A 72,089-nucleotide genomic window follows, 5' to 3' on the forward strand; every position below is an offset into this window, starting at 1 on the left:
TGATGGTCAATTGCTCAGTGATCCCTCACATTATCGGAAACTGATTGGCAAGCTTCTCTACTTAACCATCACTCGCTGTGACATCACTTTTAGTGTGCACACGCTGAGCCAATTTATTTCGGCTCCGCGTGATACGCATTTGCGAGCTGCTCATCACTTGCTTCGATATATCAAGTCTCAACCCGGGTTGGGGTTACTTTACCCTGCCTCATCCACGCTCCAGCTCAAGGCTTTCTCGGATGCTGACTGGGCAACGTGCCATGCTACTCGACGGTCAGTGACTGGCTTCTGTGTCTTCTTGGGCGATTCTCTCGTCTCCTGGAAATCCAAAAAGCAGTCTACTGTCGCTCGTTCTTCTGCCGAGTCAGAGTATCGTGCTATTGCCGCCGCCACAAGTGAAGTTCTTTGGCTTCAGCAACTGCTGTGTGACTTCCAGATCACGCCATCTGCGAAGGCGGTCCTTTTTTGTGATAACACTGCGGCGATTCATATTGCCACTAATCCTGCGTTTCACGAACGCACGAAGCACATTGAAGTGGATTGCCATTTCGTCCGGCATCATCTCCAACTTGGCACTTTGAAGCTTCTCCCTGTTCGAACGACTCAGCAACTCGCTGACTTGCTGACGAAGCCTCTTGGCGCGCCTGCTCTACGTTTTCTTATGGGCAAGATGTCCTTCTTTGACATGTATCGTCCACCTTGAGGGAGCGTATTAGAGATGAAACGCAGTCGTTTCAATCTCTGCTTTTGTTTATTTTATCTTTGTGTATAGACACGTGTATAGCACGGATAGGCTAAGTTAGTTATGTTAGTTGCTCCGTGTATATAAACACACATACTGTACATTTTCTGGTCAATCAGAATTTGCATACTCGATCTCACATTGAGTCGAGACGGTTCTCTCCCAAACACTCTCTCAGTCTGATCTCAATAATAACCTTGGAAGGTCCATCATCCTTGGAAATTGCAATACACTATTTCCCATGTATTTTTGTATAGTTCCTAGATTAACTCTTCCTCGTTTCCATGTAATGTAATCATGTTTACTTATCTTCATTATATGTATAAATAGAAGTTTCACCTCTCATAACAAGTATGAAATATGAAAGATTTATTCTCCATATTCTCTCTAGCTTGAATTCATATTTCTACAGTTACTCGCTAGACTCGTAATTATAGAATCACGCGTTTCACATAACTTCTGACCACCAAAGTCTGCACGACTGAACGTCGATGGGAAAACAACGTGAAGTCAATGTCGCATGACGCGAGATGACAGATCCTCTTCGACACAACGACAACTGATCACCACCGAAGGTAAGTTTTTTTTTCGGGGGTCAAAATTATTAAAGTTTTTAACTTTTGACTGCGATTATGTTGATTGCGAACGAGTATTTAAGTTTTTATTGAAGATTGTGTATCTAAGGTTTTGAGTCGTCTAGTTTTTAACACATTTTCCCCCTCGAACATTGAAACGCAGAAATACCAGGAAGACAAAAATTTGACACGATTACGTCGGAAATATGACGCTTGGGTACCACAGCATTACGACAAGAAGGCAAGGGAAATACGATAGACAGGACAGAAATCCGATACGAATATGATGCAATTAGGACTCTTGGGATGATAGAAGCATGACTTAATTCCGACAGTAGAACAACGGCAATAGGACTTTGTCCAACTCGATATTCCCATCCCATAATGGGTTTGAGATGTTCTAACCTATGATGTTCTTTACATTACTTCCCTTTTTTTTTCTTTTTTTTTTTTTGCACGGTGTTAAGTTAAGAGATGGACAATCAACGAGGTTGTTACTTTTAACTTCTTGCATGATTTTCATGAGCATTTTTTTTCATTTTTTTTATTGTGCTCGGAAAAGATACAATGACATTTTTTTTGGCACAACCATCACACAAAATGTCAAATTTCCAACTTCTTGACAGAAATGAGCGACTACGAGTAACTCATATGCAAGGAATCTCCCACTTTTGACACATAATATTATGAGCAACTTTTAAGAGAAATACTTTAACAATTTGAAAGTTGTCCAACCATAGTCCTCACATTAAATTTCATAACGTTCACGAAATATGTGTTGATATAATAAAATCAGTTGTTACTTCAATTAAAATTACATACTCTATAATTAAAGAAATATAATATATTGTATATTGAAAAAACATTGAAAATTTATTTAATTAATATGCGAAAATTTATTGAAAACAAAAATGAATGAGAAACTATCTTATTTATAGGAAAATATATATAATATATATATATATTTACCATAACATTTAAATTCTCTGAAAATGAAGATATGTAAAAAAAAATAATGGAGAATATACCACAAAATTAGAAATATGGTAAAATACAATTTTTTTTTAAAATATGGTCTAAATTAGTTTTTTTTTTAATTTGATTACTTGATTTATATTTTAATTCCTTATGAAATAAAAGAGTTGGCATCGGTGCTAGAGAAGGGCACCGATGCTCAAATTTCATTTCGTTGCCAATGATATAGTGGGAAAAGAGAGATGCTCAAACTTCACTCCCCTAACAAACATGGTAGAAAGAGGGAATACTTATGCAGGTATATATGATTTACACATTATATAATTAAGGGTTATTTAAGAGAGATTTTCCAACATCAAGTAACCTCTAGAGCTAATGATGTATCCCCAAAGAGAGAAACTTTTGACAAAACAACAGCATAGTATGGATGCTCATCTTTGGAGTTTTTTTTTCACTTCTACAAATAAGTACAAAAGAATAATAAGGAACAATGGTTCCTGTTTCCTCACATAAGAAATCATAGCACTGACTATCATGAGCTAAAGTTAAGCTTCAGGAATCGGAAAACTGAAGATTGATAAGATATGAGTTACGCAATCTATCTCAAAGCTTTAAAGACGAATAAGAATCAATGTTATATTGTACCTATCGGGATGAAAGGTTACTTTTATCACCTATCAACCGTATGTAAAAACTGATCAATGAACCGAAACTGGAGCTGATGCTTCGATTCCTTTCCCTCCAAGCTTGTTAAACATCAATCATATGTACCCCAACAACCACTCTAGATGCTGTTCAAATTTTTAGTGGATAGTAAATCAGTAAACGGTCATATAAGTGGAAATAGCTGTTTACTATTTCTACCTCTATGCATTCAGGTAGATCTTCATCCTTAGTTCTCATATGCGTCTGCAAAAAGATCATCGCTACGTTCAAAATCAGGACTATTTTAGGAGCAGAAAGGGAAATCTCAGTAAAATTTAAGATAACAGAGGTTATAAGTATGACTAGATTAAAAGAGAGAAATCGTGACGATGAAACTTCAGAACTATCCTTATGGCAATGATATTCTAATTAAGGCTGACCTATAATTAGTTCATGTACTAATAAGCTTACCTGCATGACATTATCAACCGAAAGATCTTGGTCTTCCAAAGAAGCAAGGATAACCACAGCAGCTGCGATGGTTGACGGGTAGTACATCTGCATTTGGTTCGATAGTAGCAAAACTGCCAAGTACTTTGCTCTCTTAGCCACATTTTCCTCGGCTTTAGCAGCTTTTAGGTAGAACCTGTTGTAAATTTCCAATTAGCCTCTGATATAGACTTCCCAGAAGAGGATCTCGTATGATTGGCATTTCGAAAAGGAAAGTAACGGGATGGGGTAAAAAAAAAGGAGTAGTGGTGTACCACAAGAAATTGAAGACTGTTGGAAGGAAACATTGGAAGTTGAGAACCTCCTGAATCAACCATTCCATGGCAACCACTTCGCATCTGTTGTATTTAGTGTTTTCGACAGAGATTGTTTTTGTCCGTACACTATCCAATCAACGAGACATACGGTTACTAAATAAAAATGTTCGAAGCAAAGTGTACTACATATTACACAATTCATTACTTTTATTTTCCCCCAGAAAATAGATCAACCAGCTAATTCATACAAAGAAGAAAGGTCAACATGTTAATTTTAATCAATAAAATCAGGAGTAAATCCTAATCAATATGTTTGCTTTCTTTCCTTTTGGATCACCTATACCAACTAAAATCATTGAAAATATATACACAATAAGCTATTGGTGAAATATACCTGTTATAAGGCTGATTTTCTTCAATCCTGGTTGCCAAGGAAAGACAAGCTATACCCACTATTTGAAGTGCCCTTTTGGTTTTGAAAAATCCTTTGCTTAAAAATCGATCAAGGAGGCTAACTCCCAAGAATACTGTCTCATGTTGAAGATCCTTGTCTTTGCAGTTCTGGTATTTCAACGGCAATGCAAGTCACTTAACATGCTAACAGGAGCTAATTTCATTTTGAAAGCAGTACGTTCACTACGGCAATTCTACAGTCACTTGAGTTATAAACAAAAACAGAATAGTACGCAGAAATCAAATCTTAAGCATATCATCATGCAAAGACCTTGAATATGGAGAAACCAAACGTCAATAATTGTGGTACTTTAAAACTTGCTCTGCATCTTTAATCACAAGCGACACAAAACAAAAGATTTAGAAGCAAAATTGGCAATTAGTTTTAATCTTTTGTGAGTTGTAATAAAAGAAGTCTGATAGTTTTTTTTTTTTTTTTTGGTTCTGTATATCTAGTCTCCACGAGTATAAGCATAAAATATTTGTTCTCCTAGTCTCCACGAGGATAAATATTGACTACGTGGCATTATATCATTGGACCGTACTTCTAGAGGTGAACGTCAATGTAACGAGTTTCCCGTCTAGCAGAATTTACTCCCTACTGAATACCAAGCTAAACGTGCTCACAGACAATAAAAAGATAAGAATCACAAAAATCGTCAAAACAAAATACCATCAATCAAGCTATATATCTAAAGGCAAATAATCGTTACGAATAAAATTGAAATCTGGATTCCAAACAATAGAATATAAATTATTAAAAAAAAATCGGAACATCGTCGGATTCGATTTTACCTGAACCATCCAATGGACCATATCCGATCGCTGCTGGAAGATGAGACCGCCGTGCTCCGTCGGGGCAGAGTAATCGTCGATATAGTCACGCGGAACTACGACTCTCTTTTCTCTGTTCCTTAACATCTGATAACTCTCTTCGTCGATCTCATCTTCGAATTTCAAATACTATGGAAAAAAAAAAAAAAAAAAAAAAAAGAATGTATGCTCAATAAAAACGAAATTAAAGCAGAATATCACATCGGTAATTCGGTACGAACATTGAGCTGCAATCGAAACAAAGAAATTTAGACGAAAACTTACTTCGGGCTGATCTATGTCCGCTTCCTTTACTTGTGAAACAACTTCAACGTCCTGAGGAGAAGTTGATCTCGAGAAGTCGCCTCTGTACTGGAGGAGCAAAGAGAAAGTCGGCGAAAAAGCTGAATCATCTTCAGATCGCTCGGAGAATTCACTTCCGGAATCCAGGAACAGAGAAGGCGAGTAATCAGAGAAATCAAGGTCCGAATTATTTAGGTAAATATCCGATTGGAGCTCTGAGTAGACCGTGTCTGGAGAATCACACGAGAAATTCTCAGTGCACGCGAGATATTCGGAATCTATTCCAAAGCTGATCTCCGGTCTCTGCTCTGTCGTAGATTTGGAGTTCGAAATAGTAGCCAAATCCTCGTTCAAGTAGTTTCGCGAGAAGTCGCAAAACTCAAATTGCTCGTTTCCAGTAGTACTCTTCGACTTCTCTTGTGATATCTCTTCGAAGTGCGATTCAGCAACAGAATCGCACGAAACGACCTCGCTTAATTCCTTGATATCAAACAAAACGTTGCTATTTCCAGCACCGGAAACGCAAGAAAGCTCAGATATCGTGTCTCCTTTAGAAACCTCCGTTTCTTTTTCGATTTCTTTCGCATTTCCACTTCTCTTTTCTGCCTTGCTCTTAAACTTCAACCGTTTCTTCTCTCTGACACCTGCACTACCGGTGACGCTGAAACTGCTAGATTCCACGCACGACGACTCGGAAACTTCCGGATCGTCTTTTCCTCCATAATTTGGCATCGCTAAATCCGCCAGAATTTGGCTCTCTCCTGACGTCCTCTTCCTCAGATTCGCCTTGCTTGGCCTCTTCTCAGATCGGACCAAAACTCGGCTTGATTCACTCGAAGCTTCATCTACGAAGTACGTGGAAGAGCTCGAATCCACAGAAAGAGCAGAGTTATTCCGTCGAAGCTTCGCGATCGGAGATATCAGAGTTCGTCTCCGGCGAGGAAGTTCCGAGCGACGCTTCTTCTTCACGGCGGACGGCTTTGATCTGAGCTTTTCCATAGCAGTGCTCGATCTCGTCTTCATTTCCACAAACCAGAGCTTTCGAGTGATTGATTTTCTAATTACTGTTTGGAGTGGCTGGGAGATTCAGAGTAGTTGGTTTGGTTTGTTTGGGTTGAGTTTTTCAGAGAGATTTGTACCGAGAAATGAAATAGCGAGTGAGAGTGTGTGCGTTCGTAAATACGGTTATGGAAGTTTAGTGGGTCCCACCACGCCTTAGATTTTGTTGCCTGCCTTGACAAGTCCTTCGTAAGTGATTGGAATTCGACAGGTTTTGTATATCTTCTATGGGCTTTCTTCGGCCCGTTTCCAACGGATTTTCATGGGAAGAAGGAAATTACGGAGCTGACACAGAATTTTTTCTCTTACAAAAATAACGATATTTTTAAGTTAACATTTATAAAGTAGGGGCTATTTTAAGTCCCTTCAAAAATAGTATTTTTTAAAAATTCTAAATAAAATTATAAACAATAATAAAAATTAAATAGAACACAAAAAATAAAATTTATTTTTAAAAGACTATAAAAAAACATCAATAAAATCAAGAAAAAAAAGACTATTTACAACTTAAAAATAATGCTATTTTCATATTAAAAACTTTAAGCAAATTCTTATTGAGATAATGAAAAAAAAAAAAAAAACGGATTCGCAAACAGAAATAAATGGACACAAATTTCTAAATATTTCAAATTATTTGTTATTAAGTGAAGTTAAAATTTTAGCCAATCTATTAACTTATTTAAAACAATAGCAAACATTAAATTGGATTCTAAAAAATACCCTTATCCCCAATCTATGCTTCCTCATCTCACTCTCCAATGCCTTCTCAACAAATTTCATAAACCAAACCCATCTCGATCCACCTCCCCAACCTCGATGTCAACCACAACCCTGATTGCCTCGTGTTTTCGTCATGTCAGTCTCCGCCGAAACCAACCTCTTTCTCACTGATGCCAACGATCGGAGAGTCCTCTTCTCCGGATTGCAGGTGTTTCTTTGCTTGGATGCACTCGAACCAAAAGCTGTGTTTGGCGCAATTTTGAAGAGGACGAAGCGTGAGAAAGAATCGACGTCCTTCCATTGATGTGCCTCGCCGAAAGTGGCGGCTTGGATTGAGGCAATGTCGGAGAGCGATCGCAATGTACGACGTCGGAAGTTCTGCAAAAGGCGGTCCAATGTAACGATTTTCGAAACCCTAAAAAATTCGATTTAGAGATTCCTCTGATGTTCTCTTGATCAGCCACTTCAACGACCATGGGCCCGACGGCCTTGTGTTCTCGTCCTCGCTAGCCACTGCCGGAATCAGCCTCTTCCTTGCGGACGCCAACGACGATGATCAGAGAGTCCTCTTCTCCGAATTGTGTTTCTGCGCTTGGACTCGCTCGAATCAGTGTTTGGCGTTATTTCGGCGAGGACAAAGAGTGAGGAAGATCATCGTCGTTCTGTTGATATGTGCCTTGCTGGAAGTGGCGGCTCGAATCGAGGTGATGATAGTTAATCATATTGACTGCTAATATGATCAGCTATCATGGTTAATCTTATTAATTGTCAGATTACTTGGTTGATTAACTATAAATTCCACTATTATAACACTTTTAAAATAAGAAATGATGAGCCATATGAGGTATGATTCATTCTGCTTTCGTTTGATTTCATCGTTAATATGATTATCTAAAATAGAACTCTATGAAGATTTCTCACTTCTCAATTTATGTATCCATCACACATTCACACCCAAAATAAGCATCTTCTCTAAAGAATGGGAAAATATCATTAAACCATCAACATGGACACTATAAACAACCCATTTCTTAAATCTTTCATGTATTCATCCAACATTTATCTAATACCTCCTTTCAACATTTATTTAACACCAAATTTCGACAGATTCCACACAAAATTTTGCATCCCGCACAATTGAACTTTGAATATATTTCACAAATATCTTTATTTTCCGTAAATTTTACAAATACCGTGAAAAATTCCATAAATATTTTATCAATTCCGCAAAAAAATTTGACAATATTACAGATATCTTATATTTTATTTATATTAATTAATTTATTCATATAATAAATCACGATAAAACTTTGACACTTAGCACAATATACCATATTTTATTTATATTAATCAATATGTTTATATAATAAATCACGGTAAACTTTTGATATTTAACACAATATACCACATAAAGTAAACGATAAATAAGTAAAATTAAAGTCATGGTACGATAGATATCGGTAAATTAGTCCTTGATATAACACACACACTATATACATATTATACTAAAAACACATATGATCAATAGGGTTTTTGGCCCTTATAATTCCCAGGAGGGTAGTAATTGCAAGTGACGAAAACGCCCCCGCCGCCGTCGCAGACGACTCTGGCGCAGCCGAGCCGCGTGGTGGCCCGCCACACGACCTGCGTGAAGTGGCCGCACTGCCGCCCCGCGGCGCACTCGTTGGCCCCGTAATCGTAAAACGCCTCCTCGTCGGTCCAGTCCTTCACCGCGTCCAGCGGGCCCCACTCGGCCCCGCCGCCCCAGAAGATGTTCTCGCCGAAGCCGGCGCCCGTCTCCGCCAGCGAGTGCCGGAGGTGGCAGTCCGCTCGCCGGACGCCGGCCCACCACCGCGCGTAGTGCTCCAGCGCCGGGTCCCACGCCAGAGGGAGCTCCCACTTGCCGGCGCGTGCCAGGTTGTGGCCGTACAGAAACTCCACGGCCTCGCCCAGGCAGCCCCAGCACAGCTGCTTCGCGGCTCTGTACACCGCCGTGGCGTTCGGGTCGTCGCTTCTTCCGGCGGAGACGACGGGGATGATGAGCAGATAGAGTGAGATGAGCAACTGATGGGGTTTGGTCATTATCTTTCTATTTCTAAAATCGAGAGGTGTTTTTTTTTTTTTTTTTTTTTTAAAGAAGAGTGCGAGTTTTATTTATAGGAGAGAACTCGGAAGGAGTTTCGATTCACATGCCTCGCGCGTTTCAGTTCTGACACTCATGTTTTAAAAAACTGATAAATTTTTAGGGTAAAACTGTTAATTTATGCACAAATTCATCACGAAAATAAAGTAGCTAGATTTAGACGATCTTAACCCAACAAATTTTTTCAGTCGTTGATTTGAGAAATCATAAGTTTGTGAACTTGAGCAAAATATTTATGGGGCTTAACTGTGTTACTTTTTTTTTTTTTTAGGGATATGTGTTACTTTGTCATCACAGAGTAAACATACTTTTTTGGGAATTTTTAACTCTCGGTATGAAAAATAAATCAAAATTATAATTGCATTTTAGTCGGACGTTTGTTTGATAATTAAAAATTAGCTAATCTTATTCAAAATAAATTATGTGTTCTACGATGATAGTTACATAGATAATTGAAATTAACATATTTGTAACATAGTTAAAATATGTCTAAAATGAATAAAAATATTTTTTATATCAGCTTTCGATAATATTTTTTGTTAATATAAACTTGGACTATTTTACTAAAACTTAAAACGATGATTATTTTTCTAATTAGTTCATTTTAAAAATCTATTTTGTATAATTTATTTTTTACGATAACATAATATCTCTATGTATAAACCACAATGATTAAGAATTAAAATTAATAAACCCTAAAATAACTCTTTCTATAGCAGTAATAGATCTGAATCATGTTAGGCATATATACTCTAGTTCTTAGGGCGGCGCAAAAAAACAGGTAAAATCGTAAATTATCGGATCGGACCGTTAATTTTTATATTGGTGGTCCGATTTTAAACGGTTTAAAATTTTACCAGTCCGGTCCGATTTGAATTTTTAAACGGTCTATTTGGGCTAAAAATTTTAAACCGCGGTTTAGACCGGATCGGCTAGTATTTTAAAAAATTAATAAAAAAAATATGTCTAAAGCGGTGCGGTCTAAAAAGTTCAAAACGGTCTAAAAGTGAACTGGACCGTTTACTATTTAAGAAAGATATAAATAAATAAAAAATAGGTTAAAATGAAGCGGTCCAAAACGGGGTAAATAGTCTGAAACGGTTTAAACTGTGGACTATTTTAACCGGTTTACTTCGGTCCGATTTTTTTTTATTCGGTGGGGTTTAATTTTTTTAAACTATTTAGACCGGTCCGATTTGATTTTTTTACCAATTTTAAACCAGATAGGACCATAAATACCCTTACTAGTTTTTTACACATAATTTCAACTACAACTCATTTAAAACGTCGATCCAAATTTTACAGATTCTGGAGGGGAACGTGTTGAGGACGCGCTAAAGTTGGTGACTGAGATACGTAAGTTCTGCAGTGCTTCTAGATGCTCTCGTGAACTTACTTTGTTATCTATCGGCTGCCCGTGAGCTCTTTTCTGGCTGTTCTCTAGCTCAGTGGACCCACTGAATCAAAAATACCGTATGTTATGTTGAAGTTGAACACGTGTCTAAAATTTGCAGGTCTTCAATAAAGAGATGAAAACCACTCCAAAAGTAAAAAACGTGGTGCCAATATGCAAAACTCAGTCATGTAACTTGCATTTGAGTTCTATATTTCACAAGCAAATGGAATTGAAACCATATGCGTCATTGGAATATAAAAACAAGTGATATTCTATTTACGCACAAAAAGTTACAATATGAGTTAATACAATTACATAAAATATGGAGCTGATTGATTACTAAGACCTAGAATAGTGAGATGTGAGCTCATCAAAACTAATTCCTAGTGGTATATTATTGAACGAATTGGCGAGCTAAAATAATGTAGATACCCTTACACTCCATCTGATGTATTTTTTTTTTTTTAAATGAAACTGATGGCAATAGTGAATCTTCGTATTTGAAGATGCATTATTCAATTTTTATAATTATTTTTTAATATTCAAAATTTCTGTAAATTATCAAATTAGCCCAACATTCAATTTATAACTATAATTTGATACTTTATATATATATATATATATATATATATATATATATATATATATATATATTATTTAGTTATAGATTAGTGCACTCTAAAAAATATTAATCCAAAAACAGCTCATACTTGAAAAAAATATTAAAATTACTACAATATAAATCACAATATTTTACATAGACAATTACAAAAAATATCAAGACATTTAAAAATCACATAATAAAAAAAATTAAGTCACAATACTAGATAGAGAACAAAAATAAAAATGGCGCTTCCACTTCGAGGAGAAATGGATCCACGAGGAAGATTTTATGGACACAGTCAAGGAGGACTGGATCCAGCAACGTAGCGGCAATTCCGAGGAAGTTTCTCGAGATCTTCGGAGAATTGAAAGAAAACTCACTACATGGGGTCGTGACCGGTTTTGGAAACTTCCACAACAAATATCGGATTTAAGGAAGGAAATAGAGAGAATGAAGAGGGATTTTTCCCATGTATCGAGTGTCTCGCGTATTGCGTCTCTCAATGCGAGACTTGAGAAGCTTCTCTCGGCGGAGGAGATTCATTGGAAGCAGCGGGCCAAGGTGAAGGCTGACCCACGGTGATAGAAATACGAAACTCTTTCACGCCTCCGCCAATCAACGAAGGAAGACTAATTTCATATCGGCCATTGTTACCGACTCGGGAGCAAAAATCACCAAGATACACGACATCCTCGGCGTCTTTGTGGGCCACTACAACAACCTCTTCTCCTCGACCTCTCTGACCGCCACGGAGCTTGAGGCAGGCATTCTTGCCACGGTCCCGAACCTCCCGGCTCGACTTCGCCTGCGACTCGAGGAGGACTTCAGTAGAAAGGAGGTGGAGACAGCCCTTTTTGGCATGCACCCGACGAAAGCCCCTGGTCCCGACGGGTGGTCGGCGTGTTTCTTCCAGAGGTTCTGGGACGTGGTGGGGGATAGAGTCGATGCCAGCTGCCTGGAGGTTCTAAACGGCGGTGGCAGTGTTGCGAGCTGGAATAGCACTCTCATATCTCTCATACCAAAAGTGGACAAGGCCTCGACACTCTCCGAATTCCGGCCAATCTCTCTCTGCAATACCCTATATAAAATAGGCCCTTGGAAGTGTCATTGACGATAACCAGAGCGCATTCATAGCCGGCAGGAATATTGGTGATAACGTTATGGTGGGCTTCGAATGTAATCATTGGCTACGGTGTCGTACACGGGGTCGGACGGGCTACGCAGCTTTGAAGTTGGATATGAGTAAAGCGTATGACAGGATTGAATGGTCTTATGTGCGAAGAATCATGGAAGTTATGGGGTTCGGTCCGGTGTGTATTGCTCGTATCATGGATTGCATCTCCACAACCAACTTTTCCGTTCTCGCTAATGGCTTCGTTTCCAAGTCCTTCATCGCGTCTCGAGGACTTCGCCAAGGTGACCCTTTGTCTCCATACTTGTTTCTTTTATGTGCCTAAGGCTTCTCTTCCTTGATCCACCAGCAAGTTCAGCTAGAGCACATCCATGGGATACAAATCTCGAAGCGGAGCCCGGTGGTGTCTCATCTTTTCTTCACAGATGACAGTCTCGTGTTCTTCAAGGCGGACGCTGCCGAATGTCATGCTCTTCGTTGTTGTATTGATGATTACTCACGAGCTTCGGGTCAGCTAGTCAATTTCGAGAAGTCGGCGATCTCTTTTTCTCCTAATACACAACCGAGCAAAATAAGAGAAATCAAGGACATCCTGGGAGCTAGACTTACAGATGGGTTCGACGTGTACCTTGGTCTACCTACTTTCTCGATGCGTTCAAAAATTGTTAAGTTCGGTTATCTCCGGTCTCGGGCAGTTAAGAGGATCAGCGGGTGGAGCCAGAAAATGTTATCGATGGGTGGGAAAGAGACTCTCATTAAGTCAGTTATTCAGTCTATTCCTACCTACGCGATGAGTTCGTTCAAAATCCCGGCGGGGGTGTGTGAGGAAATAGAGAAGGCTTGTGCAGATTATTGGTGGGGCGAAGATGGTGGGAGGAAAAGATTTCACTGGCAGAGTTGGGACCGTCTTTGCAAGCCCAAAAGTGAAGTGGGTCTCGGCTTTAGAAGTCTACAAGATTTTAACCAAGTCCTCTTGGCTAAGCAGGTTTGGAGATTAGCGAGAGCACCTCATACCGTAGCAGCGAGAGTCATGGCCGGTAAGTACCATCATCACTCGTCGATTATGAAGGGAAAGTGAAATCTGGTTGTTCATATGTATGGCGGAGCTTGCTTTGGGGCATCGAGTTAATTAAAGAGGGATGGCGGTGGTGAGTGGGTAACAGACAGAATATCAAGGTGTACGGTGACAGGTGGATTCCTTCTCCTTCGAGCTTCAGGTGCAATCCCCTGCCCGACTTCACCCGTCGACGACCGTTGACGAATTAATCATGGACTCCGGAGGTTGGAATTCCAGGCTGATCCGGCAGGTCTTCCTACCTTTTGAAGCCGAGAAGATTCTAGCCATGGCTCGGCCGAGTGGTAAGAAGCAAAACTCTATAGCATGGCACTTTGGAAAGAGGGGCATCTACACGGTTCGGAGTGGTTATTATGTTGCAAGGGAAGCTAGGAAGGCTGGGGAGACCTCCGGCACCTCTTATAGAAGACGAGACAAATTGTGGAAGATTATTTGGGACATGGACACTCCTCCCAAAATAAGGACGTTCCTATGGAGAGCTTGCAAGGACTATATTCCTACACGAGGTAATTTAGCAAATCGATCTATCCCGATGGCCCCGGTATGCCTTCAATGTGGCTGTTCGTACGAGTCTTCCGCTCATGCCCTCATTTTTTGCCCGTTGGTGGAGGAGGCATGGACCAACTCGCCTTTTGAGGCTACTAAAGAAGCAAGTCAGAGCTGGAAGCTTAAAGACATCCTCATGGGAGCTGCGACGACCATGTCTAAGCAGGAATTCTCTTCTCTTGGAATCTTCTTGTGGGATATTTGGAATCAGAGAAATAAGCACCTCCACGAGTCCCGCAACGATTTCCGCCACGCTTTTTCTCGAGCTGAAATTTTGTAGATGGAGACGAGGCGATGTAGTATCCAAAAAAGGCATGTCCCTCAGGCAGAGAGTCGGGTATCGTGGGAACCTCCGGCGAAGCACAGGTGGAAGATAAATGTTGACGCGGCGTACCCCACCAGCGGGGCTGAGATGGGGCTGGGCGGATGTATTCGAGACGCCCAGGGCCGTTTTGTTGCAGGCTTCAGTAGGTCCAGACCCAAAGCGATATCGTCCCTGGAGGCGGAGATGGAAGCGCTACGATAAGGGCTCTCCTTCGCGACGAGCTGGGGATATATTCCATGTGAAATGGAATCTGACTCCAAGGAGGCCATCACCATGCTCAAGACAAGGACGCCAGCTGCAGATGAATCCGGATTCCTCGTCGATGACCTCAGCGACTTGGCGAAGCAAACCAACTCCAGCTTTAGTTTTATTAAGAGAGAGGGCAATTATGTGGCTCACACTCTCGCACAATTTAGTTTGAAGGATTGTAACCCTGCTACTTGGATTCATTATCCTCCTGATTGTATTTCAAACACTATTTCGGCGGAATCCGCTGCCCTCTTCCAGAGGTCTTAATAAAGCTGGTGTTTTCCTCAAAAAAAAAAAAATATCAAGACATAAAATTAAAAACTTAAAGGTACAATTAATAAAAGAAAATCACTTAGAGTTACATGAAAATCTAATAGTTCGAAAAATCACTTCCAAATCCTCCAATATTATCAAATATTGTCTCAAACACATTCGTAGAATTATAAGTACGATGTTGTTGTAGTTGTTCCTCATATCTTTTATGTGTAATATGTGCTTGTTCTTGAATTATACAAGCACGTTGATGTAGATCAACATTAGTATTTGGATCTTGTAACATGTTTTTGAGCTCTGTATCTTTCTTTTTGAGCTCCATATCTTTTTCTTTGATTTCCAATCCACGACGTAAAATTTCCATTTGGTGTTGCTGAGCATCTAATTGTGTTTGCTTTTGATGGTTGTTATGTTTCAATGACTCTTTTAGTTTTTCATCACGTTATCTTTGTATTTTTTTAGCAGCACCTCCTGGTGCAATTTTCTCTTAAGTTTTACCTTTTCACCCCAGATGGTCGAGTTGACGAACCACCCCATGTGTCGTGACCAAGGAAATGAATATAACATGAGTTAGCTCCATATCTTTTTCTTTGATTTCCAATCCAGGACGTTAAATTTTCATTTGGTGTTGCTGAGCATCTAATTGTGTTTGCTTTTGATGGTTGTTCTGTTTCAATGACTCTTTTAGTTTTTCATAACGTTATCTTTGTATTTTTTTTTTTAGTAGCACCTCCTGGTGCAATTTTCTCTTAAGTTTTACCTTTTCACCCCAGTTGGTCGAGTTGAAGAACCACCCCATGTGTCGTGACCAAGTAAATGAATATAACATGAGTTATTATGTACCGGATGACATTTATCCAAAATGGTCAGTAATTGTGCAAATTATTCACACCCGCAAGGTCATAAGAAAAGTTATTTCGCCACACGACAAAAGGCATGTCAAAAAGACATTGAGCATGCATTTGGAGTTAAGAATCACGGTTTGCTATTATGGCAGGATCAGTAAGTTTTTTTTTTTTTTTTTTTTTGAAGATGTTCGGTTTCAACAATTTATGAGCATATAGACAAATTAGATATAAAGATGCACATTTTGCCCTACATACATTATCTTACGATTTCTTTGTTTGAATGAAGACGCTTAGACGGAACCGAGAGGCATCCCTAGAGCTCATACAACATTCCAACATCGATTAGAGGTTACGAATTTCCAAGATATGTGTAAGAAAGAGTCTAAGTAAGAATTTAAAAACCTTTACTTTTGGTCCAAAAATCTTAAGAAAAAATTAGGAATTTTGCTTGCATATTCTTTGGATTGAAGTTTGGATGATGCGTAAATGTTGCTAGTTTAGGTCTTTGAACAAAATTTCTCTTTCAATTTCTAATTTTGGGTTCGAATTATGGTGTTAGGGTTCATGGGTTTGTTTTTTTAGTTAATATTGTTAATGTGATTCAATTATTTCCACAATCTATTGAAGTTGTGAAAACGATTGTGCTCGGGTATATTTTATTCTGTGTTCAGTTTATGTTAAGGTTTTTAGCTTCTTGTGAGTTATTCCCTATTTGATGGAATTACTTCCTTAATATTTTTTAGATACTAAAATGGAGTGAGCTTTTGGTATTTTATTGTTTGGTGATATGATCCTTACTAACAAATGTGATAAGACCCAATAACAACGATTGGAAAAGACCCTAAAATCTGCAAAGGACTAGAATGTTGAGATTTGACCTAATATCTAGAGAGATAAGAGCCAAGCCTACAATGTATATGACACCACACAAAGATACTCAAGATGAACACTTAAGAATCAAGATGATAAGTCAAGTTGCTGAAGGCCACAAGAAAACTTGATAAGTTCAAAAAGTCTTTTCAAGAACAAGAAAGACACAAATTCACATATATTTCATTCAAATGGGATTGTATTCTTATTACATTCACCTAAACATTTATTTATAGCCTTGAAGAGGCTTTACAATCAACCAAAAATGTTTTGCTCCAACAGCTCTAAAAATAAAATTTAAGATACTAGTAATAAATACTAAAACCTAAATGCAAATAACTCTCAGCCCTTATTACTTTAGAACTGAAAGTTTTGACATAAAAACACACAAAACAGCACACTAAATGGGTATAAACACCCCAAATTCGTCTAACTATTCTGAGTGGCTACAAAAGTAACTCCCAAAAAAAGTGAACTACCGTAATTATTGTTAAAAATGTGGATTCAACACCTAAAAACGACCAAGGCATTCTGATTACTCTTCTAGAACCTTAATCATCGTAATTAGGCTCTCTTGCTTCAGATTTGCTTCAACTTTAGGCCCAAATGAGCTAACTTGTTGAACCAGCCTGTTTAGAGCCTCTTTGAATTGTTTGGCCTTAAACCTTGTGAGAGCCCCACTAGGCAAGCTTAATGGATCACTTGAAAGTTTTCTTCTAGTCATATCAGGTCCACTTGCATCCATTTGAGCTCCTTGATCACTTGCATCTACTTTAGCTCATTGATTCTCTACATTTGGCAAAGCCTAGAAGTTTTTCTTTTCAGTAAGATTTTGTGTTTGGATTGTGGTTAAACGAGGGTTTTCCGACAGGTCATGAGTGGCATCGGTCGCGCTACGAAGAAAATCAATGATGTTGTCTCGTGGTGATCCAACACAACCATGATGCTTTGGCTCGAGGATACGTAACATGTATAAGCTGATGCAAGATATCGATGGTGTTGATCAGGGTCTGTTCAACGCAATAGCGTGAGATTGAGGAGTCAATGGAAGAGAGGAGATCGACGGGGATAAAATGGATTTAGTAGAGGAACTTGTTCACCCAACACACATTTTAGATATATGAGGAGAATTTGGAGCCAATGCATGCCACAATCTGAACAATTTTGAGGGTCGTCTTTGAGCTTACCAAAGATATTCATCACCATGTCCTATGTATTTCTTCATGACTCGCCACATACCTATATCCTATGTTGTAGAACAACAATTGCGACTGCCACCGAACCATCTATTTCACTAAATCCTAGCCAAATCCCATCACCTTATGAAACAATCTTGACCAACTTCCCTGACCACGATCCCCTTGTGGAGACGAAGAAGATAAAAAAAAAAAAAAAACAAAAGGAAGAAAAGATAATGAAGTGAAAGAAAAAAAAAAGTATTTGAAGTTTACAATTTTACCTTGAAGTTTTCAATAGTGTTATTAAAAAAATTGATAGAAAGGGGACTCTTTCAAACACACAAATGTTAAAGGTTTATGGTATAAACCATACGATATTCGTCCATTTTTGCAGAATCTTGGTGTCAATGAAGCTTCCTGGAGATTTTCAGGTTTCGTGTACAATACGACCATTCTCGGCGTAAATCAGTAACTTTCAACCTCTGTCGGCGACTTTTGGACAAGCTCAAGCTGATTTCCACAAAATATCGGCGGCGATTGGAGAAAATCGACGAGTTTCTAGCCGATTTTTTTTAAAACCCATATTATGTTTTTCTTGAATTTGGTCTATACATTGATTTTTTTAATATAATTTCGTTCATTAAAGTTTTTTGTATTGCGATGATCTATGATACATATTTTTTCATATTTTTCTGAGACTTCCGACGAGCCACCACATTTTTCGGCGAACCACTACTTTTTTCGGCGACATTTTTTTTTGTGTTTTTCTGTTTTTCAAGCAAGTCTATGATTCTAAAATTTATAAAAATCTCGGAATTGTGATTGCGTGAGTTTTTCAAGTTAGTTTTTTCGATGATGGATTTCGAAATGAAATGTAATTGTGATTGTGTGAAATGAATTGAAATGTTGATATAGGGATGTTGGAATTGTGATTGTGTGAAATTAATTGAAATGTTGATATGAAATTGTTGGAATTGAAATGTAATTGTGATTGTGTGAAATGAATTGAAATATTGATATTGAAATCTCGGAATTGTGATTGTGTGAAATTAATTGAAATGTTGATATGAAATTGTTGGAATTGAAATTAATTGAAGTGTGATTGATTGAAAAAAGAAGTGAAATTGATTGTAATTTTGAATTCAATATGTAGGTATATCGAAATATGAGCGACGAATAAGTTCTAAGCATTGCACAACAGCTGCGAAAAATCTGAACCACTTCACGTGCAATTATTGTGGGCACATAACGAGGAGTAGAGGAATCACGCGCATGAAGTTTCACTTAAGTGGGAACGGTTCGAAGAAAAATGTCAAGAAATGTACCAGTTGTCCTACAGAAGTACGGGACGAGATAAAAGCGTTAGTGACGATGACTTTTTAGAAGAAGAAAAACAAGCCCGTTCTTGATGAAACAATTGACGAGCACTTGGTCAGACGCTTCGGTCCTACTCACAAAGAGTTTGACCCCGACCAACAATACGAACATGATATGTTGCAAGCACTTATGAGAAGCTGACAAGAGACACAACCGGATGCTTGAAGATCGGGTCTTAGTGGGAGTTCAAGGACTGCACCACCACCTCTTCATTTTCGGTCAGATAGTGGGCGACAAAAATCTATTCCCGAGATGATGAATCCCAAATTGAAGCAACAATTAGGACAAGCCGTTAGCAGCTACCTCATTCACGAAAAATCCCACCAAACAAAGTGAAGCCGCCTCACTTCCGATACATGTTCAATGAAGCCGTGGCAGTTGGTAAGCCTTTTAAATTGGAAGTGCCTATTTGATTTGAGAAGTATTGTAGTGCCCAACTGTACTTGCGTTTTCAAACGTTACAGTTTTCAATATCCCGCTTTCGACTCCTTACGATATTTATAATACGTACTTGAAAGACGAGGTCGCATCTGTGAAGAAGTACATCAAACAGCAAATGGACACGTGGAAGCAATATAGATGCACCATAATGTCAGACGGTTGGATGAGATCGATGCATTTGAGCATCATAAATGTTATGTTTGTTGGCATTGGTGCCCACAAGAAGAGTAGTAGTTATAACTTATATACATTTGTAACTGCTGAATAATTAATAAAGAGTTGAAACTTTCATTCATTCTTCCTTGTTTGTTTGAAGCTTTATGATAAACCTTAGTCTTTAGTCCTTAAACAAAATTAACAACAAATGAAGAGTCAAATATAGTTTTGCATGAACAAACTCTTCATGGTTTTCTTAAAACAGTGTATTCACAATCTAAGGATCAAATGGCTATTGATCTCAGTATGATTGTTAGGAGAACCTATAATGTCTGGTTATGAGACATAGAGAGTTGGAGACTCTATAGTTCTTCCTAGGTATCTTCTGAAGATACTGAATTGACCAGTGCACTTCTAGAGACAGTATAAGAACAAACCATTTAACCTATTCTATCTCAAAGTCACTATGTATGAATTGCATCATTCTTACCTCAATCCCGAAATGAGACATGTCATTTCATAACTTACGTACTCTTATTTGAGAAAGTCAGAGTTCTAGATTCACTATGTGATACTAAGCTATGAAGATGTCATGAACAACTTTGTAAAGATCTCATAAATATGGAATTCATGTACAAGATTGCTGAAATGCAATGTATATCACCTCATGTTTTGTTTATTGGAATGTGAATAAATGAACCTTGTCTAGGTAGTAAAATCGTTTTACGTGTTTAAAGAATTTTTATATTCCGCCGCTTGCTAGAAGCGATAAATTATTCTTAATCCTAGATCTATTCCAACAATATTGTATTTGGCTGGTAAGATTGTGTTTTTGAAGTCTGTTGATGCGTTGGACGAGATAAAGAACTATACATACATCTATAAGATTTTGTCTGCGGTGGTTAAAGAAGTCGGAGAACATAATGTTGTTAAAGTTGTCACAGATAATGGTTCGGCTTACAAGAAATCTGGACTAAAACTCGCTCGGCGTTACCATCTTCATTGGAGTCTGTGCGCTACGCATTGTATTGACTTAATGCTCGAGGATGTGGGGAAACGAGCAACTGTCGTCGAAGTTGTTAAGAATTGTAGAGAAATGACAAAGTTAATCTACAACCACGGGATAGTCCTCTCGAAGATGAGAGAAGAAGGACAAGGGGAGCTAATCTTTCCAGATGCGACAAGATTCACCATAAACTACTTAGCCTTAACAAGTCTGCGGAGCTATCGATCTAGGTTGAAGAAGATATTCACTTCGGATTGGTGAGACCGATCTTCCTTTCATCAAACTGCAGCTAGGCAATTTGTGGAGTCAAAAGTGTTGGACAACAACTGTTGGCTCCATATTGATGGTGTGTGCAAGGTGTTCGAGCCTATGTACTCAGTTTTGCGTCTCATTGATACTGAAGTAGTTCCGACATGGGTTTTCTTTATCATGTTTTCGATTTGATGAAAAAGAAGCTGAAAAGTATTCCAAACAAGCGTTGGGTGGTGGACATTATGGTTAAGAGATGGACGAGATAACTTGCCCATCAGTTACACCAAGCAGATAAAAGTCATTTCATATATTTGTTGCGAACGTCTTTGTATAATTTCTAATTGGTATCTTTGATTGTTTTAGTTGTAGCTCACTACCTAAATCCAAAGTTTCATTATAATATGGAGATAATCATGCAACACGAGCATCTTACGGCAGTTACTGAAGTATTTGAGCGGTTCCTTCCGAATGATGAATGCGACAACATTGGAAACGAACTTCTAGCGTTCCACGATGCGAGAGGCATGTTCGGTAGCAAAACCGCAGTAACGGGAAGAACGAAGATGGCTTCGGGTAAGAACTACATCTTTGAATCGAAGTAGTAATATTTCATAGCTTAATATTTATGGAGTTTGATCATTTTTGTAGGAGAATGGTGGGCCATATTCAGAATCAAAACCCCCACTTTGAGAAAGTTGAAAATAAGAATCTTGTCTTAGACTGCATCCTCATCGACATGCGAGAGAAATTGGAGCACGTTCGCACTTGTCCATACTAAGCAACAAAACCGACTAGCGTAAAAGAGATTGAAGGAACTCATTTTTTGTAGTTACAACATGAAACCGCAATTACGAGACATCGAAAGCGACGTCGTTGACAGGAAATATCAGTTGGATATGATCCAAAGATCAATGGAGGTAATGGGCGACAACATCGACGATGATGAACTCTTGCAATGAATCCGAACAGTTCACCTCGACGATCAAGATCAGAACCCCGACCCACGCGTCGCCTCACAGGCTCAAGAGGAAGGTGTTGATGTAGACATTGTATTGAGTGAAGACGTTGGTTAGATTTCGCATGGATCATCAGACGATGGACGTGATCCTAATGACGGTGACGATGACAGAGGCAGTAGTAACTTTGGCGGGTATCCTGCTAGTCAAGATGTTGGTGGCGGTAGTGGTGGAGGTCAACCTTATGATCCGTGGACTATGGAGCAAGGTTATCAAGCCACACAAAATTCAGATCTGTTACTGAGGTCACTATGATGGTCACAGTGAGACTTGATCTAAATCCTGAAGTGATCATGGACACTGGGTTATGTTACTGAGCTCTTTGACTCATTCGCTAAAAGGCTATTCATGCTAATCACAGCTTATGTCTTGGGAGTTTTCTCAGAGCATAATTCGAGTGCGAAGTGATTTACAGATACGGAATCCAGCCTTCCTGAAAGAAGGTTAATGTTCACTCACCTAAGGGTTGATTCCAGAATCGATAGATTGCTAGCACTTTCGAAGTAAGTAATGTTCGAAAGAATCTTTCGCTTGGGAAGCAACAATGCTTAGGGCTGATATGTATCAAGAGAAGTATAACGGAAAAATTGACTTCTCTTGACATGGGTTGAACCTAGAGGATCTTGATCACGAACTGACTATATCAGTGGACACTCGTCACGATGAGTAAATATAATTCTAGTATAAAGGAGAGTTCAGTCTTGGCTTACAAGGTGGAGTATTTGACCAAGATTAAACGAATCGATGGAAAAAGAGAAATGACTATTTCGTCTTTTTCATCGGATTTGTTAAGCTTCTATTACTAGGTCCATAGTCCCCGATTCGGCTCTGATAAAGGCGGATAAGAACTTTCGTATAATAATGTTTATCATTATTAATCTCACTTGCTGTAATTGTGATTGACAGCATTAATTCTAGAAAACGGGTATTCGCATAATTAAATAAATATTTATGGTAGAATTGTTTATTTATTGTTTGATCAAGTAAATAAACAATTATTAATTATTTGTTTATTGTTGGACCAAGTAAATAAATAATTAATTGGGTTTTAAGGAATTGGGCCTTGCACACATGAAAAATTCGAATTAGGATTTTGGCACTAGGAATTTGCGCAAATCCCCTTGGCCGTGTGCCATCAAGTTCGAAATTTTCATAATTGGTATTTACCAATATTTTCTCTTTAGTTGTTTAAATAAATGAGAGAGAATAATATAAGATATTGTCATATATTTTCTCCTTATTTAAAGGAAATTATTTAGGAGAATATATGAGAATATATTTAAAGGGAAATAATATATTCCCCTTTATTCTCTCACTAAATAAAATATTCTCTATTTAAATAGAGAATAATATCCCATAGATATTGATCTGATGGATGAGAGAAAAAGTAGGATTCACTTGTTGAGATCCAAGGGTCTAGATTTAATCCACCAGTGTGAACACAATAAAAGGAAATAAAATATTCTGGAAGATTCCATGAATATCTCTTTTTACTACTATAAATAGGGGTTCATGAGAAGGCAAAAAGAAGCAATTTTTTGTGAAAAATTTCGTGCATCCTAGCCTTCATTGGCCGTGCACTTCTTCTTCTCTTCCCCTCGGAAATTCGTTTCCATTCTTAGTAAAATAAGAGCGAGATCTCGAAACATCTAGTTTCGTGATCTAGTGAGATAAAGATTGTGCCCACTCATCTTTCTTATTCGTTTCGGAGATTACGTTTCGGAAGACTAAGGTGTCATCCTCGAGTTCTTCATCAAGACGACGCAAGAAGTACGCGATTGGTTTAGGAGCGTTCTGTAGCTGAACCGAAAATCAATGTAAGTATTCGTTTTTCGTTAAAATCGGTTGCTTGATAGATATGCTCTCGTGAATTAAATTAATTAAACATAACTAGATCTTGTTAATTATAACCATAATTTAATTAGCTTATGATCAGCGTAATTAATTATTTTTCCGCATTAATATGGTTATATGGTGGAATCATCTCAAACGAGTCGTATCAGAACGATTGTTCGTGTCTGATACGCGCCTGATTCACCAACAAGATCACGGGGCACATCGTCAAAGATATGACAGATTAGTGTATTCAAATTTATTTATTTCTGAGTTCTCAAACAATATACGTATGGTTAATATGGAAAATAATATATTATATGTTCCACAAGCCGGGAGACTACTTTGACTTTGAGACCGGATCGTATTACGACAGTGGAACATAGAGAGTGTCGGCGCACTACGTGTCTTCTGGTAGTGATTACGGTGGTGACTTCAACAAGGATATGAAACGTACATGTCCTCTGAAGTGACTACAACGTCGACCACTTGATGTCTCAATTCAACACTATGTCATTCACTACGTCAGACACACAAAGTGACGGTTCGTATACTTGCCATTCTTACTGTTACCCTAATCCGATAGGAGTGCCACAACCACAAGTTAATCCACAAGAAAGTGGGCGTCGTACCTTCGGTGTACGCATAGATCGGTTCGGTGCCGAGTACATTATAGATTGTGTACCAGGATATCCACTAATAAGTGAAGCCGTGGGGTAGAATCAAGCCGACTACGAAAGACATGTTCAAAACTTCCAACAATCGTACAAAAGCATTTCACTTGGTGCCAATATTGTGAGTTTCAAGAAAATCAACCGAGTTTTATCCCATCGGGACGTCCATCGAGATTCTATTGATACATTTAATTTTCTATTGTAACTATATTTTTGTAGAACATATTTATTTCATGAATGATTTGGTAGTATGTCATTCAGTATGGAATCATCCTGGGCATTCGGCTGGAAATCCACGGAAGGATGGAATTCCGCGCGTGAAGAGAGCCTCTCGGAACTTCCGTCTGCCGCGTGGCACGGAAGCTGGCAGGTGATTTCCGAGTGGCAGTCGGAAGTGGCAGAGAGAGTCGGATGGTGTCGGAAGGCTTTAATGCCGTTGGAGAAAAAAAAAATATAGACGTTGCTGACTGCGTGTGCATGTGTGTGACATATTTTTGCAAGAGGGTTAAACTGAAATGCACTCCTATTGCTTGTTCTATAAATTAATTAATTGAAAAAGGAGAAAAATAACCATGTTTGATGATCCGGTTTGATTAGTAGTTTCAGAGCTTGTTGTGCTTCTTTGTTGAATTAAAGATATAACCACCAAACATTGAATTAAAAAAAAAAAGCAAATCATTATGAGTGTGTTGTTGCACGTGATGTGAGCAGAGGAGTGTTTGAAAAATGAGGAAGGGAAAAAAAATTGAAAAGATGATATTTAGTTTACATATTAGTATATTCTTTTAAAATTTTAACAGTTTAGTCCTTTTTATTTATCATTTAAATATGATTTTTTATTTAACGGAAATCCATATTTCCATTAAGTTTAACGGAAATTCCATTTCCAATAAGCAATGGAAGGCACAAATTTACCTAATGAAAATGCCATTTCCAATAAGCAATGGAAGGTAGCTTATTGGAAATGGAATTCCCGTTACCTTCCAATAGCCAAGTGAGTATAGAACATTTATGCTAGATATGTATGATTTGAAGTGTTTTAAAATTTGGACTATAGTTACATATATATATATATATATGTATATATTCGTTTGTTTCACCACATTATTTCCGTTCGGCTTTCCGCCAGCACGCCGGTTTTTCATCTAAACGGAATTTGAAAACGACATTTAATTTGACATTTTCCATATTTTTTCCGTTCGATTTTTCGTGGGCATGACGGTTTTCCGTAAATCAGAAGGCTCGAAAAGGCAACGAAAACGGAATTTAAAACTTTGATACTATGTAATCTAATAATAAAATGCTTCTAATATTCTTAAAATATATTGAAATTATTCTAATTAGCATTTATGTCATAAAAATGAATTTTGTACAAAAGTCTTGATTTTGACTTTTGAGTTTGTTCTTTAGTAAGCCGAATACCATGACCCATAGATAATAATAATAATAATAATAATAATAATAATAATACAAAATTAAATTAAAAGCCTTGAGCCCCATTACCAACATGCTTAGAAATAAATTACATGGCATAAATGTATAAATAAATATTTTAAAAAATAAAAAATTCAAATGTATTACATTACAAATAAATTAAAATGCTACCTTATTGATAATTCATAATTTGTATCATTGTGTCAAGTTATATGATGTGTTACTTTGTTGGTGATATACAATGTGCTTTCATTACTATTTCATTTCCTAATCTGTGTACTACTCTTTATCTTATCCATTTGTATCTTTATTTTGTTAAAATAACTTTACGAGCTCACAAAATATGATTGGGTCTAAGTGTAACACACATTAAGTATTTATAAGCTAAAATACGATATACATAAAGTTTTTAAAAATTATTTAGTGTCAAATAATTCTGTGGACCTCCAAATAAATGTGAACACTCGTAAAAAAAAAAAAATTCATGGGTAAGCTTCATTTAATAATTTTGGATTTCGTGTCAAATAATTTTGTAGACTTCCAAAAGTATTTATTAGAAGACGTATACGAGACTTTTCAAGTCGTCATTAGATTTAGTCGTCTCGACTATTATTGTTTACCAACCAATCCAAATTATCATTCCATTGATTTTTTCTCCCCCTCACATGATCGCCGCTAAATCACCTCATCTCCTCGAACACGCCGTCCCACGATCCGCCTCGCGCAACCAGTTTACAATCCGACGGGTCGCTCTTCCGTCTCCGACTCGGCGGATGAGACTTTCGTGGCCCTCCTTCAGCGTCGGCGAGCGATGGCCTTTGACCGGTCTGAGCGGTTACATGAAGGCACCTCCCGATTCCGCCGCCGCCGAGGTGGAAGACGACGCCGTGACGGAGCCAGAGCATCTCGTAATCATGGTTAACGGAATCAATGGAAGGTATGCCGTTATTTGCCTCTCTCTCTCTCTCTCTCTCTGATTCTTCGGAATTCGTATCAGACTTTGTCAGTTGTGGACTTTATTTTGATTTCTAAGGTTTGGACTCGATACTTTGTCAAACTCTGTACATTTCGTGAAATTCCTTACTAGTTTGACGGAGTTTTGGGATCAATATAGCTAGTTATCAGTAGTTGATGAGAATTTATGGGATGCTTGATTATTTAGAAATTATATCAATAATTATATTAGACCAAAAAATAGCTCTCTCTCTGTCTCTCATGAATTCGTATCAGACGCGTAGAGCAGTAGGAATTTTTCTTCTGGACTTCAATTTGATTACTAGGGTTTGAACTTGAAATTTTTCCAAACTTTGCACTTTCCGTGAAACTTCTAACTAGTTTGACCGAGTTACTCAATAGTACTGATAATATATGTTATGTTATTTTTTGAAAACGATGAAAATTGCTAAATTGGTCGCTTGAAAGTAGACTATAATGATCAATGATCATCAACAAATATGGGCAAAGTATGGGGTATGGGTCTATAAGCACACAAGTGCCAATTTTCAAGTTATGATTTCGAGCTCGGAGACTTGTGTGGTGTTGGATTGAGACCGTCCGACAGTGAAATTGAGGTGACCAGAGAAGGGTGACTATGTTTAGGATTTCTTCGAGGAGAGGGAATGAGGTTCATGGTTATGTTTATTTCCCCCTGTAAAAGTTAGCTTTTGTTACTTTTTCCCTTGAATGATAAAATATATTCCTCAACTATGCACTGTTGAATTATTTGCATCTTCCGTCAATTGATGGATGGAAAAAATCACACTGATTTTTGTTTTTTTTGTTCTGTAATTACGACCCGGAAATTACAGGGAACCTTAGATTGAGAAGGACTAAAATTATATCTAAGCTGTGGGATCTTTGGGAAAGTAAAAGAGAAACTAACTCGTAGGTCAAACTTTGCGTTAAGCTCGTTTGGATCTGTTAGATTGAGAATACGAAGCATAATTTATCTGTATAAAATTCATTTAGAACAGCAACATCTGTAGCATGTATAACAATTTCAGTATAGTGTGTCTATATAACATTTATCGACAATTGGAGGATGAGTTGAGCTGAGCAAGTAGGAAATGTAAAATTGCATAAAGGCTATAACAAAAAAACAGCCCTCAAATTGACTCGTTGCATATGTCTTTAGCATACAGAATTGTGTTCTGGAATGTGCTTAATGCTGAAAAAAGAACTGTTGGAAGTAAATTTGATCAAAAAAAGTTCCTTTCCATTTTCCAGTGCCGCAGATTGGAGTTATGGTGCGAATAAATTGAAGACGCTTGATAAAGTACTTGTACATTGTTAGTGCTCGTTCCCCCTCATTCTGGAGGTTATCTATTAGGCCTAAGAGCCACTCTACAGGCTATCCTAACCAATATGTTCTTCTAGCCATTTTCTGATATTCCAACATCCGAAAAGAATGATTTCTAAAGCTTAAGAAGCTCAAACCTTTGGCTTGATTTCTTACTATACCGTACCTTTTCTTGTCGTGCTATATCTTCTGCATTAACTATGGTAAATCTTATTTTACAGGCAGCAAAGTTAATTATGCCAAAAACACATATGATGGCGTTGACGAAATGGGAAGTAGACTAGCTACTGAGGTGTTTTGATTAACAATAAATATATTTAATTTTTTTCCGATTACTTGATAATGTTCTGCATAATAGTTTTTGTACTACTAACTATTCTCTGGATATTGAGTCTTGGAATATATATTATGCAGGTGGAGGACACTGTAAACAATCATCGTAGCTTGAAGAAAATTTCCTTCGTAGCTCACTCTTTAGGGGGGCTTATTGCAAGGTATGCTATTGGAATGCTGTACTCGGAGGCCTCGGATAAGAATGAGCGTGGTAGTATTGCTGGATTGGAACCCATAAACTTTATAACAGTCGCAACACCACACCTTGGCTCAAGAGGAAATAAACAGGTAGATCAGAACACTGCTATACTTAAACTGCTTTAGATTCAAAAGGGTTTGCAAATATGATTGCAAACTTGTGTATAATTAAAATTATAATCCATGTCTTAAATGTGTGTGTGTGCTGGTTTACTAGTATTGGTTACTCTACATTTGTCTTGGATGGTTTGTTCGTGTAATGGCAGTACAATCACTGATATAATTTTGTTGATTGGCTGTCTTATGCGATTATTTCTAAAATTGTTGGAGATGAAAGAACGCTATACATATATATATATATATATATATATATATATATATATATATATATATATATTTTCTGTTTCTTTTACAGTATTTCAACATTGCCTTTTAAACTCTTGGGTAAAGTCTTGAGGGATATTATATATTTATATATATTCTTTTCGCGGTAAAACCTTGAGGGATTCTGAAATAGCATGTTTATTACAAACATTGGGATAAACTTAATCTTTTGATAAAAACTTGCAACTAAGTATACCTTGGACTCAGCTTATGATGTTACGTTTCTATAGCTTCCATTTCTCTGCGGTCTTCCTTTTCTTGAAAGAAGAGCAAGCCAAGCAGCACATTTCATTGTTGGACGGTCAGGGAAGCATCTTTTCCTCACAGACAAGGACAATAGTAAAGAACCCCTTTTATTAAGAATGGTTAATGACTCCGATGAGCTGAAATTCATGTTAGTGAAAATAAAAATTTATTACTTGTTCATTTTTTCTTACACTGTTGATTTACAGTGGCTAAAATACATAACGTCATTTTTTCTTTGAATTGCCTGTGCAGGTCAGCCTTGCGCGTATTTAAACGTCGCGTTGCATATGCGAATGCGAATTATGATCGTATCCTTTTATGTGTGTGTATCTGTTTATGTATTTATAGCTTACGTTTATTCGGAGCTATAAGCCGCGAGTCCTTTCTCTATCAGAACTGAGAACCAAGAGGATAAAACTTTCACAAGTCCTATTTAGGTTTTCCATTTGAATGGTGAATTCTCAAATTGCATATTGACCAGTACATTTTTGTGGTTCACTCTCGATATGATAGCAATTTATAGAATGTGTCACTCTAGGTTTTAAAGCATCAACAAGAAAACTAAAAGTTCTTTGATACCACACACTTACCTCCCTGAAATTCTCTACTACATAATTCTGTCTATTATAATATCGTGGCTTCCCAAAACATCCTATGCTACCATTAGTAATTATTAAGCCTACCAGTTCGGAGATATCATACCTAAGCTTTTTTTTTTTTTTTTTTAAATATATATACAAACTACACACTGAAGGAAATTAGCATGTACTTTGGCATACTTGCAACTCTGTTGACTTGACGCGAATAAGATATGGTTGGCTGGAGAACATCCTCAATACGAAGACAAAATGAACTTCCCCAGGTTGAATATTTACTTTTTTTTTTTTAATTGTGCTTGATTGGCTACACTTATAACTAGTGCAAACAAAAAATAAACCCCATTTCCTCCAATTTCCAATCCATAGCCGAATCATCTCAAGCCTATCGATGGATATATATATGTTGTGTCTGACAAACAAGAACATCTTGATGAAAAGCTCGATAAGGGTCGTCGACATATTGAAGATGTACAAGATGAATTGGAAGGTTTGTCAAACTTTTCGTATATCTGAATACTTTTTTTTTTTGTTGTTAAAAGGCTTGGATATTGTGGCGCTTTCTTGCTGTATGTCACTTGATTTAATATGACAGCTTTACATGCCATAGTATTGCAACACCATTTCCACTATCACTGTCGTTTCTACATCATTAGGCGTTATTTTTGTACCTCATGCTTTATTCTCCTCGCTAGATTTTTAGTACTAAGATGGCGTGATATTCTGACTAGGACGAATCTGTTAGAGCTCAGCATTCTCTTGTTAATCACGCCCAACATTTTATATCTCTGTAATGCTTCATATCAATTCAATATTGAGAAAAACTTCTTCGTTCTCTTATTCACTGGAAAAACATAGTAATCAATTTGCTGAAAGTTGCTGTACAAATCAGAGCACATTAAGTATTGCTTAAGTTGTGTGTCTGAGATTTGTTAAAATCTAATCAACAATTTTCTGATGTAAATACAGAGAAAATGATCAGTGGTCTCACACAAGTCCACTGGGAGCGTGTCGACGTTAGCTTTGAGAAAAGTAGGCAACGATTTATAGCTCACAATACCATTCAGGCAAGTTTTATTTTATTATTATTAATAATTTTTTTAATTTGTTTACCTTTTCATCTTTGATTTATCTGATAATATAGGGTGTATATTTTACCAAGTTCCTTTTTGGACTTTGACCTTGTTCCCATAGCCAATTATGTCTTGAGGATCGATTTCCTGGTTGGAAGAGTAGTTCTCTAAGGGCTAACCTAAACAAATTCGTGAAAGCTATAAGGGCTTAGCGTTTTACGTTGTCGGGAACTATTTGCTTTCTTAACACAAACGTGCCATCTTAATTTGATTTTACTGAAGAAAATTACCAAACTTGTTTAAGGCACATAATTGTAATCACCGACAACAATTAATTTGATTTTACTGAAGAAAACTTACCAAACTTGTTTTTATTTTCTTATATTTCTTGGGTTATATGAATGCAGGTGAAGAGGGCCTGGTTAAAGGACGGCGAAGATGTGGTTAACCATATCAGAAATCACTTTCTTCTATAGTTTGGCTTTGATGAATTGAAGCTTAGTAGGTGAAGGAATGGTGATTAAAGTTTTCCTTCTCTCTCGCATATTGATATTTTTGTTTCTTCAGTCTTATATTGTTGATGTAAAAAAGCAATTTAGTCATTGTTACTGAAAGATCTTGCAGGTTAAATCACGAGGGCATGTATAAAAATAGTTTCTTTATCGAATACAACAGGATTAGATAAAAGTAATAATTAAAATTGATTAAATAAGTGAAAACCTAGGATTAGCCCATGTGCACGTTAGTTCATGAAGTCTCAAAACATTATTTCCATGTTTTAACTTTGTTTTTCAATAACTTTGACATCATATATGTACTTGTTCTTTTCTCGGTGAAATCTGTGACTCGGGTTCTGGGCCGAGCTTCCCTCTATCCTAAGCATGATGTTTGTAAAGAGATTTGGAACTTCAAGATCCATGAGAGGTCATGTCTCCTTTGGCGAGTAACTTCAAATTATTTCCCGACCGGCCAACGTTTACATTAGTCGTGGTATTGAATTGATGACTCATGGCAATTGGAAAACGCTGGACAAAGTTTCGAAGGGTACAACCACATTTCGGTCAAGGCTTTGACGTGGTACAAATTTTACTCGGTTTCAATTCTACTTGGAATCGTAAGCACTTGGAGACTGAAGATTCATCATCTCCAATATGACTATTTTATATGAAAATTTGTCTCATCCTGATCAATATGATATTCGCTTGTAAGCTATCTTCCAGAATTTTGACCTTTTCAATAACCCTTATCTCAAATATTGATCTTTATCAAATTACAAAAAATAGAACATTTTTCAAGACCTACTCCTTGAACACCAAAGTAAGAGAAAACTTGCATCATAACATAGTTCTAAATTTCTATACTTTATGTTGAACATATATTAATTAATGTTATCAATAGAATACAACCATGATGGTATAAAGAAATATTATATTTCATTGAATAAATTATTATCAAACTTATCGAAAAGATACAATATATTTTCTACGCTGAATCATTTTGGAGTAGAAATACCACTACTTGCCTGCAGGTAGATAAGATCTAGTGATAACATGCTTCTAATTTTGTGTGTCAAACACGAGAATGTTTTCGACGGTCAAGAAATCATTATTTAATCTTGTTTGACCGTCACAAACACTTGGTTGACCGGTACAAACACTTGGTTGTGAATTTTGTAAAAGAAATGACAGTCGAGCATCGGTTGACTTCAATAATATGTGTTTTATTTAGGGCCTCCGAGTAAAGGAACAAAGCTTTGATCAGAAAATTGTCTTCGGATTGAATGGTTTTTCCCCCAAAAATAAATAAGAGAATCATATGACCGACTCTGTATTTTTAGAAAACTAAAAATAAATTTATGTGCATTGTTAAAATTTCAATATTTTCTAACCATGCCTAGATTTTCATTTCCGATTCGAGAAACCAAAACATTAAAAAATATATATATTGATCTTACTCTGATCTGGTCAATGACATAGCTTGCCGTAGTCGCTTCCATAGTTGACCAACGCAACTATTTCACTGCTAAAAAAAAAACCGAATCAGTTTCAGATAGACGACAAGTGAGCATCAAATGCAAAAAGGTTTACCATTTTTCTATGGTTCGGCTTCGGTTGGGACGGTGATACAGAGCAAGAATCGAAATACCGTTACCGTTACCGTTCCGAGCTTTCGAATTTACTGGTAACCCCCGGTACCGTAAAGAAATACCGGGGAAAGCAGGAACAAAAAGGAAACCGGTATCGTTGAACTTACCGTTACCGTAGAGGAATACCGTCAAATACCGTATTTACCGATGGGAATTAAGAAAAGAAATATACAAAAAAACATACAAAGTACGTAGGATAAAATTCATAAAATTAAAAATAGTGTAGAATGTTTCAACACAATACCAAATTACAAACACAACAAAAAGTAAGTTCAATAGTACAAACCAAAATGATAAAGTTCAACACAATCCATCAAATACTATAGTTCAACAAATTCAACATAAAAATGATATAAATGAAATGACTACTCATAGCGACCATATGCAGCGGTCATACAGTAATCATACCAAGTCATATAATGAGCACATGCACGAAAGTACCTGTCCAAGTGATAGTCGTACTCATACTGAGATGAAGCAACAGACATGGAGTGGAGGGGATAACCTGGAACTGGTCGCACCGTTTCGGGAACTTGACTTGATGCATAGTAGTCATGGTTGCAATTGGAAGATCCGTCATCATAAGAGGACTCCGTGCTTTGAGGACCAATTGATATCGATCCGAAGTTGTAGGACAAGTCATCAACGTCATTGCTAGACGTAAATGATATGGCATCATTCATACCTCTGCCCTGACCTCCGCGCCCGTATCCTGAATAAAAAAAGGCAGGGTGATGAAGACGATCATAATCTTCTTCCGATGGTGCGTATCCAACTTGAGCACCGCCGACATCACCAAATGAAATGTCTTCAGCACTAAAGGAACCTCTAGCCCAATATGAACCTCTACCACCTCCCCCTGATCCACCTTCATCTCCACCTCCTCCGCTTGATCTACGACTTGAACTTCCGCCATCTGAATCCGAACTGTCTCCGAATCCGCGTTGAGGTTGGACGTCCTCGTTCAGCACTCGCTCCGGATCAACTCCATGTTCTCAAGCCGCTTCAGCTACTGTCGGATTCGGGTTCTAGTTGACGTCGTCCATGTGAACTTCGTCAATCCAGCGGAGCATTTCGTCGTCTCCCTCATTATCATTCCCCGAGCGTTTGAAAGCTCGCTCGATAATATCCAAAGGATTCATCGGGGTGAGGTTGTTGTCGTGAATCCGAGTTGCTTCTCGGAACTGCAACTTCATGTTGTATGAGCAGAAAACAAGCTTCTCGAGTCTGCTGTACGCTAGACGGTTCCTTTGTTTTGTGTGGTCGAGAGCAAATGTACTCCAATTCCTCTAACAAACGGAGGCGGATGAAGTTTGTGATAAAATTCGAATCGCCAACGTCTGTAAAGTCGGGGTCCAATTTCCGTAAAGCTCCCACCACTCACCTGCAATCATGTGACATAAATCATATCATGTCATTTCATACCATTCCATGACATAGTTAATGCATACAATTCATCTCACAAGCTTACTTGCACAAAGGGTGCCCCGTGCCGAAACAACACTTCTTTGTGAGAAGTCTCCTCGAGCGTCTCGAAATGCGATTAACTGTAATTAGAAAATCAAATAAGACTCATATATTCATAATGTGATATACCTTGTAACAATTTATACCTCTCTCCCAAGAGTTGACCCATCAAGATCCGGATGCAAGAAGTCGAACACATTTGTGATAGCGGCCATGTGAGTATTGTTCATGATTATATCCGGGTTAAACAGCAACTTTGGATTTAGGAAGAAAGCTGCAATGTGTAGTGGATGTTCCATTTGAGTACTCCATCTGTGGTTCACGATGTCGACGACCCATTTCTTCCCACTCATCGCTTCCAACTTTTTTTTCATCTCGTGGAAGACGTAGTATAGTAATCCCATCGTGGGATGCACCTCAGTGTCCACTAATCGAAGAGTGGTGTACATCAGCTCGAATATAGCACACACTTCGTCCACCGAATGCCAAAACCTGAGGTTTTAACAAGTCTCGGATATGGATCTACCTATATGTGTTACACTCAATTGGAATCATCCCACCATTGACTACTGAACATCGTCTTCAACGCAGCTCTTTTCTCTCGGAGACTTCTGAGAGCTAGATAGTTTGTGGCAAATCTTGTTGCGTCGGGACGGATGATTTCACCTGGGGATGTGTCCCGTAACTTGGACAGAACAGTGTTGTGGTTGTAGATGAACTTTGTCGCATCCCTCGCCGCTTTGATAGTCTGCTTAACACTATCTCTCTTCCTAATATCTTCAAACATAAGATCTAGACAATGTGCGGCGCAAGGTGTCCAGTACACATTGTACTTGCATTGTAATTTCAAACCAGCACTCTTGTAGTTCGAACCGTTGTCGGTCACAACCTGGACGACATTGTGTTTTCCAATTTCTTTGACCACTGACCTCAATATTCCGTAGATGTACTCCCTTGTTTTCGTATGCTTTGATGCATCAACGGACTTTAAGAACACCGTTGCACCAGCACAATAAACCATAATGTTTATGATGCTCAGTCTGGTCGGCCCCGTCCAACCATCAGTGAGTATGGTACTTCCATATTTTACCCACCGCTTCTTTTGCTCTTCAATGTAGTTCTCCGCGTCTGCAACCTCCATATCGAGGTTATGAATTTCATACGGAGTTGGTATAGGAACTCCTGGACCTGCAAATGCAATATGCCAATATACATCATGTAATTGTTTCAAGAACACATGCGATTCGACAATATGGAAATACAATTAGTTATCACGAATTGAGGATTACCTAGATCTTGAGCGGTCGCTATCATGTTTTTGAACTCATGCGAGGCCGCCTTACTCGCCGGCACATGTTGGTGAACATAGAATTTTGTTAAGTTTCTTCCGAGCCACTTCTCTTCTTCGGCTCCACCATCTCATCAATTTTTTTTTCTTAGCACTCGCTGACTTATATAATGACGGAGCAGCTGGTGGAGATTTTGCCGTAGAACCACTGCAGGCCCCGACATCATCCGAGCCTCCCATTCTGTCTGAGCCGCCTCTTGTCTTGACCTCTTCATCACTGCTCGTAATTGCGCTTCGTAGTTTTCTTCGTCTGATTCTTCCACGCCAACATTTTTATTCAATGTCTTGCGAAGCGTAGAATCCAATGACTGTTTCTTCTTCTTTTTTATGACATTGCCTTGAAGTAAAGCTTGCATCTTTGCTTTCACTTCAGGAGGGACTTTTTCACAAAATCTGACACTCTTGGTTGGGTCTACATGGGCTAGGTGGTTTTTCACTCTCGTGATGCCACCTCCCATAATGTGCGCGCAAAATATACACTGGTGGCCCCTATTTTTCCCGGGAATGGGTGTACAATACCTCCTAGCTGGGTCGAGGGCCGACATTCTTGCAACTTGTAACCTACAAATTAACAAATCACCTTTACAACATAATTCGGATTAATTACAAAAAAATTATAAACATGAACACAAACTCTAAAATAAAAAAAAATTCATAACAATATACCATAAATCAATAAACAAGTTCAACATAACCTTAATCATCACTAACTAATAAAAAAATTACAAAATAATTCGGATTAATTACAAAAAAATTATAAACATGAACACAAACTCTAAAATTAAAAACAATTCATAACAATATACCATAAATCAATAAACAAGTTCAACATAACCTTAATTATCACTAACTAATCAAAAAATTACAAAATAATTCGGATTAATTACAAAAAAATTATAAACATGAACACAAACTCTAAAATTAAAAACAATTCATAACAATATACCATAAATCAATAAACAAGTTCAACATAACCTTAATCATCGCTAATTAATCAAAAAAATACAACATAATTCAGATTAAATACAAAAAAATTACAAACATCAACACAAACTCTACATAAACACTACATTCATGCTCACAACTATCAATTTATACTTAATCTTCAAGAATAATCAAGAAATTTCAAAAATTAAACTCAAAATCATCAAAAAAAATATTTAGGTCGGGAAGCTCACCGGAAAATGAGGACACCGTCGGGATCTGGGCAGAAATGGCCTCCGTCGCGTCGGGAGCCTGGCGGGTTGGCGGGATCCGATCGGGAAGTGGGAAGATTTGGCCTGGGTCGCGGCGGGATCTTGGCGAGCTCAAACCGACACAAATGATAAAAATTTGGGGGAAACCGGGTATTTATACCCGGTTTTTTGTTTTTTTTTTAACTGGACCGGACCGGGAAGTGGGAACCGGATTCCTCACTGGTTCTAGGTCCGGTTCCCCCGGAACCACCGGAAACTTCCGGTTTTTGTGGTTCCAGTGCCGGGGAGTTCAAAAAAGGAGGATACCCGCGGCTGTAGCGTTATAAATATTATTGTTACTCTTGCTTCCATCGGGATAAATCTGACCCCTTCCTCTGTTTCCGCCTATGTATATGAGATATTTTAAAAAGTGAACATCTTTCTTAGTAGCGGGGTCCGGTGAAAGAATAGGAAATGAGATTTCACTATATTTTTTACCAGGAACAGGACCTATCACAAGAATATTTTTTTTAGTGGGGCGATAGCTCTGAAACGACAGATTTCCCATCCCGGCCGGTTCCCGTCCGGTTCCCCCGGGATTTCAATCCCTGATACAGAGTGAGATAGAGGGAGAGGCGTAGGGTTTTAGATATTTTATAAGGTCATTGAACCTGCAGGGTTTTTAGGGTTGAGTTAATATGGGCTTTTAGATATTTTATAAGGTCATTTAATTCTTTCTTTTTTTTTTTTACTATTATTCGAAAACACCTCATAATTCAAAAGTATGACTTGTAGTAGATGAGAGACAATTTATTCGGTACAAAAATACCATTCTTTAATAGTTATTTTAATTCTTTCCATTTAATTAATTCTTTAATAGTTATGACTTCCGCGCTGAAACGCCACCCGTTCTTCCTCATAACCCCATCTTAGTTTGATTTTACTGAAGAAAATTACCAAACTTGTTTAAGGCACATAATTGTAATCACCGACAACAATTAATTTGATTTTACTGAAGAAAACTTACCAGACTTGTTTTTATGTTCTTATATTTCTTGGGTTATATGAATGCAGGTGAAGGGGGCCTGGTTAAAGGACGGCGAAGATGTGGTTAACCATATCGGAAATCACTTTCTTCTATAGTTTGGCTTTGATGAATTGAAGCTTAGTAGGTGAAGGAATGGTGATTAAAGTTTTCGTTCTCTCTCGCATATTGATATTTTTGTTTCTTCAGTCTTATATTGTTGAAGTAAAAAAAGCAATTTAGTCATTGTTACTGAAAGATCTTGCAGGTTAAATCACGAGGGCATGTATAAAAAATATAGTTTCTTTATCGAATACAACAGGATTAGATAAAGTAATAATTAAAATTGATTAAATAAGTGAAAACCTTGAATTAGCCCATGTGCACGTTAGTTCATGAACCGATTCGGACATGCGATTAACTGAATTTGCACTGGTGCTGTCGGTAACTAATTGTAGGTACATTGGTTCACTATATAATGAGAAATCAATTTTGAAACTAAATATATATATATATATATATATATATATATATATAATTGTATATATTTTATGAAGATGTATAGCAAATATTATTCACAACCACTCCTATCCCCCCCCCCCCCTTTCAAAGGATTTCTCTATATGCACAGGTAAAAAGATTGTGGGTAAATTCCGAAAATATATGGTTGGTAAATCTCATAATGTCATACGTAATTACTATGACGATGAATAGCCCTTGGAATTCGTCTCCTGTACACTGCATGCATGTAGGAATTGGATTAAAAAGTTAGCGTAATCTCAAGAAAAATGTGGCTTAAGTATATAAACGAACATATTTATGCAGTATATAAAACCAAAACCAGCTTTGCAGATCATGATATTACTTTTCTATTCCTTTAATTTCGTCGCTGACTTTGACTTTATCCGCCTCTTGTTCTTGTAATTGTTCTGAACTCTCAGCCAATAGACTTGATAAACTATTGCAAAACTGGTTACAAAAAAGATTTTGCGTGTATCATTAAATGTACATATTACTTAATAATTTCTTTTAAGGAATACATATTACTTGTATAAATTGTTCGTTACGCATATACACAAATTTTTAAATATATGTCATACTTGTTTGTAAACCCTAAGCTCTCCTGCAGATTTTGATATGTCTATAACACAACTTGTTGGAGCAACCTCAATCACCTGAAATTTCCACAATAAATTCAAGATTATGTATTGTGTGACTGTAATGACAAGTTTTTTTTCTATTGATTAGCTTGTTATAGGATGGTATTGTTTTTACCTCTGCTGATAATTCCAAATACGATCTTGAGCATCTGGTCATCTTATGCTTTATATGCATTCTCATCTGGCAATATTTTTTAAAAGAAAGGCACGTACAAATTAGTCTCTGAGTCCTGATGTTTTGTTGGGTTAATATATATATATATATATATATATATATATATATATATATATATATATATATATATATATATATATATTATGCTTTTGGCACTAATAGCTCATGAATTTCTGTGATAATTGCACATTAGCTCCTGAATTTAGGACATTTTAGCTTCTCTAAAAATTTCTTTGATATTATAGACGAAAAAAAAAAATCACGTTTTAAGGTGCTATTGTTATGTATATTTTAGCAACATAAATAACTATCTCATAATATAGTGTAAGCAAAAATTAAAAAAAAATGTTGGAAATGTATATTTAAGTAGAGAATTAGTTGTATTACTAAAATACTCATTGAAAAGTATGTGTTACTTTTAATAAAAATGTATATTAAAAAACTTCTTAGAGGGCTAAATATGACAAAAAAAAACTAAAAGAAGTTCAGGGGGTGATTTTTAAAAACGTTTAATGGGAAAGACACAACAATTGCACAAAAAATACCAAAACATATTCATTCTTTAGTGTGAGATTGCAATGTAATGCCAAAAAAAAAAAAAAAAAAAAAAAAAAAAAAAAAAAATGAATACAAACCTTTGCGCTGTTCATTCTCTCTACCGATAGACTCACATCCGTCGCCGCTGTTTCTATTTTCTTAATGGTGTCACTAAATGTGTACTTTGATCCGAGCCTGGTTTTTTGCTTGTTATCATCCTAATATTCACAAGAAAATAAATTGCAATTAATTATTAGACAAAAAAAAAATAATAATAAAAAAAAACAGAATACGAAAAATGTTTTTGAAACTTGCCTCTTCCCGGAAAAGACCAGACAAATCAAGATCGTTTGACATGGCAATCAATTGAAACGCATTTATAAAGCTCGAGGATTTGGGTATATTAGCCTTTCCAAATTTCTCCTGCACAAAAAATAGTTTCTTTAGCTTGTCGTATTCTATTGTAGCTTATGGTCAACTAAAATAGAATAAATTGAGTTATAAATTCAATAATTTAGTCCTTCAGTTGAATTTTTTTCAGTGCTTGAAATGAAATCTCATGGCCGGGTCTTGAAATTAGAGGCATGATTGAAACGCTTTGATTGAAATATTTTAGCTATTTTGGAATATTAAATAACTTTTTTTTTTTTTTCATTACAAAAACATTCCTAGCTACAAACTGATTCTATTTATAACTTGTAAGAAATATTATCAATTTTTTTTTTATTATTCCTAAACTATGACCTCCACACTAGTTTAGAACCAAAATTCAATATATTTAATTTAATCCAAAACTATGACAACCTGGCATTTTTTTGTACAAAAATACCCTCAATAAAACATTCTTTTCTTTTTATTTTTCGTTTTGTTTACTCTCTCTCTCTCTCTCTCTCTCTCTCTCTCTTGGCTAAGAAGGATTTCAAATTTTTCAGTGACTTCGTGCTCAAGAACGATTCTTAGAATTCTGAAAAAAAAAAAAAAAAAAAAAAATAAAAAAAAAAAAAATTGTAAAAAATTTCTGAAAAATCTGGAAAATCGTTGAAAATTTATTGACATCGTTGTCTTTTTTATTGACATCGATGTCAATAAATCTTCAAACGATTCTGGAAAATCCTTTGAAGATTTATTGACATCAATGTCAATAAAAGGCAAAAATGTCAATAAATCTTTAAACGAATTTGCTGATTTTTTTTCCCAGTTTTTCCAGATTTAAAAAAAAAAAAAATATATTCCTGGTGAGCTTCCTCTTCGTCGCGTAGGGTTAGATAATCTTATGGGTTTTGATAACGTGGGTTAGCTTTTTAGAAGAGAAATAAGAGAAAAAAAAAAAAGCAAAGAAAAATGATAAAGTGTAAAAGCATAATTGCACAAAAAATGTGGTAATAGTTTTGAATTATATTAGACATATTGGATTTTGGTCATAAACTAGTGTGGATATCATAGTTTAAAAATAACCCATTTTTTCAGTAGTTTTCGCGATTATTCAAACTTATCTCCACATTTTTTAAAAAAAATCAGATGGCAAAGTAACACAAAATTAACAAAACAAAAATTTTACCTCAGGTGAATTAAACGCTTCAGTAACATCATCAAGGGAGATTCTCTCGTCACTTTCATTTCCATAACTAGGGACATAGTCTTTTTGAAACCATTCATCCTCAATAATCTCATGAATTGTTATTCTCTGTGGCAACGAAAAGAGGCAAGTAAGTTATATGATTCACTATAACCTAAAAATTAAAAAAATTAAAAACTTATTAATAATAAAAACTCAAGAAAACCGAAACAAAAATCATTTCATGTCATCATTATTTTAATTCATTTTAATTTTTTATAACAAAAGTGGTGATTTGATTTCATTTTTAAATGAAGAGACATAAATAGGAAGAAAAAAAAAAAAAAAAAAAAAAAAAAAAAAAAAAAAAGAGAATTTGGATTTATAAAATCATACGTGCCTTTCTAGAATTCGGCTCGAGTATTCTCGTAATCAACTTCTTTTGGCCCTCCGTGAACCATTTCGGGCATTCGTATTTAGCTCTTGCGATCTTGATTTTCAAACACAACCGACCGGTTAATTATAAGCGTAGATTATTTATAAATTTCAAAAATCAAGTAACGTTAATTATAGTCTTACGTACATTTCTGTATAATCCCACGAGGCTGCGATCATCAAATGGGAGATAACCAGAAAGTAACTCGAAAAGGACTACTCCGCATGACCAAATATCAGCTGCAGCGCCATCGTATCCCTTATTCATAAGCAACTATCCAAAAACAAAAACAAAAAAATCGGGAAAAATAATTGTCATTTTTCGCTTTGTAATAGAATTCAAAATGCCAATTCATAATTATTTTATTTAAATGGGAATATTTTCATACCTCGGGGGCGACATAGCTTGGGGAGCCACATGCCGTGGATAGCAAGTCACTAGGCTGAATTTTTAAATTCATCACCATTTTTAGATCGCATTATTCAAAATTGATAAAATTTAGTTATACTGAAGTATTTTTTTATTTTTAAATTTACCTTATGCAACGCGCTCAATCCAAAATCTGATACTTTTAGATTTCCATTGCTGTCCAATAGTAAGTTTTCTGGCTGAACAAGATGTCGAAATCAACATTTAAAATGAAATCGGTATCTCTTGGTATTAAATATCAATTCAAGAAATTCTTAATAAAAAAATTAAAATAAAATATTGAACTTATTCTAACCTTAAGATCTCGATGGTAAACCCTTTTGTTGTGGCAGTGATTGACCGCGTCGATCAGCTGCTGAAACATTTTTCTCACCTCTGATTCGCTCAACCTCTTTGAATAAGACTAGATTTAATTAAAGAAAACAAATTATTAAGAATATATATACTTACTTAAATTTCAAGAAAGTAAATTTGAATTACAAAATTTAGGAGGGAAAAGAAATATTAGTCGCTCACAAGCTTGTCGGTGAGTTGACCACCGCTTATGTATTCCATTACAATGTAGATTTTTGTCTTTGTTCCGAGAACCTGTTTGTAAATATAGATAAATAATGCTCATAATTTAACCATGACTAATAATTTTTCAGCTATAAATTATATTAAATATATAAAGTAGAAGAATCTCATCTACTCACAAAAACACAGTTCAATGAACATTTTTTTTATAGAAAAAATAAGAGGTTTGACCCTAAACATAAATAGTGTTCATTCGTACCGATTTTTATAGAAAAAATAAGAGATTTGACCATAAACATAAATAGTGTTCATTCGTACCGATTTTTTTTTTATCAAAAAGATAAAAATTTCTCATAAAAACTTTAAATTAATTCTTTTCAAACTTAAATATTTATGGACATGTTTTTGTATATTTCTTCCTCTAAACTAAAATATATTACTTATTCCGCAGCGACGCATACTGTTTGTTATATATATATATATATATATATATATATATATATATATATATATATATTTATACCTCGTATATGCGCACGATGTTGGGATGGTTTAGAAGTTTCATTGCTCTTATCTCTCTTTGTACCTAATCAAAACATTCATATAAAATAAAGAATTAAATTACTGTCGGTATATCTCGATGTCATATTAGTATCGAGTTGAAATTCATTTCTCGGTAAAAGAATCAACAAGAAGAGTATCTGTGCGATGTATAACTGAAATTTTTCAATTTACTCGAGAGATAAATATTTTTCAATTAATGTATATTAGAAAAATATTATATATAGATAGATAGGCTTCTAAAAAATGACTACAAATGAACAGATATCATTTATTTTTAAATTATATTATCCCATCAGTAAAATTAGTAACGGCATTACAAATACCTACAAAATACATATCATATCATATTGGTAATGAGAATCTTAGTAAAATTAGAAAAATTAGAGTATTCATATCATATCATATCTCAATCCTCTCAGATAGAACCATATCTTGAGAGAGAGAGAGAGAGATGTACCTGAGCCGTGAGATTGTTTCGGTTGACCATGAGTTTGTCAATGATCTTGACAGCGACACAGTGGTTGTTTGTGGTGTCTAAGCCCAGCTTGACTTTGGCGAACACTCCTTCGCCGATGGTTCGACCGAGTTTGTACTTTCCAACAGTATTGTTGCTTCTCAGGAACCCCATGCTTTCACTCTCACTCTGCAAAAATAATAAAATGAAGAGGAATTTATGCTTATTGACCATCTTGTCTTCTCAAAATTGGTATCTATTTATTTATATATTATATTCCATTTTAGGTGACGCTAGTTTGGCCGGTTGGTGTTTTTAAAACAAACGTGGTCTTTGAATGGAAGATATACCTTCTCATTCTATTTCTCTCTCTATATATGTAGTCAGTTTTCATAATTCAGAATATGATTGTACACAAATTTTACAAATCTACACTAAATACGAAAATAGAGTAGAGTTCCACTACTTAGAACTCTCTTGGAATCGATCAAACTGTAAGCCACTTCATTGGAACGATTCGAGTTTCCATTTTTTTTTTTTTGCCTCGTATATATTTAATGAAAAGAGTTATAATTCAGATTTTTTTAGTGTCCCATTATTATTAATCTTCTTTCTATGGGCTTGATTAAATTCCACTTTATTTCCTTATGATTTTTTATGTTTTAATGTATAGGCATGAATTTGTTAAATGGATGCTAATGTATAAGCTTAATATTTTTTTTTTTTTATTTTGCAACAAAAGAATATTATAATTAACGTACTGACACTTTATGAAATGTCCCATGATAAATATATAATCACACTTTTGTCAAAACTTTCTTGGATTGATAATGGTGATATAGTTAGGATTTAGGTAGACCTTCTTGTCGTCTCAAAGCTGATATTAATGTTAAAATTTGTGTTAAAACTTCAAACGCTAGCTTCTAAAGTATTGTTCTTTTAAGGATTAGTTTGGTTTTGGGTAATCTTTGTCACGTGATAACCACGTGTCTATTTAACGTTACAACGTAACGGAAGGAGAAGTCTTTTTACAGTTTTAAGTCTTTAGGGTAACGGATCAATGATCAATCGTTTTAACAGTCAAGGAAGGGGCAAAATTAATGCGGTCTTAATATTGTTATGAGTTGTATATATTGTTACATTGGTATTTAACTAGGTAAAATTATACAAAATAACTATTTGAAACTAATTGATTAGCAAAATAGCTCAAGTTTCAAATTCTCAGCAACATAACCAAAGTTACGTTGTCAAATTTTTTTACACAAAGATTAAATTTTTTTACAATTAGTATAAGTAATTTATCATTTTCAAAAATATGAATATTATGATTAATTTTGTTTTCTAAATTTGATTACTGCACATGTTGACTATTCCTCTAATTTTAAGCAAACTTTGACTATTTTACGAATTTTACCTTTAAAATATTATAATTAAGTATTTGATCAGTTGTTCCACGAATACATTACGTAAATTCATATGATATATAAAGGTATGCTAATTTTCTAAAATAATAAAAATTTCTATAAAATTAAAATTGATAATTCTAGAAGATAAACTCTTCTATAAAAATAAATATATAACTGCGTATGAACCGTAATGATGCATGGTTGGAGCAAACGGAGATGAATTTTTGCAGTTGAAGAAATTCCATATGAATATACCATATAAGAAAAAGAAAAGCAAAAAAAAAAAAAAAAAAAAACACACACACACACCTGGGTTTTCTTCTGGGCTGCACTGATGCTCTGATATGAAAGAATGTAGAAGAAAAGAACTTTGGCGAATTTATTCGAACGATGGAATTGATGATTAAAAAAAAAGAGAAAAAAAGGCTTTTGAATGAAGATGTGAGTTGTGTAAAATTCTAAATGTAAATGGCTTTCAGGTCGTTCTTGCTGGGATTTGTGTTGGCACTACTTTTTAGAGAAAAGGCTGGGATTTAGGAGTACAGTTTAAATGTATCAAGAAAGAACAAAATATAAATATATTCTCCAAATAAAGAACCCGCGGGCATATATATAATATGCCACGGATACATAATAATCTGAAATATAGAATTTATTGTATTTTTATCGCATTATTGGTAACCAATTATCAATTATATCCTGCACAATATATTTTGCTTGGGTTGAAAAGTTGATTGGCCAAATTAAATATCGATTTTACGTATATCCTATAAATTGAGGTGACTGACTGGTTGGAATTGAGATGTCATTTGTTCTCGCAGTAGAGTAGCTTATACGAATGTTAGTTGGCTCAAGCTCATGTTACATGTGAGACTTTTATTTTATTTTATTTTATAGTCGTTGACAATCACGAGTAATTCGGATGAATTTTTAATTTTTTAAAATGTTTTGTAACATTAGCTTGAGGATGATCAAATCTTGGGCATATATATGTGACAGCGAAATACTAGGCACGAAAGCAAGCTAGGACAGCCATTAGGTCAAAAAAAAAAAAAAGATTTGTTTCTAGTTAATAATATGAATTTTAGTAAAATACTTGGAGTTTTGAAACAAAAACAAATAAACGTTTATGCTCGGTAAACAAAAATAGAAATAAATAAACATTTATGCAAATGTATGGTGGGAAATCAAATTTTAATCTAGGTGCCAGCCTTCACAACAATGGAACATAATAGTCTTTTTTTTTAAGTTTGAGTTATTTAGCCACACTTTTCTAGTTCTTAAATAGACAGCCACTGAGTTTATATTAAGTGTAGATGAGACTGCTAATCTTCCTAAATTTCGTATTATTGAAATAAAATTTGAACAACTAACACATAATATATTAAGAGAGAAAAAAATTTGAGCAATTAAAAAGAAAGATTAACAATTTTTTTTTTTCATATGGCTCCTCGTTATAAAAATTAAACTCAACGAAAAAATTCAAAATTTCTTAAAAAGAAGATGAAAAATGAACACAAACACTAATAATAATACAACAAGATTAGTTGATTACCAGTCTTTTCACGTAACACGAAACACTACATATTATTGACTACATTGTAGGAAACCTTGTCTAATCGAGATCAAACCCAAATAAAACAAACTATATTTATATCTAAGGTTCAGATAGAGTGGATTTAAAAATCACTCTGATCAAAGATTTTGTGGTACAAAAGGTGATTCATGTCTGGATTATGGAAACATATAAATCAGAAAAAAAAAAAAAAAATTAAAATTAAACCTTAGATAAAATTTTCATTGGAAACGATTGATTGATGTTGATGTGCACGGTAGAGATGAGCTCGTAGTGGCGGGCATGACGACAACTTTGAGCTCCGGACGACAACGGCGAAGAGTCAAAGAAGCTCAACATAACAACAGATTTGACAGAAATCAATGAAGACATGGAGAAGAAAAAAATAGATAACACCTCCGTTAGCACAAGAGCCCTCTATTGATTAAAATCACCTAAGTTTCAAGCCTAAAAAATGCAGCGGTACTAAAAAGTTTAAATTTTATTAATTAATTTGGAAAGAGAAGAGAAAACGGTTATGATTTTTTCGGGAGGGGACGAAACAATATCAAGTTGGTAAATCAATTAACAAACATTTACATATAAACATATGTAAATTATATAATATAGATTAAAAAATACGGTTTAACATGTGAATTTAAACCCCACCTCATCTCATATTTCCCTAAGAAAAAAAAAAAAAAAAAAAAAAAAAAAGACAGGTTGGTCCATATTCTAGTCTCCTGTTAGAATTAACTACTACTCCACGAACGCACGATGGTTTTAATTTGTAATTGATCGCTGTCCTCACAATAAAAGAAGAAAAATAAAAGAACTTGTTCAAATTTTGACTTATCCATTATTAAAACACCAAGGCCATACTTTGCTTTCCTATGTTTTAGTCTTTGTCAAGGGCAAGGCACATGGTTCATGCTTCTTTCTTCGGAAGAAATTGTTCGCATGTACTCCGATAATTTAGTTAAACCATGTGAAACACATGGCTTACGTACCCAATGAAAATTACAAGTATCCGGTTTCTTTTCTATAATTTATATTATTTCATCAATCATATTTCGTTGTTTTTTTTTTTTACTCGTATTCTTTTGTTGTCAAATTTTTTTTGTTATATAATCTTTTTCTCTTCGAAAAGGTTCCTCACTTTTCCAATTTCCACAGATGCGATAGAACACTTGATTAAAACAGAAAGTCCATAATATGTTGACTCATAATTAATGTATTAAACATGAATCTGCTAAATAAATAGTTTACAGTTGCGAATTGTTATAGCAGATCCAAGAATCTAAACCATCAATGGCTTTCTTGAACTCTAGACTAGACAGATCGAGTTGGCGATTTGAAAAAGAAATTAAATCAACAGAATGCACACACATCAATTATCCTGGTTCGACAATGTGCCCACTCCGACACTATGTTGAATATGATTACACGATGATCAAGTCTTCCTCTCACAAATTTCACTCACATGCTTTTCCCAAAATGGTTTCAAGTGTTTCCCAATTTGTTCCCATGAGACTCTCAGAGTTGTTCTCTCTTACTCTCAACTAATTGGCCTTAATATATACCCTTAATGACAAAGGGTGGTGTCGGTGGCGATGGTGGCTACGAAATTCGCCAATGATTTGTGTAGTTAGGTTTACTTGGTGGAATTATTTTGGTGCTAGATTAGTTGTTTGCTAATCTTAATTTTCTCGCGGAATGTATATATGCATGTTAAATTTAACGGAATTTTAGAAATTGTAAAAAAATAAATTGGAATGGAGTTGTGATCCAATCGATACTTGTATTATATGTTCATTAATCTAAAATGAGTGAATTAACATTACATAGAATCAATATTCCTACTAGAATGGGCCCAATTTAAAAGAATCATGCCTCCATTCCGACCTCAATATCTCAAACTAAACATGACGTTTATCTCTTGAATGAATATTGGGCAAGATAACATACTATATTGTTATGTGCGGCACCTAAAGCGGTACCTTGAAACCAAAGTTATGGGGAATTACCGAAGCTAAATTTTATAAATGCACAAAATAAATTATGAGTAATTAGTTATAGAAATATATTATGTTGTTACGTTATGAGTTGGCATTATTTTTTAGTGCAAGTTGTTAAGGAAAGATGTCGGTCATCATGCTTCATGATAAGTAGAGACATCTTTCTCTTTGTGCGCAAATTTTATTTCTGGCAAGTTTCTTGTTTTGCCAGATCGTATCGTTGAAGACTTTCCTTGATGATCTTCACGCGTTTATGGATAAGGAAACCCTAGTTTGACTTTCAAACTTATATGACTGTTATAAAAGCCGAGTGCTACCCCCTTAGCAGTGCTTGACGCTTTATCAAAATACTTAGGGTTCCTAGACGTGCATGACTGGCGGATTGGGAGACTTTGTTTTGATAAGAGCGGTGTAATTCTCCAAACATTATTCCAGAAGTCTGAGTGTCTGTGAGATTGGGTTTTGTGATTGCGTGATTGAAGTCTTCACGTGTGTTGACATTGAAGCTGACCAAGCATCGGAGCGTGCTTGAATAGTGGAATTAAAAGGGGTCTCAAATTCAGGGGGAGTCCTTGTTTTGGTAATCACTTGTAGTAATAGTTCTAAGGCATTGATTATGGTGTTGTTCATATAAAACCATTGTTCGTACTATTGATTACTTGATGGTGAAATCTTTTCCACTGGCTGAGAGCCCCTAGATGTAGGTGACGTTGCACTGAACTGGGTAAACATATTGTGTTCATTTACTTTATGCACTGTCTATTTTATTATCCATTATCTGCATTAGAGCAAGTTGTCAAACACATTGTCTCTACATTGTGTGCGACATCTTGCCTCTCTCTCTAAACAAATTTCATATTAGACAAATAAAAGAAAAAGGAGTAACAATAGATTAATAAGTTGAGGGACATAGGCTTCCTACTTATAACATGACTCCGTCCCTTGGGTATACCTATTTTTATGCATATATTATATTTTCTCTATTGTGTAGTTGACGATAATCACATGGGCTCAAGATCGACTAAACCATCGATCCAAATTTGACAGCAAAAAGCTAAACTATATAGTAAAAATGCAGTAGATGATTTAATTGCATTTACGCTTTCTATAACTATATTATAATATGTTGCTATTTTAGTAGTATCGGTATTATTTTTGCATCAACACTTTAAAGGAACGTGGTTCAATTTATGAACGGACTCTATGATCGCACGTTGATCAAAACGTGAAAGCTTATATGGATAGCATCCTCGATAGTCGAAGGGCGATTGACAGTCATTTCTTCATTAAATCTGGATTCATGCCAAAGTCTGTTTTCCAAGGTTGTCGACATTGGAAATATTACTATTGATGCTCTTTTAACGAGTCCTTCAAGGACTCCGGATCCGCATGATGTGTATTCCGCAGATCCATTGTGGTGGATTCGTCCTCAACAAACTTGGAAAAATGTTCTTGAAAGGTAGCCTATAATTCCATAAAGTTATCAATCTACCGAGTTTTAAGAATCACTTAAGTGCATTCTCCACAAGATTTTCGGCAAACAACTAAAAGTAGTCTGCCTCATTCTCGTCCTCGCTGAGTTACTCGTGTCATTCAAATCCAGAAAGCAGCATATGGGCCTTCAGGTTAGTGGTTCCTCCATATAGTGGGAGTTTCACTTTTCCTACATCGCAAACGCATACCCTTGTTTTCTCTCTGTAAATGGATCTTCGTAGTCTCTCCGGCGAGGTTGTCGCTATGTTGATCCAAACTCACGAAAACAATGAAACTTAGTGTTGAAGAAGTCAAGTTAACTCATGCCCGATCTTGTTGGAGAATGGAGATAGTCCCTGATGCGGAACGGGGTGACGATCGCCTGATAATTGGACTCCAGTCAAATTGAATTATTGACCCCGGTCGTTTGGGATCGTGGAACAAAACTGCTATCAATGATTGATCGCAATGGGATCTCGAATGGCTCGGTTATATTCTTCTTGTTGGTTAGCCTACTAGAGCATGCCATTCAACAACATTTTAAACTCATAAGAGACTTCGGACTTCGTCTCAATATGGCTATAAGAGGTGATCATTTCAGTTTTTGAGTCGAGCTTAAATCGATTCTTCAAGAGTAGTTTCCACCATATGGCTACAAAAATCCGGCCTCAAAATCACGAAATATTGATGAGTGAAGTTGTCATTTTAGATTCATTTTTGTGGATCTCAATAACTCGTTGTGTGAGTTTAAAATATAAGCACGCTTAAATAATTATACAAAATGGACGATAAATGAAATTTAAATATAATGTGAAAGCAAATTGACAATAATAATGATTTTATTATTGAGTAATTATGAATACAGTCGTGTCGAGTTCAACAAATCTTATAAGGAAAAAAGTCAAACTCGGAGAATTTTAACAATGCTCCTAAGGAAAAATTGTCTCCATTTCTTTTGAAGAGAAATGAATTTACAGGGAGCCAAAGTTTGTGATCTTCGGGGTATACTTGTCGATCTATTTTCCTCGTTCTCATCTTGTCATGACGCATGCTTTATTAGGTTTGGAAGATGGGAGACAACTTGATGAAGATAGTCTGAGTGTTCAAGTGAAGGATGAGTTCTATGGGGGACATGGAGTCTCTATCGATTGTGAAATTACTTTAACGCTGTGATAGATGGTTATACAACTAAGTTGTTGTGACTACTTATTGAACAACTAATTGATTTTAACCGGATTAATCTGAATTAACAATCAATCAAAATATTAACTGAAAGCAATAAGGACACACAAGATAGGTAACCATGATCGGTGAAAACCACATACTCGGGGAGACTGATACGTCCGGGGTGAAAAACAATCCGCTAAACGAATAGTCAAATATACATGAATATTAAGTTTGACAAAACTCTCATTCGCAAACACCTTCGTCTTTGACTCCTTCTCTGGATTCTTGCAAATCCGAACTCCTCTCAAATTTGAGACTCCTTTTCACTTTCACCCAATCTTCTCCCGAAGATTGACAAGCACGTCAATGTAAAAACACACGCTCTCACATACTCAGTACGATGGTACAAAAGTTGCAAGTTTCTTTGAGCTCGGTATTGATGATGATCTCCAAAATAGAGTGACGAACTCAAAGTTATGGCTCCATGAGTTTTACCGAACAAAAAAGTGAAGTCGCTCAAACAAACCCTAAGTGGATTTATACGATTGACTTCCTATCTCTCGCGGAATCTAATAAATCGGATTTTCCAAATACAATCTTATATTCCGTGAAAATCTGAACCAAACAAAGTGTTTAGTTACCCTTTTTCGTGGGAGGAAAAAGACATAAGTACCCCCGATATCTTTAAGTAGCTTGAACAACTTCTTGAAGTTTTGACTTGAACAACTGTTACAATTTGTTTTGCCAAACACAAAACTATGTCACAGAGGATCCAACAGATTGTTTGGTTTGAATGGACTGAGCTCTAATGAATTAAACTTTATGTTGGTGCTCCCTTAACGACAAGAAATAAGTTGGTTAAAGGTCATAACATTGCGTTAATTGAACTGGGTTAAATCATCGTGGATCACTGAGGTCGAACTCAACCATGGGCGTGTGGCAGAGATCTTGGGCTTCTGACCCGATAGTTTACATTCAAAGGATGAGGTCGATTCTTACATCCACATTTACTGTGAACCAAGCATTTGTTTTAATACCACGCAATCTATCAAAATTTCATTTTTTTTTTTGGATAATATTTGTACCCACCTTATTATCGTATCTATTAGTGCCTCCTAATATGTACTTTAAATCAAGACATTATAAATTTCAAATCAGAAATTTTTTACTCTGAAGAACATTTGTGTTCTAAAACTATTGATCCAACAAACAAGAGGTATATAGCTAGTCAAGTGATTACATGAAAAAAAAAAAAATAAAAAAAAAATTTGAATGCATGACGACAACTGATTTGTGATTAACTGAATTATAACGGTTTTAGAACTAACCAAACTGTTCTTAAGTTTTTCGTGTCACAAATGATAAAACGGAAAGTAAAAACGTAGACCATCTTACAGATTCAGAAACCCACAAGTCCAAGTGAGTAAAGCCATTTCAATTAATCTAAATAATCCAACCAAAATTAGAACCAGAATCCAATTTAAAAAAAAAAAAAAAAAAAAAAAAAAAAAAACAACAACAACAACAACAACATCACTCCAGTCACCTATTGTACAGCCACCCAGTCGCATTTAAAAGGGATCGTTGTGCTAAAAAAAGACAACCAACAAAACCAATATACCATTTACCACTATCCAGATTTCTCAAGATGTCATGGTAACAAAAAAGACATCTGGGAGAAAAACTAGATTCTTGAGTCGAGATTACACTAAAGTTCAAAAGTTTGATACTTAGTTAAGCAAATAAAATAATACATGTTATATAGAAATGGCTATCAAATTTTATGGAACTAGTGGAAATGTGACTGAATGGACATACAGGAATAGATATATGAATTTGAGTAAGGATAAATTACACCCATGCCCCCTGAACTCGGAGGTCGTTAACGAACTGCCCCCTCAACTCGGAAAAACCACAAAAATTACTCTGAACTCTAGTTTTTCTCGACTTTTGCCCCTTCCGTCAAATTTTCACTAACTCTGTTAACATTTTAATGACGTGGATGTCATATGTGACTTAAATTATATGAAATTATCAAAATACCCTCTATTATTTCAATTTCTTTTTATTATTATTAATTCAAATATTAATTAAATATTTAAATATATAAACCTAAATCAAATCTCTATTTATTTAAGAAGAAAAAAAGTGGAGCTGAATAATCTCCCTCGCCGCTCCATCGGGTATCAGAGCCGCATCGCATGGACTCTCAACCACCCGAGACCAACCCAAATCTAACTAAATTCCTTGACCATTACACAAAAATCGATATTAAATCTCAACTCCCATGATAAAAACGATCGATCAATCACCTTAGGCACGGCTCCAGGTTGAACTTTATTGAGCACATTGCAGAGGATAATCCCGCTTCTCAGTCCGAGTCTGAACTCCTCCTCTGAGGGCTCCGCCGGTAAATCCTTCGCTGCCACAACTCCGGCCATCTTCCTCAGCCACCCTGCCGCCTCGTTTCTTCTCGACGCTAAATTATCCAAAAAATAGAAAGAAAAACCCGTCGTTCAACGGCAAGCTTCGCGAATAGAGACATCGATAGAGATAGAGAGAGAAAGAAACAGTCAGTCTCACGAAATTTGGTCCCTTTCTCCTTCCCTTCTTTTTTCCTTTTTCCCTCTCTCTCTCCGCCATATTTGAAACCTTAAAATAAAGACAGAGCTGTGGGGATTTATTTACGCATTACGCGCGCATATAGATACACTTCACAGGAATCGTTGAGAATGGGAAAGTACATGAAGAAATCGAAACTCACGAGCGACGTAGCCGTAATGGAGGTCGTATCTCTCTCGCCCCAGTGCTCCCTGGGAGTCCGTACGAGAGCCAAAACCCTAGCTCTCCAGCGACAGCAAGAGACCCAGAAATGGCAGCCGTTAGTGGACGAGTCATCGTTCTCGTACCTCGAGCTCCGGAGCCGCCGTCTCGAGAAGCCTCCGTTGCTCGGCGACGCCAAGAAATCGCACGGCCTCGAGCTACGCGTAGAAGAGGGAAAACCCGGGGCGAAGATTTCGTGGTCTAGTTCGAGGTTTAGGGTTCGGTCGATGGAATCGGTTGACTCGGTGGCTCTCAAAGGGTACGATGGAAATTACCAAAACGACGCCGGTTTGGAGGCTTCGTTTGGAGAGAACAATTTGGAGAGAACAATTTGGATTTCGAGAGTGGCTTCTCCACCAGATCGACTCGGAGAGATCGCTCACCTCAACGTCACCGTCGCCGAAGAACGCAGAGGAATCCAGGGACCGCCTCGGCAGACTCGAGGCCGACCTCGTTGAGCGCGACCAGGTCATCGGATACATGTCCAGAGCCGAGTTTCTCGCTTCCAAGAAATATTTTTCTTTTATGTTTCTCGCTTCCAAATATACCCCTCACTGATGGGTCACGTGTCGAAAACGTGGGTTTGTCATGGATGGTAACTGAAAATAATAGACGGAAGGGGCGCAATTCAAAAAAATTGAAAGATCAGAGTAGTTTTTGTGGAAATTTCGAGTTCAGTGGGTGAGTTGTTAATGACCTCCGAGTTCAGGGGGCATGAGTGTAATTTATCCTTTGAGTAATATTATTACCACGACATACATTTACAAAACATAGAGAACATTATTCAACAAATTTGACTTCATTATTGAAAATTATGAGGATATGAATTTAAGAGCTCATCACTCACGTTCTTGTCAACTAGGACTTGAAATTCTTTCAACCTCTCCTCTCATCTTGTTTGTCATCTCTACTCTTGTGTTTTTTTTTTTAATATTTATTGGGCAGAAGATGTGGATGAAGAGAATGGAGAGGTTTTAGATATTGCTTCAATATGTAGTTAAATAGTCAATTTAAAGTTATGAATTTATAAAATAGTCAAGGTTTGTCTTAATTGAGTGAGATAACCAAAATGTACAGCAAGTTGATTTAAAAAAAAAATTGAACTCAAGATTAAATTTTTTTTAAAGTGATAAATTGCTTATAATAATCGTAAAAAAAATTTAATTATGGTTGTCAAAAAAATTTTGAAAACGTAAATTTGATTATTTTGCTAAAAAGTTGAAACTTTGACTATTTTGCTAATCAATAAGTTTCAAATGGTTATTTTGTACAATTTTTACATTAACTATAATTTAAACATTCTTTTTTGTTCACATGAAAAGGACAATTTAGTTTTTTTTTTTTCTCTTTTCTTTAATAAAAATGATAACAAAAAAAATTATGAGAAAATTAGTTTATAATAAGTGTAAACTTGCAAACTAGATCTGAGAGGTCATTGATCTCTCTCTCTCTCTCTCTCTCTCTCTCTCTCTCTCTCAACGTTTACTTGATAGCATTTGACATATCAGCTCTCTCTCTCTCGGAAAGTTTACTTGATAACATTTGACATATCATATATGTACTTGTTCTTTCTTTTCTCGGTGAAATCTGTGACTCGGGTTCTGGGCCGAGCTTCCCTCTATTCTAAGCACGATGTTTGTAAAGAGATTTGGAACTTCAAGATCCATGAGGGGTCATGTCTCCTTCGGCGAGTAACTTCAAATTATTTACCGACCGGCCAACGTTTACATTAGTCGTGGCATTGAATTGACGACTCACGGCGATTGGAAAACGCTGGACAAAGTTTCAAAGGGTACAACCACATTTCGGTCAAGGTTTTGACATGGTACAAATTTTACTCGGTTTCAATTCTACTTGGAATCGTAAGCACTTGGAGACTGAAGATTCATCATCTCCAATATGACTATTTTATATGAAAATTTGCCTCATCCTGATCAATATGATATTCGCTTGTAAGCTATCTTCCAGAATTTTGACCTTTTCAATAACCCTTATCTCAAATATTGATCTTAATTACAAAAAATCCAACATTTTTCAAGACCTACTCCTTGAACATCAGAGTAAGAGAAAACTTGGATCATAACATAGTTCTAAATTTCTATAATTTATGTTGAACATATATTAATTAATGTTATCAATAGAATACAACCATAACAGTGTCATTTCGCCACTTTTCAAGTAATTTCTACAATATAAAGACATACTATCACCACAACAAATAGAACCATTACCGACGATTTTTATCGTCGGTAATAACCCCATAATCGTCTCTATTTAGCGACGATTATTATCGTTGCTAAATGTCTGTGCCTAAATATTTTTACCGACGAAATAGTAGTCGCTAAATATTTACCGATGAGATTAGCGACGATAATCTCGTCCCTAAATGTTTAAACGAAGAGTTTTTTTTAATTTTGTGAAAAATATTTAGGAACGATTTTATCGTCGCTAATTCGCGCGGGAAAATTTCGCGGTCGAATTAGCGACGATAAAGTCGTCGCTAATAACTTCATTTTTTTAATAATTAGCGACGATTTTGTCGTCACTAATTAATAATTTTTTTTTTCGTTTTTGAAATTATTAATTTTTTTCGTCGTTAATTATTAATTTTTTATTTTTTTTTCGTTTATGAAATTCTAAAATGAAAAATCAAATAAAACCAAATTATATTATCGAAATCAACTTATATACAAAATTCGGTTACGATCTCGATTATCGAAAAATATGTAAATAATAATCTACTATACACAAAATATCTAATAAAACACTAGTCGCGATCTTTGCTTCGTCGTCCCGCCGCTCGTTTTCCCTCTCCTCGACGTGAAACGCTCTTCTGATGGCGCTGAAACTCTGCAAGCTGCGACGGAACAATGTGTTCATCAGTAGACTGACTTAGACCGCCGGGCGTCGTCTGCTGGCTAGCGTCGGGAGTCCTCTGCTGGCCGCCCGTCAGAGTGTGGACGCCGAGCGTCGGAGTGTGGACACCGGCCGTCGGAGTCTGCTGACTGTGGGTCGACGAAGCCTGCTGCGAACTCTGCGGAAATTGGAGCATAAACGAGCTCAGGTTGAGCCCGGGCACCTGACTCTGTATTGTCTCGACGAACGAGGTGAGGGTCGACGTGAACACTTCCTGCGAGATATATCCTGATTGCGACGTCCCAGCTTCCGAACCGCAGACTTCGGCGATTTCAACCGCCATCCGTGCTCCATGTGGCACCAAACGTCCGACGCCGGTCAAGTGATCACTCTGCGAACTCATAATATCGTGGATCGTCTGCTGCTCTAGGACGAAAATATCAACGTCCGCTCTTTGTCGTCCCGTCGCTCGTTTTTCCCCTCCTCGACGTGAAACGCTCTTCTGATGGCGCTGAAACTCTGCAAGCTGCGGCGGAACAATGTGCTCATCAGTAGACTGACTTAGACCGTCGGGCGTCGTCTGCTGGCTAGCGTCGGGAGTCCTCTGCTGACCGAGCGTCGGAGTGTGGACGCCGACCGTCGGAGTCTGCTGACTGTGGGTCGACAGAGGCTGCCGCGAACTCTGCGGAAATTGGAGCATAAACGAGCTCAAGTTGAGCCCGGGCACCTGACTCTGTATTGCCTCGACGAACGAGGCGAGGGTCGACGTGAACACCTCCTACGAGATATATCCTGGTTGCGACGTCCCAGCCTCCGAACCGCAGACTTCGGCGATTTCAGCCGCTATCCGTGATCCATGTGGCACCAAATGTCCAACGCCGATCAAGTGATCACTCCGCGAACCCATAATATCGCGGATCGCATGCTGCTCTAGGACGGAAATATCAACGTCCGCTCTTTGTTGCTCAACCTCCGCTCGCAACGTGTTGAAACTATCGATCAGTCGATCTTGATATAATTAAGTAGTTAGTATATATTAATCGAAAAATAAGACAAAATAAATGTAAACTTACATAACGTGCGGAGGCTTCAGGAGTCAACCATTCGGACTTGTTGGACTGATGTTGGCGCTTGTAGTTCGCAAACAAGCTCTCGAAAGTGCCTGTCTCGACGCTCTTCTGCATGTATATTTCATTGAACAAATTATTATAACTTATCGAAATGATACAATATATTTTTCACGATTAACCGTAATCGATCGAATCATTTTGAAGTAGAAATACCACTACCTAGATAAGATCTAGTGATTGCATGCTTCTAATTTTGTGTGTCGAACACGAGAATATTTTCGTCGGTCAAGCATTCGTTATTTAATTTTGCTTGACCGCCACAAACACTTGCTTGACCGCCACAAACACTTGATTGACCGGCACAAGCACTTGGATGTGAATTTTGTACAAAGAAATGACAGTCGAACATCGGGTGACTTCAATAATGTGTTTTATTTTGGGCCTGTGAGTAAAGAAACAAAGCTTAGATCAGAAAATTGTCTTTGGATTGAATGGTTCTTCCCCGAGAATCACGACCACCACAAGTACTAGAAGCAGAACACGAACAAATAGATAATAATAAAAATTACAAAATTGTATTAAGATTGAACTGGTTTTTCTTTCCAAAAACAAATAAGAGAATCACGACTACCACAATTACTAGAAGCAGAGCACAAACAAACAGAAAATGGTCATATTAAATATTACAAAATTGTAATAAGATTGAACTGGTTTTTCTTTCCAAAAAGAAATAAGAGAATCACGACTACCACAATTACTAGAAGCAGAGCACAAACATATAGAAAATGGTCATATAGAGAATACTGAGTAGATGAGTTACCGGAAAAACCGCTGGCCAACATCTGGGAGCTTCTTCAACATCATAACCCTTATTCGGCGATTCAGATCTATACTAATCTGACCTACAATAGTCTTGTATGAAGATTGAACTGGTTTTTCTTTCCAAAAACAAATAAGAGAATCACGACTACCACAATTACAATGAACAGATGAGTTACCGGAAAAACCGCTGGCCAACATCTGGGAGCTTCTTCAACATCATAAGCCTTATTCGGCGCTTCAGATCTATACTAATCTGACCTAGGTTTCCATTTATTTATAACCTGGAGCAGATACTCTGTTACTATTTTATCAATCGGTTCGTATCAATTATTTTCGTGACTTATGTTCGTGCCTAATAATAGTATTTATACATACATCATGTTGTGGGCAAATTTCACAAGCCCAAAACACAAGTGGGCCTTACGGGCCTAAAAAAAATTCAAAAGAAAAAAACCTAATCCTACATTCAGCACATACTCATGTGGTATAGAAAGAAAGAGGGACATTCATCTCTCTCTCCTGGGGACTCATACGGCTAAACACACCCAAAAATAAAATAAAAAATAAAAAGCTTTGGTTGTGTTTGGTAGTTAACTCAAAAAGTTTTTTGTTTTCTGTTTTCTAATTTTTGTAGTTGTATTGAAAAACTGTTTTGTAGTTGTTTTCAAAAAGATGTTTGGTACAGTTTTCATTTTTGTTTTTGAGAAAGTGAAAAAACTGAAAAAAGTGTTTGGTATAGTTTTCATTTTTGTTTTTGAAAGAATGAAAAGAGAAGATGAGGAGAAAGATGAGAGAAGAGAAGAAATTTTTTTTCAAAAACACCTTTTATTTGTTTTCAGTTTTCTTTACTTTTTTCCAAAACAACTTCAAAAATTTTTGAAATTTTTTTCCAAAAACATCTAACCAAACATGTTTTCAATTTTGGTTTTCAATTTTTTCAACTCAAAAACTAGAAAACAGTTTTTGAGTGAAGAAACAAACATGGCCTTTGCTTCTTTTAACTCTTCCACGGACATACAAGAAACTAATCAATCTCTTCAAACAAAAAGCCAAAAAGATAAACAAGAAAAAAGGAGAGAGAATTTTGAGACTTTACCTTAAACAATGAGTTTCGACGACCCCAAACCACAACCACCACAACCTTCTGTTCCCGAACCACCGGCCGAAGATAAAATCTCCCGAGTGTTGACGACGAATCTTCGATCAGTAGAAAAACAAAAAGAAAATAAAACCAGAGAAGAGAGATATATGAGAGAGAGAGAATAAACGTAATGAGAGAGAGGTTTTTGATCGAACGAGAGATATTCTTCTCTCTATAGCCGGTGCTTTCTAGACCGTAAGATTAATGTAATCTAACGATTTCAAATAGAAATTTCAGTACGGTGAGGATTATCGTTATTCAAGCGATTAAAGACTTTCCTCCGTTTTTGTTCAAAATTATCTATATAAACATGTTGCGCAAATACATGGATAATACATATAGTTGTCGTTCATTTTCTCTTATATCATTCAATAAACATTTATTTGAATGTTTTAATCAATGTTTTCTTCAACATTATTTTCTATGAACGTATTGTTTGTCTAAATAATTATTATAAAGGATTATTTGTTCCAAAAACCACAAAAAAAAAAATAATAATAATTTTATTTCAAGAAACAATGTATAAGTTGTATGTTTAATAAATTTAAAAAAATGTATTTAATTATGATTATTTTTTTATATATAAAAATTACAATGCACCATTATATATTTAGAAATTTACGTATTTCATTAAAAAAAAACTATATTGATTCATTAAAAAATTACAGTGCACCGTTTCATGTTATTCATCAAATATTTCATAAACAATTGTTACATTGAAAACATAAAAAAAAATGCCATAACTCATTGAATATATAAATTTTAAGAAAAAATAAATAAAGATAAGAGGTGGAAAATATAATAAAATTATAGATGAAATTTTTGTATTATATTAATTAATATAATTTTTTATATTTAAAAAAGTTTTAATAATAGATATTTAATTGTATTAATGTAATTTAATCTTATGTATTTATTGGACAACATTCAATTAGTTTTTTTTTTTTTGTGCCTGTAATAGTGATATTACTTAAAATACAAGTTATTTTTTTTTTATCTTTTGCATTATTTACGAGAACATTAGTTACACAACACAAAGTTAATAGATTATGTAGATTATTATTATTATTGAAATACAGAAGTTCCCTGCAACGACGCGTATGTATGAATGCTTGTGGTATAGAAAGAAAGACGGACATTCATCTCTCTCTCTCTCTCGGGGACTCATATGGATAAACACACACAAAAAAGGAGCTTTGCTTCTTTGAACTCTTCCACGGACATACAAGAAACTAATCAATCTCTTCAAACAATAACCCAAAAAGATAAACAAGAAAAAAGGAGAGAATTTTCTACTCTTCACTATCACACTCAAATCATACTTGAGTTCTCATCTCAAATCACAATTCAAAGATTCCTCTAAAGTTCTATGATGCTTTGGGTATTATCCTAAACTTCTTTGAGCCTTTTGGAATCTCGGAGAGTTATTTTGGGCTCATCTAATACTAGGCACGTGACTATTCCAAGTACACCCCGTGTCCTCAAATGTTAAATCCAAAAAACAGCTTAACACATCATATGAGAGATTTCTTTTATAAGAATAAGTATTCCACACAACTGGCTAGCGGCAAATGTTAGTGTATAAAAGTTTTGACGGGTTCACATTTTCTTTTCATTATGATAGTATTTATGTGAATCACATGGCATATTAAAATGTAGCTAAAGTAGCAAATACGTTCGGTTTTTTGCCTTTCGATGGTTACGGCAAGGGCGGAAATAGAAATCGGGGACCAGCTCTAAAACAAAAATATTAATATAAACATAAAATAATTGGGTGTCATCAAAATCAATTAATCACAATAACAAAACTATATGAACATGGAAAAAATAATATAAAGCTTAAAATTTCAGCAAAAGTGTAGTTTTCTCCTCTCCATTACCGTATTACTCTTTTTCAAGAATATTAAAGAAATCAAACTCTACTCTATATTAACTAGCCTAATGAGTTTGATGCATTTTCTAAAGGACATTGCATCGAAGATCCAGTTCAACGCACAAAAATTTTTAGCAGCGTCATCTACCCCAAGACCATCATGGCTAGCCACTGCAAACCACAATGCCTCCACCATAAGACAAAGGAAAAATAGATGAGCAATCAGCTCCTAAGAGCGCCATAGAGTTTACACTCCAAATGGCCCTAAATGCCTTTCCTCGCCTAGAGGTATCCCCTGGGAAAGAAATGAGCGCCTTGTCTCCATATAATCACTTTGTACCGCTCATGAAGCTTAGACTTCGATAACACTTTCTAAATATCACTCTTGAGATCGAAGGAAGCTCGCCGAGAAAGTCTCATCCTCTGATCCCATCCACATAACCTTATCTTCCATAGAATTTTGCAACAAGTGAAGATTTGGCACACAGTCAACTTGATCCGTGTGACTGTTGTTGAATCGCCTCCACATTCCATCTTCGCTGCCCCTCCCAAAGAAGCTGCTCATCAATACTCCTCGGATCTGGTCTAGTCACCTTGATCCCCTCTAACCACGCATCATCATAAACCTGAATGGTCTTGCCACTACCAACGACATAGCATGTGTTATTAGCAATATAAGGTCGCGAGTAGAAATAATATCCTTCCAAGCCCTCATGTGCCCCATATACTTTTTTATTTCAAAAGGCATCCCGAAGGACCTCCAAGTTGGCCGCAACATTCCACCCCTATTTAGCCATGAGCGCATGATTCTTCAAACTTCCGAAATCCCAAGCCTCCGGAAGCTTTAGGTTGACAAAGCACCTCCCAATTCTTGAGAGCCATGTACCTTGCATTACCACTCTTACCACAACCTTTAGCTAATAGTATATTTATAGCCTTTGTTGATATGATATGTATAGTTCCTAAGCAAAAATGTACAATCATCAGTTTGGATATGATATATTTTGGACTATGAAAAGTCGTTACTTTTGTGTCTAGTTTTGATATAGCTTGATAATTTTTTTAACTTAAAAACTTCATTAAGCCAAGGCATTAGCCTTGGATCCCAGACAAGAAAATATTTTGAATAATAAAAACCTTTGTTAATATAATACAAAATCCTCAGTCCGTCGAGGGAGATGTTGAAGCATATGTAATTCTCAATCCAAAATATTCATTACTTTATAAAAAAAAAAAGTTAATATTTTTTTTTTACCAAAATAATAGGTAAGAGCAACTCCAATGCATAAATGTGTCAAATTTTTACACATCATAAAATATGTTTTGTATTTTTTTCTCCATCTACATCAGTTGTTAGCAACCTACGAAAAAGAAACACTCCAATAAGAGTAGCACCAAAGTTGTTTAAAGTTAGTCTCACTCTATTAAAAGATGTAGTGTATTTTATTGAAATTTTAAAAATATAGTGTGTGCATCAGTGCTCACAATAATGAGTTGCCAAAAAATAATTAACAAGTCATTGTCACTTCAGCAATAGAGCAATTTTGGGTGCCCATAGTAGTTGCTCTAAAAGCATTTCATACCATGATGCTAATTAATTTTTTATGCAAAATGCATCTTTGCATTAGTAAATAGTGTTTTACACCTCCAATTTATATATATATTGTATATCTCTTTAAAGAATATTCTAGGTATATTGTTTCCCTCTTTAGTTTTCTTATAATTATAATTTTAAAATTTTAATACTTTTTTATATTTTACAAATTTTCTCAAAACAATTAATTTCTTTGTATCACCAAATATATATATATATATATATATATATATATATATATATTACTATTAATATGTACAAAAACATGTAAACTAATCATAAAATAATAATTTATTTCTAAATAAAATATGCTAATTTATTGATTGAATACAAAGTACATAACCCAAAGCACTACATTTCTTAATAATAAAAAATATAAGCCACAACAAAATACACAAATCAATAATTTTTTGTATGGCCTGTATGTGAATTAATGTATTTTAGAATATATTAAAATATATATTCAATTAATAGTTTAAGCAATTATACTAAAAATATATACATTAGGTACAAAGTTGTAACTATAAATTAAAATTAGGGTCAATTTAGAATTATTAAAATTTTAGGTATTAAAACAACATATGCTTTATAAATCTATGAATAGTTGTGATCTATATTCCATTACATGATATACATTAATTGTAGTGAGATCAATTCATTTTTGTTTTGCAAATGAATTTATATTTTTTTTCTATTTTCTTTCATTCTTCTTTTGTATTCTTCTATTTTCTGTCATTACTTTGCTCTCAATTAGCATAATTAGGTGATCTCCATTTGCAAGAAATTTTCAGGTCTCTTTGCACCCTGTAGAACAACAATATAGAGATCAAACTGTTCTACAGAGCGAGCTTGATGGCAAGAAAACAAAGCAGACTTAAGAAATGCATGAATAACGAAAATTAGTAGCATCAAATGTTTAAATTGTTTTAATCCAAGGTTCAAAATACCAACGATATATCCTGATATATCAACAATATCAAGGAAAAATTGAAACTTCGATATAAAAATTAATATAACAGCTTAAATATCGTTTTTATTCCTCAAATATCGATATCTATAGAATAATTATTATAACCGCCAAAATAAAAAAGTTATTCCTGAAATACCGATTTTTATAGCTCTAAACAGACCCAAAATTTAAACTTGCGTTCTTGGGCCGATGAAGACCCATGGTTGCTTCTGAAAATTCATATTACTGCATAAGTTTATATGGAGTGAATTTTATAACAACCAAAATAAAAACAGTATTCCTGAAATACCGATTTTTATAACTCTAAACATGCTCAAAATTTAAACTTGAGTTCTTGGGTCGATGAAGGTCCATTGTTGTTCTGAAAATTGATAGAACCACATAGATTTATATGGAGTGATTTCTTTCAATTTTTTAATTTTACAATAAGGTGACCTTTATTTATTAGCTAAATAACATAAAAAAATGTTTATTTTTTATTTTTTGCATTCTCTTGTTTCAAGTTACAAGCAAGTGGTTCAAAATTCAAATAAATGCTATATATTCATTCATTAAGTATATTTATAGATATGAATATATATATATATATGTAATATATATATTTAAAATATAATTGTTATATGTATCGTTAAATGATATATACATAGTATCTATTTGTTATATATTTTTTGTCGATATATCATCGGTATCATCGGTAGTCGATATTAAAATTGTTATAAGACACCCGTCAATATATCGTCGATACTCGATATATCAGTAAAATCAAAACTTCGGTATCGGTATCGATATCGATATTTTAATCCTTGTTTTAAACCATTTACAACCAACTCCTCCATGACCAGAACTGGAAACCGTAAAAAATAAAAAAAATGATGCATTAGGAGTTAAATTGAGGTACAATTGATTTCTTTCAGAATATGTTACTCCAACTCGAAAAATTCTAAATTAACCTTAACATGTCCTGACAAAGTAATGATTTATGTTCATAAAATATCTCAGAGTGTTATTACAAGTACTTTTTATCCTTGTTTCATGAGTGTTTTCACTGTGTTTATTGTTAGGTAATCAGATCGATAACACAACATCGCATATCATATCTTGAGAAGTTTGAGAGCGACATCTATTTAGTCCACTTTTACGGAACTTTGGACTAGGGTGTCGTAGCTTCAGTTTTCTTAAGGAAATGGTGTTAAGAAGATTGGAAGGCTAGGTGGAAGTGCAAATTGTTGTCGAGGTCTTGCGAGAGATTCTATTGTATTCAATGTCAACTTTCAAAATCCCGATGACAGTGTGCGACGACATTGACAATGCTATGGGGAAATTCCGGTGGGTAGGCTCTACCGAAAGTATTCCTTTCTAGCGCTTAAGAAATGTGATGACCTATGCAAGCCGAAAAGATTCGGGGGATTAGGCATATAAAAAACGATGGGTTCAAAAAATGATTTGTTATCTAAGCTCGAATGGAAGGTGATTCAAAATGACAAAGCTTATGGTATCAAATGCTAAGGAAGTTTTATGGTGTCAAATTCTAAGGAAGAAATATGAGAGTGCGTATTGCTTGTTTGGATGAGAACGTTTAAGAAAAGGAGACGAGGATGCCAAATTGATTTGGAGTGCTAAAATGCACACCGCTAGAAGTTATTTCTATGGAAGATGTTCAATGACTGCTTACTTAGAGGTGACAATTTATCTGAAACTTTCAACATAAGAAATCTCGATTGTCTTTAGTGTAATCAGGAGGCCCATAAGCCCTTTTTTTAGTTTTCATGAATGTTACTTTGTGTGAGTCTGCTAGTTATCAAGTTTATTGTCTTCACAGTAGTTCTCATGAAATAAGTATGGAAGTTCTGAAATGATGTCTACCATGGAAGAAAAAATGAGCGTATGAAAGAAGTATCGAGGATAGTCGAGTAGATGATCAAGCAATATGTTTCTAGCAGCGACAAGATGGTTGTGATCACGTAACCTATATACATAATTAACGTTGACTATAAATGAAATTTGTAGAAGTTGACAATAAACTTGAGTCAAAGAGGATAACATTTAAAGCTTGCAGTTGCGTGCGCAGAAGTCAAACTAAGATGGAGTGTATTAGAGGCTATCAATGGCAGGAGCGCACCAGATCAAGGCTTGTAGAGTTTAAGTGACAAAGACTTTATGGATCTATGTGTAATTGCGGAAAACTTTGTAACAAACGAAAAGTTGTGTAATGTGTATATGATCTTGTAACAGACTCTGAGATCAGTAAGAGGGTGGGAAATATAATCTAAGAGAGCAAGTGAGATTTAGAAAACACAAGAGATCAGTGAGGAAGACGATCAAACTTATCTCGAGTTGATTCCCTTGATTGATTTGTGTTTGTGATCTTAGAAAAATCTCAGATTGTAAAACTATGTATTGATTGATCATTGGCGATTAGTGGATAAATGTTGGATGTAGATTTTAACACTGAACCATGGTAAAATTGCTGTGTATTGTTCTTGTTTGTGTGGATTTATTCTGATTTGTGTAGATCGTGATTACTTGTGCGTTAAGGTTTATTTTAGTCGAAGTTGCAGATTTAGTCAACAATTGGTAGATCGTGATTTGTGTAGATCGTGATTACTTGTGTAGATCGGTGAGACGGACTTCGCAAAAAGGTCGAGATCGATCGATTTGATGGAAGATATGATTTCACGCTATGGCGTCAACAAATGAAGACGATTCTAGTTCAGATGAAAAACGCGAAGGTTCTCGACGCAGAGAAACCGCTTCCGAGCACAATGTCATAAGAAAGAAAATTTGACATCAAATAATTGGCGTACAACACTATCATTCTTCATCTCAGCAACAAAGTCTTGAGTGAGGTATCCAACGAAACCACAATGACTGGTGTTTGGAAGAAATTGGAAACCTTGTACGTGACTAAGTCATTGACAAATAGGATCTACTTGAAAGGACTCATGTTTGGGTTCCGTATGAGCAAAAAAAAGGTTGTGGAAGATTCTCTTGATAATTGTTAAGATTGTGATTGATCTTGAAAAAATTGGAGTGAAAGTTGATGATGAAGATCAAGCAGTCGTGATTTTGAATTAACTACCAAAAAGCTATGCACATTTTGTTGAAACAATGAAATATTCAAGATCTTATCTTACTCTTGATGAAGTTTTGCCTGTCACTCAAGTCCAAGCAGATTGAGAATAGAGCAAGCAGCAGTAATGATGCTCCTGAAGGACTAGGTCAAAAAAGAGAGATCAACACAAATGCAAAGGAAAAGTATAAGCAAATCAAAAACTCCAATTGCAACATATAAAGGTGGCAAGAAGTTCAATTGTTTTCACTGTCACAAGAAAGGTCATTTCAGAATGAATTGTCCAGAGAGAAAGAAAACTGAAATGTTGGTGATCAACAACAAGGAAAAACAGCTCTTATAAATGAGGGTTATGAGAGTGCAAAGGTCCTTGCAATCATTGAAAAGTATTCAAGTGCTGATTTGATAATGGATAGCAGTTGTTCTTTTCATATGACTCCTAGCAGATTCTGGTTTAAGGAGTACATAGAGAATGATGGTGGCAAGGTCCTTTTGGGAAATAGCAAGGTGATTGGAAGTGGCTCTATTAGATTGAAGATGTTCAATGGCCAAGAAAGGATCATAGTTGGTGTGAGGTATGTGCCTGAGTTAAAGAGAAACTTAATTTCACAAGTGTTAGATCAGTAAGATTATATTTTCAAGGCAGAAAATGGTACTATTAAAGTATCTAAGGGTGCTTTGATTATCATGAAAGGAACTAGATCAAATGGTTATACACAATGTTAGGTAGCATTGTTCTATGTTCTGTTGTTAATCTCACATACTTGAAAAAGGATAAAATTGTTTTGTGGCATCATAGAATTGGTCATGTTAGTTATCTAGGATTGCTAGAGCTAAGTAAACCAGGATGTCTAGGTGATGATGAGATTGGTAAGATTGATTTTTGTGAAGACTGTGTGTTAGGATAAGCTAGCAAAGTCAAATTTGTAAAGGTTGTTCATAGAACTCAGGGAATAGTAGACTATGCTCATTCAGATTTATGGGGTAGTAGAACATATTTCATGACTCTAATTGATGACTACACAAGAAGAGTATATGTGTTTATCTTGGCACACAAGAATAATGCTTTATAGGTCTTCAAAGATTGGAAAGTTTAGATTGAAAATCAAACTAGCCAGAAGATTAAAAGATTGAAATGGAAAATGGCTTGGAATATCGTGACAAAGAGTTTATTTATTTGTGCAAGAAATCGGGTATACCAAAGCACCATACATTTGAAGGCACTCCACAGCAAAATGGCATTGTTGAAAGATATAATAGAACTACTTATGAAATAGTGAGATGTATGATGCTGCAGTCTGATTTGTCTAAGGTTTTTTGGGCAGAGGCTGTGCAAACCGCTTGTTATTTGATCAACATATGTCCCTTCTTTTGCCATTGGATTCAAGACCAATCCAAATGTGGAGTGACCATCCATAATATTACACTAAGTTGAGAGTGTTTGGCTATTCTGCTTATGCTCATGCGAGACAAGATAAGCTTCAAGCAAGAGCTCTTAGGTGTGTGTCTCTTGGCTATCCAGAAGGTGTCAAAGGCTATAAGCTTTGATATTTAGAGACTGGACTCAAGAAGTCAATAGTGAGCAGAGATGTTACATTTAATGAGGATGTATTTCCTTATAAGAAATATGACTCTACAAGTCAGATAAAACCTATTTCAGAGATCGGTTCAAAGCCAATCATTGAGGTGGAGCTTGAGGCAAGCACATCAGTTCCAAATGTTGGAAATGATGAGATCGAAGATGAGGTGGAGCAAGTAGAGCACCATAAGACAAACCTGATTACAGTCTAGTAAGAGATAGACAAAAAATGTCTTAAAAACACATACATGTAAGCAGTTTTTTTGGTTACGTGGACCATCCTTTAACTCATTTTTAGAGAATTCCAGACGTTTTTCTAAGGAATTTGAAGATGTTTTTTTTTAAACGTATTGATAAATATAGAATTTTTAAGTCACTCACTTAGAGGTTTATTTCTGGTCGACTCGTAACATTTTTGAAGTCATAGATCTAATGTCTTAAAATGCAATATTTGTAGCAGTGCTAGACTGAAAGCTAGGTTTGTTGCTAGAGGCTTAACTCAAGAAGAGGGTGTAGATTTCAATGAAATCTATTCTTTAGGTGTTAATCATAGGTCTCTATAAGAATCATCTTTTTCTCTAGTTGCTCAGTTAGATTTTGAACTTGAGCAATTAGCTGGGAAAACAACATTTTTGCTTGGAAACTTAGAAGAAACTATATACATGAGAGAGCCTAGAGGTTTTGAGATTGGAGACAAAGAGAGAAGAGAGTTGTTTGTTAAAGAAGTCACTTTATGGTCTTAAGAAATCTCCTAGGCAATGGTATATGAAGTTTAATGTGTTTATGCTGCAACAAGATTTTCATACATCATATTATGATTGGTGCATCTACAACAAGAAACTGCAGAATGACTATGATCTATCTACTTCTCTATGTAGATGATATGCTAATAGCTTGTTCTGATATGAAAGCTATAAATGAGCCGAAAGGTCAAATGAATTTTCAGTTTGAAACGAAAGACTTATGACATGCACATAAAATCTTGGGAATGCAGATTGTCACAGAAAAGAGCAAGAAGAAGTTAATCCTGAATCTTATTGAGTACTTGAACAAAGTGTTAGAGAGATTTTAATTAGCAAGGTCAAATCAGAACAAACTCCTTTAGCTCGACACTTGAAGCTCTCAGCATATCATAAGCCAAATAGTTATGATGAAGTTGACTTTATGAAAAATATATCATACTCTAGAATTGTGGGTTGTGTTATGTATGCAATGGTTTGCACAAGACCTGATATTGCTCATGTTGTGAGCTTGGTGAGTAGATTCATGGAAAATCCCAAAAAAATAGCAGTGGCATGCTGTTAAGTGGATTTTGAGATATGTGAAGGGCACAGTTGAAAGGGATTTTATTTATGGTGTAGCTAGTGAAACTGACACTGAGACTGTTGCTACATGTGATATTGATTCTGATTATGAAGGTAGCATTGACACTATAAAGTCTTAGACATGTTGTTTGTTCACAATGTTTGGTACTAAAATTAGTTGCAAAGCTAATATACAAGTAGTTCTAGCCTTGTCCACCACAAAGGCTGAGTTCATGGCAGTTACAGAGGCGGTCAAAGTGGCTTTGTTGCTAAAGGGTGTTTTAGTTGAGCTTGGTTTTGAGCAGAAAAGTCTAAGTGTGTTCTGTGACAGTCAAGGAGCCATACACTTCGCAAAGCATAAAGTGTTTCATGAGAAATCTAAGCACATTGATGTGAGAATGCATTTTGTTAGAGTTGTTACCAGTGATGGTATAGTACTGGTACAAAAAATCTCTATAGATCACAATCATGCAGATATGCTTACTAAATCAGTTCCAAGTGAAAATTTTGATCACTATTTGGAATTGATCAATATAGTCAAGCATTAGAGGGTTGTAGTCCACTAGTCATCAATGGAGCATTGATGTCAAGGTGAAGATTGTAGAAGTTGACAGCATACTCGAGTCAAAGAGGATCAACATTTGAAGCTTGCAGTTGCGTGCACAATAAGTCAAAGGTAAAGTGGAGTGTGTCAAAGGCTATCAAGGGCGGAAGCACACCAGATCAAGGCTCAAAGAGTTCAATTGACAAATAAACAAACTTTAGGGATCTATTTGTAAGTACTCAAAACTTTGTAATAGACTGGACACGTAGGAAAGCTGTGTAATGTGTATATGATCTAGTAACAGACTCTGAGATCAATTAGATGGTGGGAAACAAAATCTAAGAGAACGAGTGAGATTTGGGAAATACGAGAGATCAGTGAGGAATAAGATTAAACTCATCTCGAGTTGATTCTCTTGAGTAATTTTTTATTGTGATTTCAGAAAAGTCCCAAATTGTAAAACTCTGTATTGATTGATCATTGGTGAGTAGTGCAAGAATGCTAGATATAGGTTTTTACACCGAACCATGGTAACATTACTGTGTGCTATTCTTGTTTGTGTTATTGATTCTGAATTGCGTAGATAGTGTTTACTTGTGCATTAAGGTTTATCGGAGTCGAAATTGCAAATTTAGTTAACAGAACTGATTGCTCTCCAAAAGTCGTGCGAATGGGCACTCTCTCAAAATTGGAATTAAGTCCTAATCAACGGTGATGTTGATGGTCAAGGTGATTCTAAATCATAGTTTTTTAGAAATGCACACTTTTATCTTCTTATTTTGCTAATTTTGAGCTGAGTTTAATCCCGAAGTTATAATGTGTTAGCTCC

The 72,089-nt window shown here is 35.8% G+C and overlaps 5 protein-coding genes across 12 annotated transcripts; 1 reads left to right on the top strand and 4 right to left on the bottom strand.

The window, feature by feature from the left end:
- Positions 1–2,727: 2,727 nt before the first annotated feature.
- On the bottom strand, positions 2,728–6,344 carry LOC149394985 (cyclin-SDS-like). Of its 2 annotated transcripts, XM_089615626.1 has the most exons (7): positions 5,256–6,344; positions 4,953–5,120; positions 4,099–4,265; positions 3,702–3,830; positions 3,409–3,583; positions 3,157–3,201; positions 2,728–3,083 (listed from the first exon to the last, which is right to left on the bottom strand). In XM_089615626.1, the coding sequence occupies exons 1-7, from the start codon at positions 6,294–6,296 to the stop codon at positions 3,054–3,056; spliced, it is 1,755 nt and encodes a 584-aa protein (XP_089471752.1). In that variant the 5' UTR covers positions 6,297–6,344; the 3' UTR covers positions 2,728–3,053. The 2 variants fall into 2 exon arrangements, with proteins under 2 accessions (XP_089471752.1, XP_089471751.1); XM_089615625.1 differs by having other exon boundaries at positions 2,728–3,201.
- A 2,044-nt stretch (positions 6,345–8,388) lies between these two features.
- LOC149394986 (pathogenesis-related protein PRB1-3-like) lies at positions 8,389–9,171 on the bottom strand. Its single transcript, XM_089615390.1, has one exon. It carries the CDS (start codon positions 9,132–9,134, stop codon positions 8,574–8,576), a length of 561 nt encoding a protein of 186 aa, XP_089471516.1. The 5' UTR covers positions 9,135–9,171; the 3' UTR covers positions 8,389–8,573.
- A 17,282-nt stretch (positions 9,172–26,453) lies between these two features.
- On the top strand, positions 26,454–31,681 carry LOC149394987 (lipid droplet phospholipase 1-like). 2 transcript variants are annotated; one of them, XM_089614811.1, is made up of 10 exons: positions 26,454–26,817; positions 28,107–28,168; positions 28,401–28,471; positions 28,594–28,800; positions 29,325–29,488; positions 29,593–29,648; positions 30,150–30,202; positions 30,306–30,426; positions 30,906–31,003; positions 31,417–31,681. In XM_089614811.1, exons 1-10 carry the CDS (start codon positions 26,546–26,548, stop codon positions 31,483–31,485), a joined length of 1,173 nt encoding a protein of 390 aa, XP_089470937.1. In that variant the 5' UTR covers positions 26,454–26,545; the 3' UTR covers positions 31,486–31,681. The 2 variants fall into 2 exon arrangements, with proteins under 2 accessions (XP_089470937.1, XP_089470938.1); XM_089614812.1 differs by lacking the exon at positions 28,107–28,168 and having other exon boundaries at positions 26,680–26,817.
- A 6,807-nt stretch (positions 31,682–38,488) lies between these two features.
- On the bottom strand, positions 38,489–45,783 carry CIPK21 (CBL-interacting protein kinase 21). Its single transcript, XM_089614810.1, has 16 exons — positions 45,711–45,783; positions 43,999–44,184; positions 43,501–43,563; positions 42,978–43,049; positions 42,757–42,864; positions 42,569–42,640; positions 42,421–42,474; positions 42,180–42,305; positions 41,997–42,086; positions 41,600–41,725; positions 40,357–40,464; positions 40,140–40,259; positions 39,445–39,510; positions 39,270–39,344; positions 39,035–39,138; positions 38,489–38,907 (listed from the first exon to the last, which is right to left on the bottom strand). Exons 2-16 carry the CDS (start codon positions 44,167–44,169, stop codon positions 38,868–38,870), a joined length of 1,395 nt encoding a protein of 464 aa, XP_089470936.1. The 5' UTR covers positions 44,170–44,184; positions 45,711–45,783; the 3' UTR covers positions 38,489–38,867.
- Positions 45,784–57,098: 11,315 nt separating this feature from the next.
- On the bottom strand, positions 57,099–59,516 carry LOC149394989 (uncharacterized). 6 transcript variants are annotated; one of them, XM_089615952.1, is made up of 5 exons: positions 59,362–59,516; positions 59,184–59,260; positions 58,583–58,805; positions 58,367–58,471; positions 57,099–58,301 (listed from the first exon to the last, which is right to left on the bottom strand). In XM_089615952.1, the coding sequence occupies exon 5, from the start codon at positions 57,991–57,993 to the stop codon at positions 57,205–57,207; it is 789 nt and encodes a 262-aa protein (XP_089472078.1). In that variant the 5' UTR covers positions 57,994–58,301; positions 58,367–58,471; positions 58,583–58,805; positions 59,184–59,260; positions 59,362–59,516; the 3' UTR covers positions 57,099–57,204. The 6 variants fall into 6 exon arrangements, with proteins under 6 accessions (XP_089472078.1, XP_089472077.1, XP_089472079.1 ...); XM_089615951.1 differs by having other exon boundaries at positions 58,367–58,468; positions 59,184–59,265; XM_089615953.1 differs by having other exon boundaries at positions 57,099–58,263; positions 59,184–59,265.
- Positions 59,517–72,089: the final 12,573 nt, after the last annotated feature.

This window comes from Urtica dioica, chromosome 5 (genome assembly GCF_054948205.1).
Source record: "Urtica dioica subsp. dioica isolate 48M chromosome 5, U.dioica_male_clone48M_v1_H2, whole genome shotgun sequence".
Taxonomy (NCBI): Eukaryota; Viridiplantae; Streptophyta; class Magnoliopsida; order Rosales; family Urticaceae; genus Urtica; species Urtica dioica.

Coding starts and splice junctions, on each gene's coding strand:
- LOC149394985 (XM_089615625.1), bottom strand. CDS start 6,296: ATGAAGACGAGATCGAGCACTGCTATGGAAAAGCTCAGATCAAAGCCG. Junction 5,121..5,255: donor CGGACATAGATCAGCCCGAA/GTAAGTTTTCGT, acceptor TTTTTTCCATAG/TATTTGAAATTCGAAGATGA. Junction 4,266..4,952: donor TGGTCCATTGGATGGTTCAG/GTAAAATCGAAT, acceptor TTGAAATACCAG/AACTGCAAAGACAAGGATCT.
- LOC149394986 (XM_089615390.1), bottom strand. CDS start 9,134: ATGACCAAACCCCATCAGTTGCTCATCTCACTCTATCTGCTCATCATC.
- LOC149394987 (XM_089614811.1), top strand. CDS start 26,546: ATGATCGCCGCTAAATCACCTCATCTCCTCGAACACGCCGTCCCACGA. Junction 29,489..29,592: donor TCCGATGAGCTGAAATTCAT/GTTAGTGAAAAT, acceptor TTGCCTGTGCAG/GTCAGCCTTGCGCGTATTTA. Junction 29,649..30,149: donor TGCGAATGCGAATTATGATC/GTATCCTTTTAT, acceptor GACGCGAATAAG/ATATGGTTGGCTGGAGAACA.
- CIPK21 (XM_089614810.1), bottom strand. CDS start 44,169: ATGGGGTTCCTGAGAAGCAACAATACTGTTGGAAAGTACAAACTCGGT. Junction 42,087..42,179: donor TCGTGGGATTATACAGAAAT/GTACGTAAGACT, acceptor TTGAAAATCAAG/ATCGCAAGAGCTAAATACGA. Junction 38,908..39,034: donor GAAATTAAAGGAATAGAAAA/GTAATATCATGA, acceptor ACATGCATGCAG/TGTACAGGAGACGAATTCCA.
- LOC149394989 (XM_089615952.1), bottom strand. CDS start 57,993: ATGCTCCAATTTCCGCAGAGTTCGCGGCAGCCTCTGTCGACCCACAGT.